The sequence below is a fragment of the Barbus barbus genome (assembly GCF_936440315.1).
Source record: "Barbus barbus genome assembly, chromosome: 18".
In the NCBI taxonomy this organism is placed as follows: Eukaryota; Metazoa; Chordata; class Actinopteri; order Cypriniformes; family Cyprinidae; genus Barbus; species Barbus barbus.
Window position 1 is genome coordinate 2,266,275 of NC_136746.1, and position 67,884 is coordinate 2,334,158.

The 67,884-nt window shown below is 40.7% G+C and overlaps 2 protein-coding genes across 3 annotated transcripts; one reads left to right on the top strand and one right to left on the bottom strand.

The window, feature by feature from the left end:
• Positions 1–8,696: 8,696 nt before the first annotated feature.
• On the top strand, positions 8,697–31,141 carry LOC306883987 (E3 ubiquitin-protein ligase TRIM35-like). The gene is made up of 6 exons (XM_079439573.1): positions 8,697–9,304; positions 9,584–9,679; positions 26,544–26,774; positions 26,860–26,882; positions 26,963–27,084; positions 29,371–31,141. The coding sequence occupies exons 1-6, from the start codon at positions 8,906–8,908 to the stop codon at positions 29,862–29,864; spliced, it is 1,365 nt and encodes a 454-aa protein (XP_079295699.1). The 5' UTR covers positions 8,697–8,905; the 3' UTR covers positions 29,865–31,141.
• Positions 31,142–42,373: 11,232 nt separating this feature from the next.
• On the bottom strand, positions 42,374–59,168 carry LOC306883963 (uncharacterized protein). 2 transcript variants are annotated; one of them, XM_079439515.1, is made up of 11 exons: positions 58,510–59,163; positions 57,793–57,882; positions 57,479–57,712; positions 55,589–55,748; positions 52,577–53,452; positions 51,999–52,076; positions 45,408–45,497; positions 44,736–44,869; positions 44,386–44,659; positions 43,970–44,304; positions 42,374–43,505 (listed from the first exon to the last, which is right to left on the bottom strand). In XM_079439515.1, the coding sequence occupies exons 1-11, from the start codon at positions 59,080–59,082 to the stop codon at positions 43,197–43,199; spliced, it is 3,153 nt and encodes a 1,050-aa protein (XP_079295641.1). In that variant the 5' UTR covers positions 59,083–59,163; the 3' UTR covers positions 42,374–43,196. The 2 variants fall into 2 exon arrangements, with proteins under 2 accessions (XP_079295641.1, XP_079295642.1); XM_079439516.1 differs by having other exon boundaries at positions 42,377–43,505; positions 45,408–45,494; positions 58,510–59,168.
• Between the last annotated feature and the right edge of the window lie 8,716 nt (positions 59,169–67,884).

A 67,884-nucleotide genomic window follows, 5' to 3' on the forward strand; every position in this document is an offset into this window, starting at 1 on the left:
CTGCGTTTCTCACATCACTACATGCCAGCGGCACAACCTGTGCTTATAATAAGCTGATTCATGATTTAGTGAGCTAAATGAGATGCTCCTTTTCTGTTACTTACAAGCAGATGCGCTCACACAAAATACCGTTCATTAATGTCAGATAAACCATTACATTATTAATAATAAATAACTAATTATAGATCGCTTTTTAAAACTATAAAATAGACAATTTGCACCTGATTTAAAGATTTTAAACAGTTAAACCTCACAAACCTTTCTTCAGCCGAATCACAACAGACACAGCATCGCGGCGCGTCCTAATGACGTCACATAACCAAACCGAAATAAGAGTCCTATTTAAAATACAGGAGAAAATACAGCGCACCCCCCCCCCCCCCCCCCAAAAAAAAAAACCCCCCCACAATTTATAAAACGTGTCAGGGGGATGCAGAGTTGAATTCTTGGTGAAATACATATTTACAAGCCATTTTTCTCAATTATATTTTTTTTCCCGTAGGAAATAGACAAACAAGGTTTATCTTTATTAGGGCCGCAGACAATAGATAACAGGATGGATATCACAAGGTGACAGCAGAAAAAAAAAATGAATGAAATTATGTTCAATTATGTATTTATTTTTATAGTGCAGAGCTAATGTTTTGTTTTAATGTTAAATAGAACACAAAAGAGGCAGATGGTTCATGCCACATAAGGACATTAGAGAATGCACGTCTGAAGAAACATTTGATTAAAGACACACATGCATCACCAAGTAAAAGAATGCAAAGAGAAAGATGAGAATTGGTGGAGCAAGGGCTTAGTTCTGGATGAAAGCAAGTTTTATCACAAGAGGAAAGTGTTTATATATTGGTGTTTCTATACAAAATAATTATAATAATAATAATTTGGACTGTATGATAATTTGCATCATGACTAGTTGCATGTTTCTGTTATATTAGCCTTAAATACAGTATTCACCTGGAGAAGGGCATGGGTGTTTGGCATGATGGAAGTCAAAAGAAGGTGAAGAAGGCCTGTGCTCTTTTGAAGACTAAATCAGCATGGCTTTATTCATTATCAGGTCCATCACAGTCGTTTCCACAAACGGGAGCTCATGCGAACCTATGCGAGTGGAGTATACGGTTACACTTTATTTCGATAGTCCACTTTAGACATTCTACTAACAGTAACTTTGTAACTACATGTCAACTTCATTTGCAACTACATGTCTACTAACTCTCAGGTTTAGGGTTAGTAGAATACACATACTTGCAAAGTTTCTCATACTCAGTATGTTGTATGCTGTGGAACCGTCAAAATAAAGTGTTAGAAGATATTAATCAGACAGTCTACTAATACTCCAATGACTGCTAGTTGATGTAATTACAAAGTTACTGTTAGTAGAATGTCTAAAGTGGACTATTGAAATAAAGTGTTACCGTATACTCCACTCGCATAGGTTCGCATGAGCTTAAAGAACAAGTACAAAGTACGCTTCTCAAAAACTACTCAGAGTACTAGATACTAGTTTAAATTTAATAAATTACCAAAAAATATTCATTCATATGAAATATCTATGTGGATAACAGCTACTTTGAACAAAACCCACATTTATCTTATTGACAAAGTACATGAATTAGTGGTCATGATACAGGAATTTCTAACTTCATTACCTTGAAATAATATCAATATTAAAGTACCCGTTATCCGGAAGTTGCAACTGACTTCAGTGTTGCAATGTATTTCCGAGTGAAACAGAATATTGAATAAAGGGCAGGGTTTTATTGTGGTGCACCTCCTCTCCACCTCTTGCTCATAGCAGATTCACGGTTGGATAGTGGTTAAGAATATCTGCTTGTTACATCTGAAATCACGTCTCACTGCTTCTGGGTCCTAACGCTCTGCCAGACGCCCCAAGACAACAGCAAACTGTGCTAATATACACCCACGATGTCACATAATACTGAAAAATTATAACCCTAACCTTTATCTCCATACTGAAATCCCAGATGACCAGACAGTGATTCAGATCAAATATTGGTGTCTGAGACGAGCACGGAGACCGTAGTGTGCACAGCAATTTTTTTTTTTAAATGCTTAGCTTAAATATGTAATATTAATTAAATAGTGCTAATAAATGGCTGCTGAGATAGTATAGTAGAGACATGGACCCCGGAAACTGCAGTCCTTACTTCAGACTTAACAAGAGGATTCTCCCCAAGCCTTCAAACACACGTCATCAGAGCGAGAACGCCTTTCCAGAGCGGAAGCACGTTTTCAGGGTTTGATTAAAGATTATGACGCCAGACTATTTGTTTCCCGGAGGATTGACTTGCACGGTTTAATTGTTCACTATACAAGACTAGTGATGTGCACTAAAAAAGTAAGTAACTATTAGGGTCATTTTTTATTTCATGACAACTTTAATAATTTTCAATACCATTGGCAAAGCTACCACATACTGTATACTGCCATATAGATATTTATTTATTTATTTATTTATTGTTCATCCATTTTTTCAAGGCAATCATTATTTCAAGCTTTGAGTGGTTTAATCCAAGTCTTCACACAAAAAAACAAACAAAAAAAGAAAAAACATGTTTGCTTTATATGATGAATAGATTGTAGGCTTTTATATTGCCTACATATAAACATTGATCAATTACCATTACAACAATCTCAATCTTAAACATTTGTGTGTATTTGTGTCTTTAAAACAGGGTAACTTTGTTTTAAAAGCTTACAGCACAAAGAAGCTTGATTTTAAATTTGATTTCAAACTGAACTGACTTTACAAAAAAGACAAGTACACAGTCAGTAATAAAATATGTCGAATAAAATAAATCGAAATATGACAAGACTGAATTTTTATAGGCAGTGTTTTAAGAGCCATATGTGATTTATTTAGATAAATGGGACATCAGATGGCTTGGACCTGTAATATCTGTATTTAGTGATGCAGTTACACAGACTAGGATATTTATATGTACAAATCAGACAAATATCCCATTCCGAAACATTTCTAACATAAACTTACATTGTAAAGAAATTAAAGTAACATCGTTTACACTGCTTTTATAGCTTTTTTTTTTTATTTTATCTTTCCTATTATAAATTTGAACAGATGAAAAAAAAAAAACAGTATAGGAACAAATAAAGAATCAATGCATCTAAACAAAAGCATTAATATAGCCTACAAAAAAGAAATTATCAAATGTAAAAATCACTTCAGTGTGTTCATTACAAATAAATTGATTTTTAAAACTACAAAAGCAGTTAAATGAAGTGCTACGAGGGATTCCAGCTCTTTTCTTTTATAGGCTATTGATAGATAACACTGAGAGAGACGACCTACTCGAATCATATAAAGTTACACATCAGATGTTTTTTCCCCATCAGTTCCCCAAGCGTTCACTTAAGACAGACTATTGTTTGTGTGAATACTGAAATATTGTAATTCTGTATATTTATCGGGATCGTGCGCTGTCAGGAGCAACGTTATGCGCGCTCTTCAGATGACAGTCAGTGCGAGAAGTTTACGGAGAAAAGGTAATCCTCTCAGAAAATATACAATTAAAGATACTTTTAGATGTTTAATTACTATTTCGAGCATTGGGATCGCTAAACGATTTTTTATTTTTTTTGCCCGTAGCTCAAAATAGCCTGTGCACATTTACATGATTTACACTCACATAACGTCATTAAACCGCGGGGAAGTACCAAATTGTGAGGTTTTAATGACGTACAGAACGCGATGCCTCAGAAAATCCGATCTGCCTGTTTACATGGCAGTGGCAGTGGCACATATCTGATTTATATCCGATTTATTTCCACATATGAATGAGGCCTGAATCCGATCTCGCTATATCCAAATGTATGCGTCTTTTTCCTGTTTATCCGATCTGTGTCACATATGAGCAAAAAAATCGGAATTGGGTCACATTTAACTGACAGTGTAAACGGGGCCTATGTTACTGTCATCACTGTATATTGTTTCTACTGGGACTCTTGGTACTTGGGTTGAAGTTCTTATTAGGAGCATCTGGCAAGATGTAGGGTAAATTTCTCTTTATTCTGAGGACGAACACAAGAGATTTTCAAATGTCGTAATAAATACGTGCCATGTATAACTCTAAACAGATGTAAGATGGCGCCGGTGATGTCGGCTGCAGTCACGACTGCTCCGACTAAACCTTGTCTTCTTTTGTTATTTTTTCGTATTTGTTTGCAATTTTTTCGTATTGTAAGCTATAAACACCAGTTTCTTTTGTAAGATGGCCATCTTTACATACGACAGGGCCACTCTTATTTCTATTGGTGCACAATGCACTCACCTTTCGCCGTCTTTGAACCCGGACCCATCTTGGCCGAGCGAGATCCTGAGGAGGAACAAAGGACGCGACCCATACCGGCGTCCTCGAGGGAAACGAGCCGACGTCAGGAACAAGCTGAGGGCACGCGCACACCGCGCTACCTTATCGAGTGTCCTGCTCGCCAATGTCCAGTCACTGGATAACAAGCTCGATGACCTCAGGGCAAGAGTCAAGTTCCAGAGGGACATTCGGGACTGCAACCTTCTCTGCTTCACCGAGACATGGCTGAACCCAGCGGTACCGGACCATGCCATCCAGCCGGCCGAGTTCTTCTCGGTTTACCGCATGCACAGAACGCTGGACTCGGGGAAGACTAGGGGAGGTGGAGTATGTCTGATGGTGAACATACACTGGTGCGACAGCGCGAGCATTGTTCCCCTCTCACGCTTCTGCACACCAAATCTTGAACTTCTGACCATCAAATGTCGCCTTTTTTAACTCCCTCTGGAATTTAGCTCGGTCATCGCTCCATGAAGGACACAGAGAGAATGAGGAGGAGCTTCTTCCCGCAGGCCATTCGGAGTCTTAACCACTCTCCACTCTAATCACATCACCCCACACTTTCACTTGCACAATTTCAACCACAATCTGCACTAATGTCAGTCTCAGTTGTAGAAGGTTACCTATACAACATACCATTTGTCTTTAGTATTCCTTTTACTCACTATACACTTTACTGCAGTGCACACGGACACTTTATCACTGACATACACTTTACTTTATTTTTATAGAATCTATACAGAATCACTGTTACGGGGCTGACGAGACGTGAGACGTGCGGATCCATGTGCAAGGCTTTATTATAGAACATGGTCAGAAACAGGCAGGGTCAGACAGAGGCAAACAGGTATGGCAAGGGCAAGACAGAGCAATCCGTGGAGCAAGCGTGGGTCGATGATCAGCGAACAGTATCCAAAGGGGCAAGGCAGAGAGATAATCCAGAGACGAGAGCAATAATCCAAACGGGGAGCGAACAGAGTCCAAACGGCAAGGCAAAGGGGTAAATCCAGGAAACAAAGGCAGGGTCAGACACGGCAAGATGAACAAGGCAAGGCAAGACTAGACTAAGACTACGGCTCTGTAAAGTAGCTATCGCTTGGGGAGTGATAAATGCTAAACAATACTCGGCCTCGAGCAAGAGCAAGTCCCAGGCTTATATGGTGTGTGGTGGTGATTGGAAAATGGTGATCAGGTGTGTGTGATGTGAGAATGGTGACAGCTGTGATCTGTGCAATGGATTGTGGGAAATGGAGTCCAATGTGCTGTGAGTGTAAAAGTCACTGTGGTGAACGGGTGACCTCTAGTGGTGGTTGACAGGGAGAGCATGGACCAGATTCATGACATAGCCCCCCCCCCAAGGAGCGGCTTCCAGACGCTCCTATATAGTCCAGGAGGGTGGTGGAGCGGAGGCGGAACAGGGGGAGGGAACGGAGGGCCAGGTCCTTGAGGAAGTGGGAAGACCGGGGATTGGGGCAGAGCAAGACATCCAGCCGGAACCGGAGACCAGGACAGAGCAAGAGCCCACCAGGGCGGAGCAGACGGACCCGGAGCCCACCAGACCCGAGCAGAAGACCAGCACGGCGGAGCAGACGACCACCAGTCCAGAGTAGAAGACCACCACGGCGGGGCAGACGACCACCAGACCCGAGCAGAAGACCACCACAGCGGAGCAGACGACCACCAGACCCGAGCAGAAGACCACCACAGGGAGGCAGACAGGGCAGGAACCCATGACAGAGACTGGGATCTGGGGAGAACAAGGATAGACAACACAGAGAGAGCAGAGACAGACAACACTGGGAGAGTCTTCGTTGCAGGGCAGGGCGGGACCAGAGCCCACCTGGGCGGAGCAGGAGACCCCCAGAGCCAGACAACTGACCACCACGGCGGAGTAGACGGAGCCGGAGCCCACCAGTGTGGCGTAGACAGGGCAGAGTATCTCCACGGCAGAGCGGACTGGTCAGGAAGCCATGACAGGATCAGGGATCTGGGGAGAACAGAGACAGACACCACAGAGAGAGTCCCCATGGTCACAGGAGCCGTGACCGAGCAGGTCGAGAGTTCATGGACGGTCTCTATGGCAGTGGCAGGACAGGGCGAGAGCTCACAGACGGCCTCTTTAGCCGTAACAGGACAGGGCGAGAGCTCACAGACGGCCTCTTTAGCCGTGACAGGACAGGGCGTGAGCTCACAGACGGCCTCTTTGGCCGTGACAGGACAGGGTGTGAGTTCACAGACGGCCTCCTTGGCCGTGACAGGACAGGGCGTGAGCTCACAGACGGCCTCTTTGGCCGTGACAGGACAGGGTGTGAGTTCACAGACGGCCTCCTTGGCCGTGACAGGACAGACAGTGAGTTCAGGGGGCAGCCTTCATGACCGTGACGGGGCAGACAGTGAGTTCAAGAACGGCCTCCATGGCCGTGACAGGGCAGACCATGAGGTCATGAACGGCCTCCGTGGCCATGACAGGGCAGACAGCGAGTTCAGGGACGGGTGCCACCACTTCGGGAGGTTCTGCAGCGGAAGCCGCCACCTCTGGAGGCACTGGAGCAGACTCGTGGACAGGAGAGGCCTCAGGAGCACAGTGTGCAGCCCACACACTCAAAATGGCAACCGCCATAACGGGAAGTACTGAGGTCAGGGGAACAGTCTCTGTAACAGACAGGGTTGAGGCCCTGGGAATGCCAGCTACTCGCACTGACATCAGTGGTGGGTCCATCACACTGGATATCAGACAGGGAACTTGAAGGACTGACCTTAAATCCTTGGGTGTGACAGACTCTGGCTGGAGCACTGTGACGTGGTGTGACTCTGGCTTGACAGCGGAGACGTGAGCAGACTCTGGCTTGACAGCGACGACGTGAGCAGACTCTGGCTTGACAGCGACGACGTGAGCAGACTCTGGCTTGACAGCGACGACGTGAGCAGACTCTGGCTTGACAGCGACGACGTGAGCAGACTCTGGCTTGACAGCGACGACGTGAGCAGACTCTGGCTTGACAGCGACGACGTGAGCAGACTCTGGCTTGACAGCGACGACGTGAGCAGACTCTGGCTTGACAGCGACGACGTGAGCAGACTCTGGCTTGACAGCGACGACGTGAGCAGACTCTGGCTTGGCAGGCATGACGTGAAGGGGTGCTGTTGCTGCCGCCATTTTGTGAGTGAGTGCGGTGCCGCGTTCCTCCGCGACACCCACAGTGAACGGAGAGCCCACACACAGCAAAGCATAGTCCATAAATTTACTGAGAGATGAACGGGGACCCTCGCGGATTAACTGAGACTTGAGCGGCTGATTAATGCCCTCACAAAAAAAATCTATAAGTGCATAGTCCGGCAGATCAGAAAAATAGGCGAGGTCTAAGTACTCCTGTACATAAACCTCGAGCGGTCGCGAGCCCTGCTTGAGGGTTAATAGCATCCATGCAGACTCCATACCTGGCCAATGTCCTCTTGAAAAGCCGCTGGATCCTTGTGTGGCCGAGTATTCTGTTACGGGGCTGACGAGACGTGAGACGTGCGGATCCATGTGCAAGGCTTTATTATAGAACATGGTCAGAAACAGGCAGGGTCAGACAGAGGCAAACAGGTATGGCAAGGGCAAGACAGAGCAATCCGTGGAGCAAGCGTGGGTCGATGATCAGCGAACAGTATCCAAAGGGGCAAGGCAGAGAGATAATCCAGAGACAAGAGCAATAATCCAAACGGGGAGCGAACAGAGTCCAAACGGCAAGGCAAAGGGGTAAATCCAGGAAACAAAGGCAGGGTCAGACACGGCAAGATGAACAAGGCAAGGCAAGGCAAGACAAGACAAGACAAGACAAGACTACGGCTCTGTAAAGTAGCTATCGCTTGGGGAGTGATAAATGCTAAACAATACTCGGCCTCGAGCAAGAGCAAGTCCCAGGCTTATATGGTGTGTGGTGGTGATTGGAAAATGGTGATCAGGTGTGTGTGATGTGTGAATGGTGACAGCTGTGATCTGTGCAATGGATTGTGGGAAATGGAGTCCAATGTGCTGTGAGTGTAAAAGTCACTGTGGTGAACGGGTGACCTCTAGTGGTGGTTGACAGGGAGAGCATGGACCAGATTCATGACAATCATATTCTATTTTTATTCTCATATTCTATTTTTATTTTATTGCTAGTTTATTTCCATATATATGTTTACTGTACTTATTTTCTATTTGTATTTTTGTAAACTTGAGGTTTTCTTAATTTTGTTGGACAATTTGTTGGACAGTCGTACAATACATTTCACTACATGTCGTACTATGTATGTATATGTATGTGACAAATAAAATTTGAATTTGAATTTGAATTTGAATTTAAACAGGATGACATGGGATCATTTTGCTGAAGGTTAACAAGGTTTTCTGGACAAAAGCAATACAGAATCATTGATCAGTGGAGAGAAACACAAGAATAATGTTTGAGATCTTTGTTTCTGAACAGACAGCAGATGATTGTGGTTGTGGTTATTTATTGCTGAAACCATCATTCAGAAAGTGAAAGTAAAATTTAGGTGCCGGAGCTCAAACAGTGAAAATGGATTCATCTGTAGAAGAACTTTATTGTCCTGTTTGCTATGAAACCTTCAAGGCTCCTGTTATTTTATCATGTAGTCACAGTGTCTGTAAAGAGTGTCTTCAACAGTTCTGGAAAATCAAGAAAACTCAGGAGTGTCCTGTCTGCAGGAGAAGATCCTCAAGAGATGATCCTCCGTGTAACCTTGTGCTAAAAAACTTGTGTGAGTCGATCCTGAAGGAAAGATATCAGACTCAGAGGCGTTTATCAGGGACTGAGGAAGTATGTAGTTTACATGGTGAGAAAGTCAAACTCTTCTGTCTGGAGGACAAAGAGCCTGCGTGTGTAGTGTGCTTTACTTCACAGAAACACATTAATCACACACTCAGACCCATTAGTGAAGTTGTTTCATCATATAAGGTAAGACAATATCATGGGTTTGATTGTCTTTGTGTGTCTTTTATCTTTGTTTCTAAACTGGCTCTCAACTCTTCAGTCATGTGAGATACATACACTGTATTACACAAATACAGTATGTTCAAAACTCACCAAACCTGTTTCAGATAGATTTTTCATGCTTACTCGTGAAATAAACTTGCAATAAATATAGAAACCATAACATGTATTTAAACAATATTTGTTCACACTCTCTCTCATACAATATAAATTAAATTGTATTTTCACTTTGTTCAATTCTAGGATGAGCTCAGTAAAGAACTCGAGTCTTTACGAAGGAAGCTTATACACCGAGAGAATGGTAAAGAAGAGTGTGTAAAGACACTTAAACAAATGAAGGTGAGCAGTTCTGATTAACACCAGTGGTTCTCAAACGTAGTGACACATAATCTCATTTCAGTATTTCCAATTTATACATGCTGCAGTCACCCTAGCTGCGATCCATCAGCCATGATGAATAATAATACATTTTTAAGGCTGTGTACAAAATCAACCCACGTGCTTACAGTAGCTTACGGTAACTTCTCGAATACTGTGGTATGAACATGCAATGGGAGTCAAGCCCGTATTCCTTTCCAGTAACCAAAGCTAGAGTGACTAAAGTTATATCCAAGATGGCAATGTTTTATCACTTTTCGACACAACAAGAGTTCAGTTGAGAATGAGAATGCGGTTGTGAAACATTCAAATGTTCAGGTGTGAGTTTGGTTATAGAAGGCAGTTGTCACTCCCGTAAATAAGTGTACTGTGTGTGAATGTACCCGTATTAAGGACTCAAATACAGGACTGACAACCATGATCTGCTGCTGTGTGTGCGTAGTCAAAGAGCAGCAGTAACTTTTTTTGAACTTGTCACAACTTGTCTAAATATGTTCACCAAGTCCATTTATGTACATAAGTATAAACTTACAATAAAATGACATCTTGTTAAGATATAAGTTAACATCTGTGCCATTAGATACTAGAGTAAGTTGAAACCCAATACTTACATTTAAAAGTGTAATGCAGTATAATTAATAATAAATTAATAAATAAGGACTCTTGCTGTCTATGGGAGGGTCAAAGAGCTCATGGGATGCATCAAAAATATCTTAATTTATGTTCTGAAGATGAACGGAGGTCTTACGGGTTTGGAACGACATGAGGGTGAGTAATTAATGTCAAAATTGTCATTTTTGGCTGAACTATCCCTAATCTAAGAGTAAGGGTGGGGATGACCTTGTTGCTTTGGATGATGTCAGCATGCTTACTAACTATGCATACAGTGATTGGCTGATGGTCTCTGTCAGAGATTTATTCATAGAAATATTGTAGAGCGCGATATTATTTTGCCTCATTCAAATATCACTTATTAAACAAGTATATGTTTAGCTAAATAGCCTTTTAATTAACAGAGTGGAATAATCATGCCTGATTGTAAGACATGCAAACGTAAAAGAAAACCAAACTGACCGCAAGAACAGCTGTTATTCTTGCCCAACTTGTTAATGAAAACAAGGATACTATCAAAGGAAAATTTGGAGTTGGGAGAACCTTCAAACCCCCCCCCCCAAAAAAAAAAGATGTGCAGGAAACGTGCAAATAAATGCAGTGTGTTTCTAAAATGTTTATGTTCTGAGGCAGATTGCTGGCAACAGCTGGATAAAACAAACAATAGGAACCATCACAGAAATTGTAGTGGTTTAACTAGTTATAATAGGAATTGTATTGGTTTTAATGGTAACTGTAATGGGACCTGTTGGTCTCTACTGGTAATTGGTCGCCTTCTATTGTTGGCTTGTTAAAACCACTAAATCCTAGGAATATGTCCCAAAACAGACTACAGGAAACTATTTTTTGATAGTTTTAATGGTTAAAAGTTGATGGTTTGTAATGTTTGTGATGGTATTTGTAGTGGAAACCATTAGAATATATGTGATGGTTTGTATTGTTTTTTTTTTTTTTCAGCAGGGTGGATAGTTTGTAATTTGGTTTTAGTGACTTAAGAGTTCTTTTCACTACTCCTAACGTTTCACAGATTTAGGAGCTAGTTTTAGCGCTGAAATGATTTGTAAAATACTCTTAGAGCAAAAATCCTAAATTTAGGATTGGCAAGACCATTATTTTTAAGATTTTCTCCTAAATCTGCAAATTATGAGCTACTTTTAGCCTTAAGATGTTTTGTGAATATGGGCCAAGAAGTCTCGCACATTCAAAGAAAATTGCTTTGAATGTCCGTGTTGAAATAAAGGTAGATAGCCTAGATAGTCTGAGCCACAAAGGATCCATTCATTGTATCCTTTGTGGCCGCATTTAAATGAGCCTTCAAACTGGGACAGCTTTCAGTGTGCCGCTGTTACGTATTCGGCCTTGGATGCAGCACCAGAATTGGGACACAAATATTGTGAAAATAATCCTACAAGTTAAATTGTGTTGGTTTTACACAATTCTTCACTAAATAGTATTCATTTCAGTATGAATTGACAGTTGACAGTCCGTATAAAAGCTCTCACTGCACTGAATCTTCTCAATTCTTCTCACACAATAAAATACACAACTTTGTTTGCAGAGAGAAAAAAGAATTGTACTATGCAAAGTAATTATGGAAACACTCTACCAGGGAAATCAAATATAAAAGGAACAAAAATATTACCAACATTAAAAAAGACAGAGAACATATACATTACTTATTGCTAAAATTACTTATAAGTAAAATGGATATTTTTGAGTTATTTTGAATATCAAATAAGCAACCTACAGTGGCTTACTTCTATCATGACTTCCAGGGGCGTAGCCATAATTTCAGAAGTGAGAAGCACAGAAATGTAATGTTTAATGTAAATGTTTTTTTTCTTTTCCTGAATTTTGTCTAATTGACTGGGTTTATTTTTTTCTTCTCTTTAAGTTGGCTAAGAAATCAAATACACTGCCAGACAATAACCAATAGTTTTGTAGGGTCCACACAACTGGTCCAAGGAAGCCATTCAATGGTGGCTGAGGCTTACTGCATGTTCGGTCCTTCAGTCTTCTTTTCAAGTTATTTAATTTAAGTTCAATTCTAATCTGACTCCATTTTATTAAGACCTTGAATTTAGGTTGAAATGCAAACTGGTTTGTCACGCACACTGGAGTGTGTTTTTCTCCCAGTGACCCAGTTTCTCCCTGTTTTGATTGTGTTAATTTGGCTTTGGTGTGTCGTGTTTATTGTCCTCATTTCCCCATGCATTTAAGTCCCAGTCTGTGCTGTCTGTCTTTGTCGGGTCTCAATTGTCATGTACGTGTGTCTAAGGTGTTCTTAGTGTGGATTACCCCTTGTTTTGGATTTATTAAAGACTGTTTCTCTGACCACGTCTCCGTCGTTCCCTCCAACACAGTGTGTGACATGGTTGTTTGTCCATTTCTAATTATTATTCTTATGACATTTGATTATTCTAGTTAACTCTTTACTTTGTATTTATTCGTTCATTAGGAATGAATGCTCACATGAACGTATGTCACTCAGAGTGTATCACGTTGGCCGTTTTACATGTACTTTACAATCACAAACTCTCCAGTCTGATCATTAGTCAGAGGTTATGACTAACTATTTAGCAGACTGGCTCATGCTCGTCATTCTTGAAATAGTGTTTCTGTTTAGCCCCCTACAGTCACCTATGTAACAATTTAGTTGAAGCTCTAACAATAATCAGAGATTATGGCTATCACTATGAAATATGCCTGAACCATGCTAGAACTCCAATAGTATTTTGTCTAGCCCCCATAGTTAACTGCATAACAACTTAACTAAAGTGAAGCAGTTAGACAGAAATCTAAAATATCACCTGATGTGCTCCATGCTCAATCTAACCTGATAACTAGTACAGTATGTATTTAACCCTGGATGCAGATTTGCGGTAACATACGCCTTCACTTAATCTACTTGAGAAAATAATTTAAGAGTAAATCAGAATTAAATCAAATGTAAGAATTTATTATCAGCCAGGTTAATATGTATTATGCCAATTACATAGCCAATTCAGAGTTATCACATCAAATCAAATCAATACAAAACAAAGGAGGAAATAACGTCTTTATTGAGCAAAAGAGTAATTCTGGTGGTGCCGCAGGAGAACAGCCAGCACGGCTTTTACTCCCGGTATTTTGTCATTCCCAAAAGAGGCGGGGGTCTCCTTCCGATCCTGGATTTGCGGAACCTGAACAAACACCTCAGAAAGTTCAAAGTGCTCACAATAAAAACATTATAAAATGTTATTCGTCCCAGAGACTGTTTTGCATCAGTAGATCTGAAGGACGCTTACTTTCACATAAGTATTTATCCGGCACACAGAAAATTCCTCAGGGCACAGTCTACGAATTTTTGACAGTTTCTTTCGGTTTGGCTTTAGCCCCACAAACTGTTACGAAATGTGTCGAGGCAGCTCTAACACCACTGAGAAAAGCGGGTCTCAGAGTGTCAGCTTATTTGGACGATCTCCTCCTCTCTGCTCCGTCACGGCGGCAGGTGGAGATAGATATGAATCTGTGTGTGTCTCATTTAAAAGGCTTAGACTTCAAAATAAACGAGTCGAAAACCTGCTTAGTGCCCGCGCAGGAAGTAATTTACCTGGGTCTCAGGCTGAACTCAGACCATCAGGTCAATTCGTGGTTGTCTCTCCCTTTTCCAGAGAGGGAAAAAAGTCCCATTTTTCCTAAAGTCCTCCTTTTGAGCTGATAGATAATATCGATTTAAATCTCCTTTCACTAAAGGTTGCTTTGTTATTCAAAGCAACCCTTGAATACCCTTGGGCTCATAGTGCCCGAGGGTTAGCCACCTCGTGGGTGTTGTTTAAGGGCGTTTCAATTCAGGACATTTGTGCGGCGGCGTTGGAGTTGGACTTCGTCACACACTTTTGTCAGATTTTATCGGCTGGATGTTACAGATCCTTCGTTGGCTCATTCCGTCCTAAGTGTGTAAAAAAAAAAAACACTCGTACAGAGGTTGTTTTTATTTCACATGTCTCCATCCTATTCTGTAAATAGTACACAGTAAAAACAGAAGTGTTAATTTAACTCCTAAAGAGTTGAATTTGACTCTGTTTCAGATAACATTTGGTCTCACTCGAAATCAGTGTAAAATTTACTCTTTGGTCAGTGTCAAGTTTTTAGAGTTAATTCTACTCAATATTGAGTAAAAAATAACAATGAATTGTGTAAAAGTATTTAACACTGTAGTTTAATCACACTGTTAAGAGTAATATGATTACACAGTATAGAGTTAATTTATCTACAATTTTACTTAAATGACACTTTAAGTGTAATGTTTACTTTATTTCTCTACAGTGTTTTAAAATATATAAAAAGTGTGAAAATACTCCAATGAATTTAATATGCATGACCTTTTCACACCAAAAACGTATGGAAGGGATGGATTACAAGCCATTTCTTGACAGTGAGCAGTGTGTATGTCTTTGGTGCGCAAAACTACTTTGGAAGAATCTTCAGAGAATTCTGTCTGAAAGTCCTCCTTTTCTGCTAAACAGAACCTGCAACAGTACCTTGCACTGAAAGACTCCACCAGTCCAAACAAACTATGCAAACCCAAATTATCACCAGTAACCTGTACTACAGTGCCACGAACATAACCATTGTATAATGGAATCTCAATACCATCACTCTCTAACACTTTAATGTCTCGAACAATGGGAGCAAAAATTTCACTAAAACCATACCGTTTAACATCTTGAGTATGAAATAAGGCGCACAGATGTATGTTAGCCAAGAAAGAATTCCATTTTGGTGAGAAGTTTCTTAAAGTAAAATATACTCCACCCAATTTATGAATACCTCGCTTAGGACCCAGAGGGTTGGCGACCTCAAAATCATCATAGAACATCTGGATCTGTATTGTCTGCTTCTCAGTTGAGAACAGGGGGTGACTTTTAAAAAAAGATCCATCACAAATATCTCTCAGACTAGAGTCGCTAGTAGCTGAGCTTTGCAACATTTCTGCAACATACTGACTTTTAAATATTGACTGCAGTGTAGATAAAATTGGAATATACGTGAATTTATCTTGAACTACTACCTGATCATATGTTCCAGTCTTTTTATTTCGTCTTGTGTCAAATCTTGAACCAATCACACATTCAACTGGTTCTACTATTTCCCACTTGTCAGTCATAAATTTGGATCTCTTGTATTCCGAATTTAGAATTGTGAAAGGATTCTCTAACCCCTCAAAACATGCCTCAACTTTCTTGCACATTTCCGTTTCTCTTTCATTACTAAATACATCTTTTATCACTGTCTCTTTAGCATGCTGATGGATATCTTGAACGATCTCTTCCATGGAAATCACTACAGAATTCAGTGTACTTTGACCAACACCTGCTGCCTTTAGATCAGAAATTACAGCTGAACAACTATTTACAATGTATGGCGAAGATAACTGTGACTCGGCCTCTAAATATTCAGTCGACTCTTCAACATGAGAAACATTACCTGTATTGACGGTACTTTGAGGATATGAACGATCATAATCTACAGAATCAACTAAACTGCTTCCATGGCACTTATTAAGATGCTTTCTTAAACCAGAAAAACTACCAAAAGAACGTGAGCATCCTTCTTGACCACACTTCAGAAAAAGAGTCCTGCCTGTAAATAGCCCATGAATTACCTTAAAGTGTTTAACAAGGTTGTTTGGACTTCCATGGTCACTTTTGCAAAGAAAACACTTCATCGTTTTATCTCAACTAACGCACCATTCTTGCTCGCAACTCTGCAACTCTAGGAGTCTCCTTTGTTTCCCCCATGTCGATGTTATAAATGGTTGTTTGCACAAAAGTGAAAAAGCTGCTCAGGGAAAAACTGTATGACGTACCAAAGACGTAATGGGCTTTAAAGAGTTCGTCAAAAACTCCAACTGAACCTGTTGCCTTGCATGGAAGTGCATGCTTGTCAACCACAATGAAGTATGAGTGAATGGTGCTCTGTGTGGATCCCTGGGCGAGAAGGTAGGGCTGACTGCTTTGGGTGATGTTATCTAGATGTTGCTGCACACTGGTTCCAACCTACATCAAAGCACATTCAACAGAATTTTTAGGTGACTAACTTCTGACAATAGATCAGATCACATTAAACTGTGCACAAGATTAAGGTTCCAGGACTAAAACATTCCAGGATTTGTCTCCATATAATGGACTTCCATGGTGACCAACGGTTTGAGGGTTCAAATGAGGGGTCAAATGTCCAAAAGTATATAATTTTTTTTATTTATTTTGAAAACGACAGATTGTTTTGCTAGATAAGAACCTTATTTCTCTGATGGGATTGTGTCAAGTCTTTGAAGCAGTATTGAGACAGATTTTGAACCCTCATTTGAACCCTCAAACCGTTGGTCACCATGGAAGTCCATTATATGGAGACAAATCCTGGAATGTTTTCCGCAAAAACCTTAATTTCTTTTCGACCGAAGAAAGAAAGACATGGACCTCTTGGATGACATGGGGGTTAGTAAATAATCAGCAAAACAATTTTTATAAGTGAACTAATCCTTTAAGCATACCTTTTGAAATCTGATGAGCTGATCTACAGCTTGATATGCAGACAGCTTTCCCGGCCTCTTTCTACCTTGTGCAGATGGTGGTAGCAAATGTAGCAGCAGCAAGATGGCGGACATGTCACTGTCCCAGCCTACAAATAAGTACATTAAAACCTGGTTAACATTATGCCATGGCATAGTATTCAAATTGACAACTTGCACCATTACGAAAATTTACACTACACACCTACATTAAAAAGTAAAACAGTTCCATTCATACCATTCTCAACTTCAGCAGCTGACTCAGCATTGTGCATCAAATCCAAGAGCTCTGTGGTGGGTACAAGTCCGTGACTTTCCTTTATTACTTTTGCTTTGAAAGTGGTTGGCCACTTCTCCAAGAATTTGTTGGCCGTGGCCTCACCAAACATAAGTCTGAAATCTTGTTCTATCTGCAATGTAACACACATAGACAGAAGTGATGAGTGATGCCTAATGCTACATTGGATATTTTGGTGATGCAGTGAATTAAGATGTCATACCAGTCCTGGTGTGTCCAGAAATCGTGGGAAGACCAAGAAGACATCTGATGATTTGGCTTCATCGTTGACCATTGCTTGCCGATATATGAAGGTCATTTCCATCTTCTCGCGGACAGTCTTTTCATCAGCAGAGTGTCTCAAAACAGAAATAGCTGCTTCCACATCCTCATCAGATGACGGAAGGGCTGAAGGGCTGACGGGCTGACGACCACGGCCTGGCCCACCAACTTAAGAAAAAATACAATGTTAAGAACTGATTTCTGTACAATTCACAGGTCACCACTATAATCACATCACTGATCAGTAAACATACCTTTAGGAGATTTGCTGACTGAGGCACCTCTCTCCTCTGCTGTTTTTCTTTGTATGGTCTTCAATCGCCATGCAAGGTATCCCGAACCACTCTCCGGATCGTAGTAATGTTCCTATGTGATTATAAATAAATTATAAATGAGTACTATTAACATTTCAAAGAGTGAATATGTGCATAATGTTGCAATAACCCATTTACTTACATATCCATGCTGTGAGTATGGGTCTTCTAGATAGGGAAACAAAGCTACTATCCCCTGTGCATACATCACTCTGACACTTTTGGGGGGGGATGTCCTAGCATATGAATTCAAATTTAACATCACACTCAACTGACATTGCACAACACAATTTACATAATTAATAACTGTACAACAATAACAATGTTTCTTTACAGCCCATCTATATGCTTAATGCTTACCCATGTGTTTCTGTCATCTCAGCAGCAAGTATGTTAATCATCTGTCTTCTGGTGGCATCTGTCAGAGATTTGGTTTTTCCATACTCTTGCATAATGCGTTCACCACCAGGCTTTGATGTTAGGATTTTTTCAATCAACTATAGGTGGAATAAAATGTGCTTTCCGTTATTGTAAAACCATATGTAATGCTGAAAAAAAAAAGCTATCTAAAGAACACTTCCCATGGTGAAACAACATTCAGATTGGACTTAACAGCAATTTCCACCACTTACCGCTTTTGCCTCATAGTTTATGTGACATGGCCTTTTAGGCTGGCTTCCTTCGGCAGCAGCTACTTCTTCAACAGGGTCACACATCGTGAAATTCAGGATGACGGTGTCATCAGATGTACCCGAGCATGATGATGATTGAGAGGCACCTGTTCATTATGAAATTTGTACAAAACATAGAAACATATTACAAGAAACAGTTATTTTTAAAACAATAAATGTTCTCATTCCGGCCTTTGAACTAAACAAACTAATTTGTGAATTGTCTGAATGAATACCAAGTCCTCCATTGCCCAGCATGATTCTGAAAGTTCCAGGTGACTCCTTCACTATTTCTTCAAAAACCTCTGTGTCAACTTCTGTGTCTGACTGGTCATACACCTTAATGTCTGGCTGCCTGCTTTCTGGTATGTTGAATTTTAGACACGCTGTTTAAAAAAAATAAAATAAAAAAAACATGCATTCCCTCACAAGAATCAAAGGTCATATTTAAGTTTGCCTCATGTATTCACAAAATGATGAAAGACAAGTATCTGCACCCGATTTTATGTAACTGAAAATATAAAGCACAGCAGAAATAATTATTGACAGATATCATAACATAATAGGTGCTGTATCATTGGGTGATATTGCTTTAACCTAATGACCCACCTTCTTTCAAGAAAGCATCGAATGTCAGCTCAGACAGCTTGACATATTTCTGCTCTTCCCCGAATTGAACACGCAACAGCATTTTGCCCCTGTTAACAAAAAAATATATATATTCAAAATCATAATTTAGGGCTGGTTCAACTAAGAATTATCTATCCATTTCTCTCAGTAGTGGCAATGCACTATGCATTACTTAGATGTTACACTGCAATTACAAAGAGTGGCTGAAGAAGACAAAGTTATGCTGGTTGAATATTACGTTAGGCTATTTTCTGCAGCAAATGGGTTAACGTTAACTTAGGCTAGTTAAAGTTTAGAGGCACCGCGTCCCACTAGCTACCAAATAACTGTGCCAAAGTTAGCTAGCTCATTAGCTATTTTAGTTCAAACAGTAACCCGTTAAAATGGTTAAGCCATGTTAAACAAACACGTCATGCAATCAGTGATATAGAGCTAGACCAACATCAGAATCATGCTAACATTACCAGTATAAAAAAACCCAGATTAACGTTGAATGGGAAGCTAAAAAAATAGATATTAAATATTTTGTTGTTATATCGACCGAGCTAACGTTATTTTACGCATAAATCATTCTGACCAAATTCATTCGTGAAAATATTGCAAGTAAGAAACACAGTTACCGATACGGATTAGCTGGTTAGTTGTATTATGACCTCAACTAATATCAGCACAACTCTAAAATTATGTAAAGTTAAAAAATACCGTTTGTGTGTTGACAACACAGGGATTATTACTTACCTAGCAATATCAGTGGCCTAACGTTACTCCAGAGCGATCTTTCTCCACCGACAAACGTGCCAATCTTCAGCACAACAGAGTGGCGGGTATTCATCACTGCTGTAGAGTTGAAATTGTCATGCGTTTCTGCAGATTTTTACACTCACTTTTAACTCCACTGATAGAGCAACTTTACTCTCCCAAATGTTGAAAATACTCTATTTGGGTTAAAATAACTTTACTCTGAAATATTAACACCCCATTTTTTACTGTGTACATGGAGGGCTTGCGTTATTATGTTACCAAACATTACTGAGTTGGATGACATGCCTGCTTCGGACAGCATATCTGCAATACGGGAGTTGTTTATATCCCATAGTGAGATACCGAACGAATGTTTGAAAGAGAACTTTAGGTTACTCACATAACCCCGGTTCTCTGATAACAGGAGTGAGGTATCTCACCACACTTCCCTCCTTGCAGCAGCATGGAGAAGAGATATGCTGAGAATGAGGTAGGGACCGTTATGCAGTGGAGCAGTATTGGGGAGGCAGGACTCCCTCATCACTGTCATGATTGGTCTGTCAACCGACAGACGTGGTGTAATTGGTGCTTCCAGGATTGGTCAAGTCCGAGGCAATTCCCATAGTGAGATCCCTCACTCCTGTTGTCAAAGAACCAAGGTTACGTGAGTAACTTAAAGTTTCCTGCATTTTCTCTCAGTGAGATGTGAAAACAGATATCTGTATGTTTATACATTTTGTGTGTATTATCCGTCTCAGAAGATCAAAGTGTTTGAGGTTCTGTAAATCTTACAGTTTCTACTCTAAAATATTTGTTTTCCTATATTTTCCTCATTGCAATTGGTAATTAATGATTGGTTTGTACAAACACATAAAGCAGAATAGTTTATGTACTGTAATAAATGTTATGTAAGTTAGCATTGCATTAATCATTTACTTTATTTATTTATTTATTTATTTATTACCTCACCTGGAGATCACTTGAAATTACCTTTTTTTTAACTGCAGTGATAGCAGGATGCCTTTGTCCATATTAGGGATTTCCTGCACTTCATAAGTTATTCGGAGTGTCTATGTACACTAAGTGCAAATAGCCCGCCTTATTGGCAGAAGCTATTTGCAATAACTCCGCCCACCAACATGTGATTGGGCTAGTCAACACTACAAATTTTACTTGTCAAACATCCAGTGGCAATAGATGGTAAAGTGTGTGCTTTTCGATGCGATTGACCAGGGTTCAAACTCGCCTTTTGCCAAACTTTTTTTTTCTCCCTTTTCAAATCTCATATCACATCGTAAATTCAATAAAAACGGAGAAAATAATCAAAAGGTTGAAAATAAAGTATAAAGTAGGATTAGGGTTGGTGTATGGAGGCTTTTATTGTCCCAATAAGGTGGCATGGATTTAATAATTTGAATTAAAATTGTAATTTACACTCAATAGGTTATGATGGCGTACTGTTTTATAATGTACTACAATACTGAGGTCCAGATAATTATCACTATTTGCAAGCAATAAGTAGTATAAATAGCCAAAAATAGCTATTTTAACATAAGGTAAATACAATCCATTGCTTATTGCACTTAGTGTAAATTGCATCCATTGCTATTTACACTCAGTGCAAATACCTCCTGCCAGAGATTGCCTTACTATAGGGAGATGAGTGGGTCTGTATTACATACTATTGGAGAAAGCGTAACGGCTAACTCAGATCACGTGTGCCTTAATAACCAATCAAATTGCAGCCTTGATGTCATTGAATCATGTCCTGCACATGCCCCGAGTATTCTATCAGAAAGACTCAGAAGGTAAACGTTTACAAGATATTTATTCTGTAAAGTGTTAACAGATGGTGGTGAGCACAATAATTAATGTATAGTTGTATAAAATTCTTTGGCGTAAGCTCCGTCCTTTATCCAAATCCTGGGGATGCAGATTTGTCTTTTCCTGCCTGAAGATGAAGGAAGGGGTGGAGCCTACCCCCATGAATGGACAGGGCTAACCTGGTGGTGGTGGGGAGGATGGAGGGGAACGTCGGTGTCGTCAACTGCGAAAAATGAAACAGAGAGTTCAGTGCTTAAATACTCCAGTTGTTAAGCAGTGATTGGCCAGACCTGTTAGTATAAATGAATGATGTGGAATTTGAGTCTTCCTGTTGATGAAGGCGGGGGCGGAGCCTACCCCTAAAAAGAGTGTGAATTGATACAAACCAGTTGAGGCTTTTCTTTATTAGATTTCCTAAAATAAAAAGTCAGAAGATTGGCATTAAATTAAGAAAACCATAAATAACAATGTAACACAAAAGACGGCGTGATTCATGTGATGAGAAGACACAATAGGCCAATTTCGTGAAGGGCCAAGATCGGCCAAGTAACTTAATAACAGTCAGACTTACCTGATAGTCGTAATAGCCCATATTGTTCAAAAGCCACAATAGGCTGTGTAATGTAAACGCCTCAGTAGGCCATGTAAAGTGAAGGCCCCGACGGGCTGTGTATCATGGAGGCCCCCAACAGGCTGTCTGATGATAGGCCGTGGTATGTGAAAAGCCATGATAGGCTGGATGTAAGGAGCAAATGAGAAAGGTAACCACCGCTACCGGCTATTTGCTAAAAGTTCCATACCAAAATAAAATGTAGTATTGAGATAAGCACGTTCTCTGCATCAGCAATTATGGGGAATCTGAACCACCGCATTGTGTTAAGAAGGTCATCAGTTTAAGTAAAGTGATAAAGGTAGTATTTAAATGCCAACAGCTGTTAAGAAAGAGCATAAATACCGATATTTATAAACAGTCTTTAGGCTAGACTCCTGCAAACACTTGATAGACTCCATCTCATTGTCTGAACCCACTCAGAGAAACCCCCCCAAAAAGAGGAGGGAGAGAAAAAAAAAAATCTGAATACTCAATGTTGTGCGAAGGCCTCAATAGGCCGTGATATGTAAAGTCAACGATAGGCCATTGTAAGGTCCACACATTTGGTCCAAGGAAGGTATCCAATGGTGGATGAAGGTTTCCTGCGTGTTCGGTCTTTCCAATGTGCAAAGTTCTTCAATTTAAATTAAACTCTAATCTGACTCCATTTTATTATGACCTCGTATTTAACTTGAAATACAAATTGATTGCTTGTCTATTTCTAATTTGTATTCTTCTGATATTTGATTATTCTAGTTAACTGTTGACTTTATATTTACTCGTTCATTCGGTTGCTCATGTCTTTAACAAGGATGCAACGTAATCTACTAGAGTCAATAATTACAGAGTAAAACAGAATAAGGTCAAATGTAACCATTTATTATCAGTCAGGTAAATACTGTATGTATTATGTCAATTCCACAGCAATTCAAAGAGCTCAAATCATATCAATGCAAAACATCGAATTCTCAAAGATAAATCTACGAGTAAAGGATGCATACCTGACTTTATAGAAATACATAGTGTGAGCATTGAGACACCACACTACGGGCTTCTGGTTACAGAATCGCCCCGACCCTTTTGCCACATTTCCTTAAGTACCTCAGACCAAGACCAACACCCCTGAAATGTAGGCAGGAACTCACAATTTGAATTTGCTTTGATCAAGCCGAGTTAGCACCTTTTGGGACAGAAGGTAATTGGCATGAAAACCACTAGGAGCTGATCCACCCTCTACAGTATGCAAAATATCTCTGAACTCTTACGATCTGTATTACCTTTTAGTTTACTTCTTATAAGAATGAGACCATTGTACCAGTCGCCCTGAGACAATTCAAATGATACCAAACATGACTGTAAATATCACTTGCATTAATGTAGAACTTTACATTCTACTATCGACTATTCTGAGTGAGCTGAGTGAGTGAAGGATGGGTGAGGGGAAAGAAGGGGATGAAAAGGAACTGATGCATATGTGAGAGAGGCATTTTCCTGCATTTTCTCTCAGTGGGATGTGGAGACAGATGTCTGTATGTTAATGCACTGTGTGTGTGTTGTCCATCTCAGGAGTTCAAAGTATCTGAGGTTCTGTAATTCTTACACCATGAAATGCAAAGGCCACGATTGGTCGAACGTCTTAATGATAGATAGACTTACCTGATGACCATCATAGGCAGAGTTATGCGAAGGCCACGATTGGCCGTGATATGTAAAGTCAACGATAGGCCGTGAAATGCAAAGGCCACGATTGGCCGAACTTCTTAATGATAGACAGACTTACCTGATGACCATCATAGGCAGAGTTATGCGAAGGCCTATGATAGGCCAAGTCTCATGAACAATAACAATCAAACTTACCTGATGATCACAATGAGCAGAGTTACGTGAAGGGCCACGTTAGGCCGTGTTATGAGAAGTCTGGGACAGTGTATCACAACAGTAAAGCAGTACTTCACAAACAGGCATGCGTCTGACCAGGACATTAATGATCCACAGGGCACGAAAGTCTGATTTTTAACAAGAAATGTATTTATAGCCTCCGAAGTCCGACAGGACAAACATAACACACAATAGAACTATAGAAAGGCCTTCGCGTGCACAGTTTACAATAGAGGAATAGAATATTTCAATGCACCATTACATAGGAAGCAGACACGCCAATTTATAGCTATATACCCAATGCAGACGCATACGCACGTACCTGAAGCTGATTGATATCGTCGTGATCTAGAGCAAGGTTTGCGAACAGTATTCGTGAAAATAGCAAAGCGGTCTTAAAATCTGACAAATAGCTCAAAAATGGATCTCTCTGCTGTTACATTTTATTAATTTAAACTTGATAATTATGGCCACTGTAGCGCTAGAGAGTGCTAGGCACTGTATGATGATACATGCCTGCCGAAGCCAAAGGCTATGTCCTGCTCACTTTATCTAAAATAGCAGATCAAAATTTGATGCAGAATGCTGAGCACATATGCCATTTATATTGAAATGGTTTACATCTGTTACAAGCCTCGACTGAAGAACAAATAAATATTAAGGTGGAATCTATGATGAAAATTCTTAATTTAAGTCTATATGTTATGCATCGAGAGAATATCATAGAGTGTATTTGTCGAACTGGGAACAACTTAAGGTTTTCTTTCATACTCTTATTCTGAGGACACAGAAAACGGCAAGGACCTCTAGCATAAATGGGCTACACAACAAGACTAAAAGTCGTAAAACTTATCACGTTCCAGGACAAGGTATCCGGAGACTGTTGTATTAGAATAAACGCAAATAGAACATGACTGAAGGAACAAAGACAAATATAAGATTAGACAACAGATGGCTTAAAGGTGTGCTAGACATCTAATATTTTTGTGAGAAAATAATACAAACGGCATCCTCATGATATGAAAGCCCAACAGAAAAGAAAATAGGTTCTGGATGTATCTGAATGAGACTGAGTAAAAACATGACATTAAATAGTGTCTTTTGTTGGAAAACTGTTTTTTTTTTTTCTCCTCGATTTTAACTGAGCGATTTGTCTTGAATACATAAGAGAATGTTTTTGCAAAGAACAATTCTAGACCCATCCGCCACAAGTGCATAAAACAATATGAATACTTATCATAGTGTTGCATGTTGATGTAGAGATGAAGGCGGAATGCAGAAGAGACAAGCAACTGTGTTTTTTAATAATGGGCTTGGAAAATTTGATGAAAGTTTACGTGAGCGTTCGGGCGAGATTATAATTTGACGATTGAGACTGTGTTCCCGGCAGGCACTCGGAAGTGACAACGGACATGAAATCAAATGCTCTGGCAATGTTTTACATCCTCCGCCATGAAACCCAACACCTCTATATCATAGCAATATGACCAAGCCACAAACAATCGCCGCAACGTCAGTTTGCTGCACGATACCAATGATACGGCGTGCATCTTGAAATGAATGCCGAACTCGCAATCTATCTTTCGCAGAGAACAAACTTCATACTATATAACCCCCGACAAAAGTCGGGCAATAAATCGGGCGACAGCTTGCGTGACTGAGCAGGAAACGTCAGTGTCGTCAAGCCACCTTTATTTATATAGCGCTTTTAACAATACAGATTGTGTCAAAGCACTTAGCAGTATCAAATTGGAGGATAGAGTGTCAGTAATGTATAAAAATAAGATTAAACACTCAATTTTCAGTTAAAGGCATTTCATTATTGAATTCAGAGATGCCATTGTCTAGATCAGTTTAGTTTAAATAGTATCTGTGAAATCAAATCGACGATAATCGCTAGAATTATCACAGTCATCAACTGTGAAAAATGAAACACAGAGTTCAGTGCTTAAATACTCCAGTTGTTAAGCAGTGATTGGCCAGACCTGTTAGTATTAAAGAATGACGTGGAATGTGAGTTTTCCTGTTGGAACATACGCTAACGCTTCATTTCTACGCCCATGATTGCTTCTATGTTTAAACAGTAACTGTGAGCAGAGAGCTTATATAACTGCATATGGCTTATAAAGTCATTGGTGATTGTTTTGAATGAAGCATCTCTAATGTTTTTTTTTCATAAAGATTCACAACTCTAACTATGCAAATGGTTCAAATCATTCAAATAAAATAATTAACGTATTTAACATTGTGACTTTTCATGGACATTTTAGAATGTTAGTAAAGTCATCAACAATAAACTTTGTAAGGTTAATTCATACATTTCTTAATTTAAAATGATGCACATAACTAATTTAAGCATTTAATTGTGACACATTTAAGGCTTTAGATAAAAAATAAATAAATAAAAAATTCCATTCAAAGATAACTGAAGTGAATATGATTTTATTTCAGTCTCAAGCTAAGCACACAGAGCTTCAGATTAAACAGCAGTTTGAGAAGCTTCATCAGTTTCTCAGAGATGAAGAAGAAGCTACAATCACTGCACTGAGAGAGGAAGAGGAGCAGAAGCAACAGATGATGAAGGAGAAGCTGGAAGAGATGAACAGACACATCTCAGCTCTTTCACACACAATCAAAGACACAGAGGAGATGACGAAAGCCAGTGATGTCTGCTTTCTAAAGGTCTGATTTCAGATCAGTGATTGATTGATTGATTGATGGATGATTGATCGAGTTCTTGATTATCAGTGGTGTGTTTGTTCTGCAGGAGTTTCCAGTCTCAGTGGAAAGGTGAGTGATCTGCTGGTGTCTCTGGTCTCACTGCTTCTGATCCAAAGCCACTGCAGTTCTGATCCTGAGTGTTCTTCCAGAGTCCAGATCTCATCACAGCCAGATCCACAGACGCCTTCTGGAGCTTTGATTCATGTGGCATGTTACTTGGGCAACCTGCCCTTCAGAGTCTGGAAGAAGATGCAGGGCATTGTTCAAAACAGTGAGTCTGCAGAAAATCTTGCTGTTAAACTTACAATAAAAATGATAGATGGAGAAACGTTTACAGATTTTAGCATTACATGAGCATAATCAGATGACCCACTACACCTGCCAAATTACAGGTGCATCTCAATAAATTAGAATGTCGTGGAAAAGTTAATTTATTTCAGTAATTCAACTCAAATTGTGAAACTCGTGTATTAAATAAATTCAATGCACACAGACTGAAGTAGTTTAAGTCTTTGGTTCTTTTAATTGTGATGATTTAGGCTCACATTTAACAAAAACCCACCAATTCATCTCAACAAATTAGAATACTTCATAAGACCAATAAAAAAACACAGTTTTAGTGAATTGTTGGCCTTCTGGGAAGTATGTTCATTTACTGTATATGTACTCAATACTTGGTAGGGGCTCCTTTTGCTTTAATTACTGCCTCAATGTGGCGTGGCATGGAGGTGATCAGTTTGTGGCACTGCTGAGGTGGTATGGAAGCTTTGATAGCGGCCTTCAGGTTATCGGCATTGTTGGGTCTGGTGTCGCTCATCTTCCTCTTGACAATATCCCATAGATTATCTATGGGGTTCAGGTCAGTCGAGTTTGCTGGCCAATCAAGCACAGTAACACCATGGTCATTGAACCAGCTTCAGGTATCTTTGGCAGTGTGCTGGAAAATGAAATCAACATCTCCATAAAGCTTGTCAGCAGAAGGAAGCATGAAGTGCTCTAAAATCTCCTGGTAGATGGCTGCGTTGACTGTGGATTTCAGAAAACACAGTGGACCAACACCAGCAGATGACATGGCAGCCCAAATCATCACTGACTTTGGAAACTTCACAGTCTTCCCCATTATTGTGTTTCCAAAGAACAAGAGATACCCAGAATTTATACTGTAGGGATGGTCATTAATTGAAACGCAAATGTAAATATTCTAATATTTTGAGATACTGATTTTTGTAAGCTCTAATCATCAAAATTAAAACAAAAAAACTTTTGAAATGTTTTATTTTACATGTAATGAATCTAAAATATATGAAAGTTTCACTTTTTGAAAAAAGTTACAAGAAAAAATGAACTTTTCCACGACATTCTAATTTATTGAGGTGCACCTGTAAGTAGTGTACAACAGCATTTACAGTTCTTCTCCATCATTCCTGTATCTCAAACAGTAGAGCATAGCAGTAGCAGGACCAGGGTCGTGGGTTCAAGAGAATGCATGAACTGATAAAATGTATACCTTCAATGTAATATATGTTGCTTTGAATAAAAAAATCTACCAAATTTATACATTTAAATGGAATAATATGTCCTTTATTTTCCAGGAAATAAACTGAGATGATTCATCTTTTCTTTTCTTTTTTTCATAAGCGTCCTGTCCAAGATGAGCAGCCACAGTAGTTTTCAAAGTGTTACAATAACACAACAACAACACCATATGAATACATACTTGAAAACATTTGAAATTTGAATCTTCCCGTAGCAACACAAATTAATTGGAAGTTTTTTTTTTCCAATCACTCGGTGCGGCACACTGAAAAGATTGTTTCCCTAGTTTAGTTCATGAAAGTATATAAGTATTACTGTGAAAGGATATAAAGAGAAGAGAGCAAAGATATGATGGCAATAGACCCAAAATGAATTTATAAATGAACACATCCCAATGCTTAAGTTAAGCTTAAGTATTGATAATGAGAACCGATATACTCTATAAGGATGAGTTCTGAAATTGTGTGCAATAATGCATCCGAATAGTAAATACAATAAGCAGTATACAGTGAACACTGTACAGTATTAATTAAGTAGTCCATTAAGTTCCATTATGAACACAGTCATATGCACAATAGAACTGGTGCAAAAGCACGTAAAAGCAGCGTTTAAAAGAATGAACAAAATAGGCATAACCATTGTTTTTGAATGATAAGAGTTATTATAAATGTATTTTAATACATTTTAATAATTATTTTTTTAATACAACAATGCAGACAATAAAATATTTAATATCACTTAAATTCATGTCATTTGGATATACTTTATATTCTGTTCTCAAAATCTTAGTTTTCACACAATGACAGCATAATGCAAAGCAGGAATCACATGAACACTGGTCATCTCAAAAACACATTTGTCTGAGATGACTTTCTAGATTGATAAACACATTTGAGGTCCTCACTATCAAGTTTACATGTTTACACAAATATTTAGTGATACAATAATTTTAAATAATGTGTTTACAGTATATTATTGATCAATATATTAAGGTCAGTTTCTTGCTGATTTCTTTCATCAGCTCCTGTGATTCTGGATCCAAACACTGCTCATCCATGGCACAGCCTGTCTGCTGATCTGACCAGTGTGCGGGGCAGCTGGAACTGTCAGCCGCTTCCTGAAAATCCAGAGAGATTTGACATCTATCCATGTGTTCTGGGTTCAGAAGGTTTTAACTCAGGAACACACTGCTGGGATGTAGAGGTTAATGAGTGTCCATACTGGTGTCTTGGAATAACTAATGCATCAAACCAAAGAAAGGGATTTGTTTTCTTTAGGACTGGTGTCTGGAGTGTGCAGTATGGGCTCTTTGAAGCAGCTGGTTTTCCTGTAGAGCAAAGGCTTGAGCGTGTTAGAGTTGATGTGGACTATGACAGAGGAACTGTGTCATTCTCTGATCCTGTAACTAACACACATCTACATACATTCACAACCACCTTTACTGACACTGTCTTTCCATTCTTCTGTTGTTATGGAATTTTTCCTCTGAGGATCTTACCATCCATTAGTTTGTAAATGTTACACCTGTCAGTCTGTATCTTCCTGTGTTCACTGGAAGTGCAGTCAAAAACTCAAGGGGGTGAGGAATGGGTCAATTGTTACAGTCAGAAATAAGAAATGAAGTAAAAACTAAGAACTGTAATAACCTTGCCCTGCAATATAATAACTGTACCAGCTTCATGTTCAACTAGCAGCTGCAACTTATCACTTCTATCAGCCAGATGACCACTGCATGTTCATTGAAATATTACTTTTGGACATTCTGTCATGAGTCCGGGCCCTGAATTTCTTCCTCCTCATCACCAGAGATCACCATCTCCCATCCTCCCGGACTCCATTCCCCAATCTCCACACACCTGTCACTTATTACACCCTCAGCTGTTTCCCATTGTCATAGACTATTTATACACCACACTTTTGTCTACTCTGTCTGGCTTAATTATTTGTGTTAGTTAATGTTTATCTCTGGGGATACATGCACCGTGTTGCTGACTTGGGTATCCCATTCCTTAAACTGTTTTGTTTTTTTGCCTTGTTAGCCTTTTTGTTTATTAAAATATATCCTTACCTGCATTTGGACCCAGACTTTGTTCTTTCCACGGTCCATGGAAACAAGACAACAAATCTAAATAAGAAAAGCATTGTTTGCAGTGCAGGTCAACATGTCATCTAGAAACTAGACGTGAAGCTGTCGTCTTTCTTCTGAGAATGGCACTCAACTGCATCATCGATACAGCTGGAGTAAGCTCTTCACTTCCAAAGATCTACAACACCTTCCTGCACGTCATACAGATCCGGTTAATGAGAGCTGCCTAGTGGTTCCATCACAGAGAAGTACAAAGTTGCCTTCCGCAATCTTCCTTCACTTTCATTCGATCTACAGCAACCAACGCTACCTTCAAGTAAAAGCTTCAAGACACCCCTCTACCTCAAGCCATTCATGTGGACCACAACCATCATTTTAGGCACTTTGTATAAATATCTTCTGTGTGGAGCTCCAAGCTACCAAGGTTCTGGAACCAGAGGTCCGCCGGGTCCGCTTTGACTTGAAAACCTGAGTTCCTCAAAATCGGTTGCATCAAAATATGCCCACAGGGTATCACAACTGTCATAACTCTGCAACCGTTTGATGACAAATTAAGCATTAATCCTTGTATTTGGTCACTGTTCTCTGTGTACCATTTCATGTTTATAGCAAGTAGAATGAAAAATGAGAGAGAGAGAACTGAATGGCAGTCACGATGCAATTTATTGTCATGAGAGTTTGATGTCAATAAACTAATTTATGAATGAAATTGTGTGATGTGTGGATTACTGGGCTAACAAAGTAGTGCACGATCATGGGCAAATTTTAGTCCTCTACCCAGCCACCCCCACATACATTCATTGGACACTAGTTGGTAGTATAATTGTTACGGGCTGACGAGACGCGAGACGTGCGGATCCATATGCAAAGCTTTATTACAAAACATGGTCAGAAAACAGGCAGGGTTAGACAGGGGCAAACAGGTATGGCAAGGGCAAGACACAGCAATCCGTGGAGCAAGCGTGGGTCTACGATCGGCGAACAGTATCCAAAGGGGCAAGGCAGAGAGATAATCCAGAGATGAGAGCAATAATCCAAACGGGGAGCGAACAGAGTCCAAACGGCAGAGGCGAAGGGTAAATCCAGGAAACACGGGCAGGGTCAGACACGGCAGGAAAACAAGGCAAGACTAAGGCTAAGACAATGGCTCTGTAAAGTGCTATCGCTAGGTGAGTGATAAATGCAAAACAATACTCGGCCCTGATGCTGAGGAAGTCCATGGCTTAAATAGTGTGTGTGATAGGGTGATCAGTGAAATCAGCTGTGTAATCAGTGACAGCTGTGTGTATCGTCAGTGCAATGTATTGTGGGAACTGTAGTCTAGTGTGCTGTGTAGTGTACGAGTCCATGTGGTGAGTGAGTGACATCTGGTGGCGAGTTAACGGAAGAGCATGGCCAGGATTCGTGACATAGCCCCCCCCCCAAGGAGCGGCTTCCAGACGCTCCTATATAGTCCAGGAGGGCGGTGGAGCGGAGGCGGAACAGGGGGAGGGACGGAGGGCCAGGTCCGTGAGGAAGTGGGAAGACCGGGGACTGAGGCAGAACCGGCAGAGCAGGACACCCCGGTGGAACCGGAGACCAGGACAGAGCAAGAGCCCACCAGGGCGGAGCAGACGGACCAGGAGCCCACCAGGGCAGAGTAGATGACCACCAGACCGGAGTAGAAGACCACCAAACCCAAGCAGAAGACCACCACGGCGGAGCAGACGACCACCAGACCCGAGCAGAAGACCACCACGGCGGAGCAGACGACCACCAGACCCGAGCAGAAGACCACCACGGCGGGGCAGACGACCACCATGGCGGAGCAGACGACCACCAGACCCGAGCAGAAGACCCCCATGGCGGAGCAGACGACCACCAGACCCGGGCAGAAGACCACCACGGCGGGGCAGACGACCACCAGACCCGGGCAGAAGACCCCCATGGCGGAGCAGACGACCACCAGACCCGAGCAGAAGACCACCACGGCGGGGCAGACGACCAACAGACCCGGGCAGAAGACCACCACGGCGGGGCAGAGGACCACCAGACCTGAGCAGAAAACCCTAGCCAGGAAGCAGACTGGGCAGGAAACCATGGCAGAGTCTGAGATCTGGGGGAAACAGAGACAGACAACACAGGGAGAGCAGAGACAGACAATACAGGGAGAGCATTCATGATCACAGAGGGTGTGGCAGGGCAGGACGAGGATTCATAGACGGTGTTTTTAGCCGTGACAGGACAGGGCGAGGGTACACAGACGGCCTCTTTAGCCGTGACAGGACAGGGCGAGAGCTCACAGACGGCCTCTTTAGCCGTGACAGGACAGGGCGAGAGCTCACAGACGGCCTCCTTGGGGCGCTCCGGAGGAGCGGGCACTCGAGGGTGCTCCGGAGGAGCGGGCACTCGAGGGCGCTCTTGCAGCGCGGACACTTGAGGGCGCTCTTGCAGCGCGGACACTTGAGGGCGCTCTTGCAGCGCGGACACTTGAGGCTCGGGAACGGCACTCCTGGCCGTGACTTGAGAACTGGATTCTCGGGATTCGGGATCGGCACTCCTGGCCGTAGTTTGAGAACTGGATTCTCGGGACTCGGGATCGGCACTCCTGGCCGTGACATGGTAAACAGGGAGTTCGGGAATGGCCTCCGTGGCCATAACAGGGCAGACAGTGAGTTCAGGAACGGGTGCCACCACTTCGGGAGGTTCTGCAGCGAAAGCCGCCACCTCTGGAGGCACTGGAGCAGACTCGTGGACAGGAGAGGCCTCAGGAGCACAGTGTGCAGCCCACACACTCAAAATGGCAACCGCCATAACGGGAAGCACTGAGGTCAGGGGAACAGTCTCTGTAACAGCCAGGGTTGAGGCCCTGGGAATGCCAGCTACTCGCACTGACATCAGTGGTGGGTCCATCACACTGGATATCAGCACTCGAAGGACTGAACTTGAATCTGTGGTAACAGCCTCTGGCAGTTCGGCGGAGGCGTGAAGAGACTCTGGCTGAGGAGCTGAGGCGTGACGTGACTCTGGCTGGAGCACTGAGACATGGTGTGACTCTGGCTTGGCAGGCATGACGTGAGCAGACTCTGGCTTGGCTGGCTTGATGTGAGCAGACTCTGGCTTGACGTGAGCAGACTCTGGCTTGACGTGAGCAGACTCTGGCTTGACGTGAGCAGACTCTGGCTTGACGTGAGCAGACTCTGGCTTGACAGCGGAGACGTGAAGGGGTGCTGTTGCTGCCGCCATTTTGTGAGTGAGTGCGGTGTCGCGTTCCTCCGCGACACCCACAGTGAAAGAAGAGCCCACACACAGCAAAGCATAGTTCATAAATTGACTGAGAGATGAACGGGGACCCTCGCGGATTAACTGAGACTTGAGCGGCTGATTAATGCCCTCACAAAAAAAATCTATAAGTGCATAGTCCGGCAGATCAGAAAAATAGGCGAGGTCTAAGTACTCCTGTACATAAACCTCGAGCGGTCGCGAGCCCTGCTTGAGAGTTAATAGCATCCATGCAGAATCCATACCTGGCCAATGTCCTCTTGAAAAGCCGCTGGATCCTTGTGTGGCCGAGTATTCTGTTACGGGGCTGACGAGACGTGAGACGTGCGGATCCATATGCAAAGCTTTATTACAAAACATGGTCAGAAAACAGGCAGGGTTAGACAGGGGCAAACAGGTATGGCAAGGGCAAGACACAGCAATCCGTGGAGCAAGCGTGGGTCTACGATCGGCGAACAGTATCCAAAGGGGCAAGGCAGAGAGATAATCCAGAGATGAGAGCAATAATCCAAACGGGGAGCGAACAGAGTCCAAACGGCAGAGGCGAAGGGTAAATCCAGGAAACACGGGCAAGGCAAGGCAAGGCAAGGCAAGGCAAGTTTATTTATATAGCACATTTCATACACAGTGGTAATTCAAAGTGCTTTTACATAAAAGAAAGTGAAATAGACATTAAAATCAATAAAAACATGGAAATAAAAATAATAAAAACAAGGAATTTTAAAATGATATAGAAAATGATTTAAAATAAATTTAAAGAAAATGATTAAACCTAAAATTTATTGCAGTCAGTTCGGACATATAGCACAGTGCTCATTCAACAAATGCACAGTTAAACAGATGAGTTTTGAGTCTTGATTTAAATGTGGCTAATGTTTTAGCACATCTGATCTCTTCTGGAAGCTGGTTCCAACTGTGGGCGGCATAATAGCTAAAAGCAGACTCCCCTTGTTTTGTGTGAACCCTTGGTATTTCTAACTGACTCGATCCTAATGATCTGAGTGGTCTGTTCGGTTTATATTCAGTGAGCATATCAGCAATATATTTGGTCCTAGGCCATTGAGTGACTTATAAACGAGTAAAAGTACTTTAAAATCAATCCTAAATGTAACTGGAAGCCAGTGTAAGGACCTGAGGACTGGTGTGATATGCTCAGATTTTCTGGTTCTAGTCAGAATCCTGGCAGCAGCGTTCTGGATGAGCTGCAGCTGTCTAATGGTCTTCTTGGGAAGGCCGGTGAGGAGACCATTACAGTAATCCACCCTGCTGGTGATAAAGGCATGAACAAGTTTCTCCAAGTCTTGATTGGAAACAAAACATCTAATTCTTGCAATATTTTTGAGATGATAGTATGCTGATTTAGTTACTGCTTTGACATGACTACTGAAACTAAGGTCTGTCTCTAGAATCACCCCAAGATTTCTGACTTGATTTTTAGTTGTTTGACCCCTAGAGTCAAGGTATGCATTCACCTTGAGAACTTCATCTTTGTTTCCAAATGCAATGATTTCAGTTTTCTCCTTGTTTAACTGAAGAAAGGGCAGGGTCAGACACGGCAGGAAAACAAGGCAAGACTAAGGCTAAGACAATGGCTCTGTAAAGTGCTATCGCTAGGTGAGTGATAAATGCAAAACAATACTCGGCCCTGATGCTGAGGAAGTCCATGGCTTAAATAGTGTGTGTGATAGGGTGATCAGTGACAGCTGTGTGTATCGTCAGTGCAATGTATTGTGGGAACTGTAGTCCAGTGTGCTGTGTGGTGTACGAGTCCATGTGGTGAGTGAGTGACATCTGGTGGCGAGTTAACGGAAGAGCATGGCCAGGATTCGTGACAATAATACATCACTACATAATAAACCTAAATTTAACATTTGCACTTTAGTTCATAACTCTGGACCCGGCTAATAAGCTGCAGTGGGAATGACTGATGGTTATGAAATGTAGCATATGTACATAATTAAATTAAATTCAAGTTTATTTGTATAGCGCTTTTTACGATACAATCGTTGCAAAGCAGCTCTACAGGAATTTAAGTTTCCACAATATATTTATATATTGCAGAACCTTAATATATTTAACTTATGGCAAAATTTGGTAATTCTGTATGTTGTCTGAGCATTGGCATTCTCTGAGGTCCTCTGAGGGGTTGGCATCATCTTTTCTCAGGTGTTCGGTCATCTCAGATCATTTAAGGGTTAGATCCAGACTGAAGCTTCTGTAATTCCTAGTTACCATGGGATGTTAATCAACAGAGAAACAAATAGAGACATAATTAGCGTAGCTGCTGTTCCATCTAAGCAAAAAAGATTTGTTCAACCCAAGCTAAAGAATAATAATAATGTAAATTTTATCAGATATAACTGCACAAGATTATAAGATGCATTATGTGAATGCTTGGCTAAAGAGATGTGTCTTTAATCTAGATGTAAACAGAGAGAGTGTGTCTGAACCCCGAACGTTATCAGGAAGTCTATTCCAGAGTTTGGGAGCCAAATGTGAAAAAGCTCTACCTCCTTTAGTGGACTTTGCTTTGCTAGGTACTACCAAAAGTCCAGAGTTTTGCGACCTTAGGGAGCGGGTTGGATTGTAGCGTGGTAGAAGACAAGTTAGGTATGCAGGAGCTAAACCATTTAGGGCCTTATAGGCAAGTAATAATATTTTGTAAATGATACAGAACTGAATAGGTAGCCAGTGCAGAGACTGTAAAATTGGGGTAATATGATCATATTTTCTTGACCTGGTAAGAACTCTAGCCGCTGCATTTTGGACTATCTGTAGCTTGTTTATTGAAGATGCAGGACAACCAGCTAGCAGTGCATTACAATAGTCCAGTCTAGAGGTCATGAATGCATGAACTAGCGTTTCTGCATCAGAAACAGGTAGCATGTTTCGAAGCTTGGCAATGTTTCTAAGATGGAAGAATGCTGTTTTTGTAACATGGGAAATATGATTTTCACAGGACAAGTTGCTGTCAAATATAACACCCAGATTTTTGACTTTAGAGGACGTAACAGTACATCCGTCTAGTTGCAAATTATAATCCAAGAGATTCTGTGTACGGTTTTTTGGTCCAATAAGTAATATCTCTGTCTTATCTGAATTTAATAGGAGGAAATTATTGGTCATCCAATCTTTTACATTTTTTTACACAATCTATTATCTTAGATAGTTTAGAAGTTTAATCTGGTCTTGTTGAGATATACAGTTGAGTATCATCAGCATAACAATGAAAACTAATCCCGTATTTTCTAATAATATTACCAAGAGGCAACATGTATATTGAAAATAGCAGAGGACCTAGGACAGATCCTTGTGGTACTCCATACTTTACTGGTGATAATTGTGATGACTCTCCATTTAAATGAACAAAGTGGTAGCGATTGGACAGGTAGGATCTAAACCATCTTAAAGCCTGCCCTTGAATACCAGTATAGTTTTGTAATCAATCTATGAGTATGTCATGGTCTATAGTGTCGAACGCAGCACTAAGATCAAGTAATACTAGCAATGAGATGCAGCCTTGGTCTGAAGCAAGAAGTAAGTCATTTGTAATTTTAACAAGTGCAGTTTCTGTACTATGGCGAGGCCTGAAACCTGACTGAAATTCTTCATAGAGATAATTTTTTTGGCAAGAACGAGCACAATTGAGCAGACACAACTTTTTCTAAAATTTTAGACATAAACGGAAGATTTGAAATGGGTCTGTAATTTGCCAGTTCATTAGAATCTAGTTGTGGTTTCTTAATAAGAGGCTTAATAACCGCCAGCTTGAATGGTTTTGGGACGTGACCTAAAGATAACGATGAGTTAATAATATTGAGAAGCGGTTCTTCTGCTACAGGTAACAACTCTTTCAGTAGTTTAGTGGGTACAGGATCTAATAAACACGTTGTTGGTTTAGATGCACTGATAAGTTTATTTAGCTCTTCCTGTCCTATAGTTGTAAAGTACTGCAGTTTTTCTTTGGGTGCGATGAATGAAGCTGAAATACTAGACGCAGTAGAATCTACATTTGTTATTGTATTTCTGATGTTATCTATTTTATCAGTAAAGAAATTCATAAAGTCATTCCTATTAAACTGTGAGGGAATATTTAGATCGGGTGGTGTCTGTTTATTTGTTAATCTAGCCACTGTGCTAAATAAGAACCTTGGATTGTTTTGGTTATTATCTATGAGTTTGTGGATATGCTCTGCCCTGGCAGCTTTTAGAGCCTGTCTATAGCTGGACATACTTTTTTTCCACGCAATTCTAAAAACTTCTAAGTTAGTTTTTCTCCATTTGTGCTTGAGCATTAGATTTAATCTGTAATCTTGAGATTACGAGTTTCTTTCTTGAGAGAATGGTTATAACTGTTGTACCATTGCGCAGTACATTTTTCCCTAACCTTTTTCAATTTGAGGGGGGCAACAGCTTCTAATGTATTAGAGAAGACAGTGCCCATGTTGCTAGTCATTTCGTCTAGTTCATGTGTATTTATGGGTACACGGAGCAGTTGAGATAAATCAGGCAGGTTATTTGTGAATCTGTCTTTGGTGGCTGGAACAATAGTTCTGCCCGGACGATAACGCGGAGCCATATAATTAATATCAGTAATACGCAGTGTAGGATATCAGAGATTGAATCAGAAAATTTCAAGATGCATCAGAACACTGAAACCTGAGGAGCTGGAATGCAGAGAGGCCTTAAGGAACAGGACGTCATAAATCTAGTTTGGAGCAAGCAACTCCTAACCAGCGAGCCTCTTTCACCAAACAACTTGCAACACTGAGACAAACGAACACTTATTGATAATTCCAATTCAAGAAGGAGACTTTCAAATTTGTTGCAAATAATCAAGACTGATTGTCAAAGAGATGGCCATCACGTGTTCCACGATTGTATTCACAAGCTACAGACTCTCTCTTGGGCGTGTCTCCACATAGAAGACAGTCCAACCAACATTCCTTTGTCTAAAGAACATGCCTTCGTTCTCCTTAGAACTATATACAAAGACTTTCTTTTTCATATGCACATAAAATCATCCTAAAGGACATTTTTATGCAGAACCTCATTTTTATGTTGTACCCACATATCATGTTTTAATCAAATAATATGTATGTCTTTTTAATCATTATTGAATAGCTCGAGCCTTAAAGATAAATATTGCATATTTAGTATGTATGAGCTTGAAAATCCATGCTTTAAGTGTTTCTTCCAATCAATTCTTTGTCCAATGCATCAGTCTTGTTATTATGAAATCATGTTCAAAAAGGTGCACTTTGCCAGAGCCTGTAAAAATCGGACCATGTGACTGATAACAAGCTGATTTATGATGTAAAGAACACCCCTAGCTAAGATAATAGCCTATCTAATTGGTCAAGACATCCAGATGGGACGGTCTGAAAGCTGAGTTTAAAACTCTTGTCCGCTTTCTCCTCCCTCTCTCTTTTGTACTCTCTTCTGTGACACTCTTTTGTTCTCTCTCTATCTCTCATCCCTCTCACCGAGTTCTGCTCTTTGAGCGTGCTCTGGCCCACGTGCCATAATGAGAAGGAAAACAACTTAGTCTCGTCACACCCTTTTATTTTTATTCTTTTACTTTAGTTTCTTTTCTTTTAGAGAAGAAAAGAAACTAACATTAACACTTTTGGAGTTTCGTGTGTTAATGTAAGTTTGATACAAAGTCCAGCTTCGACTGCACTCCTTCAAACGTCCAGCAAGCCAACGCCCAAAGACGTCACTTCAAAGACTACTGAACTTCCAGCCAATCAGACACTTCGGGAAACCCCCCTGTCTGCAACGAGGACACAACCCGTTACACAGGCAAAGCAAGCAACACACCTCCAGATTCTAACAGGTTCTAATTGGTGTATTTAATATAATTTTAGCCTCATTGAGAAACTCAAAGCGAGGGTTAAATAAGTGATTGATGGTTGTTCAGGTCTATGCAATAGCACATATTGCTGTGAACTTGGGATTTCACATTTCCATTCTCTTAAACTCATCTTTTCCTCACTTTCTCTCTTTCTGCAACGTATGAATGTGTGAATGCTTGTGTTCATGTGTTAGATTAGTTTATGTCTTAGGTTTATATAAATAAAATCTTATTTACATTGAAAAGAAAAGTATCTTGTGTTTTCTGCTCACAAGTTAATGCCTTAATCTGTCGATTTCGTTACTGTGCTATTTAATAGTGTTTTCACTATATTTGGGATTTTAATCGATTAACACTTATTCTGTTCAAATCCCTATAAAATCATAAATGATTCCCTTTGAGCTAAATTAAACTATTTCTTTAAATTACGTATTAATATTTTATGTAATACACTTACAGCAGCATGCACGATACAAGGAAATGATCAGTAACATCATCACTTTGAGGTACGATATCTATATCGGTAAGATCAATTCCATGCAATATAATTAAATCTAGCGTATGATTAAAACGATGAGTGGGCCCGGTGATGTTTTGCTTGACTCCAATAAAGTTTATTAGGTCAGTAAACGCAAGTGAATGTTAAAATCTCAGACAATTAGCACTTTATCAACATTAAGTAATAGATCTGAGAGGAAATCTGCAAATTATTTTAGGAAATCTGTATATAGCCCTGGCGGTCTATACACAGTAGCCAGAGCAAGAGATAGGAGAGATTTCTTTTGCATATCTAACAGTGTAACATTAAGCAGAAGTATTTCGAATGAGTTAAACCTCCTGTATCCAGTTTTCTGAGTAACATTGAGAATATCACTATATATTGTTGCCACGACCAGTCTGACGGGGCTCATGTTTATAACAGTAGCTCGGTGGAGTAGACTCATTTAGACCAAAATGTTCATTTGGTTTAAGCCAGGTTTCAGTCAGGCAGAGTACATCAAAATTATTATCTGTGATCATTTCATTTACAATAACTGCTTTGGGTGCGAGTGATCTAATATTTAGGAGCCCAAGCTTTAAAAATAGTTTTTGTTCATTTATTTTGCGTTTTTCTGGTTTAATCACGATCAGATTTTTTCTAGATCCTGCATTAAATTTATATTTTGACCTCGCTATTCGGGGAACAGACACAGTCTGTATAGATTGGACAACGCAAGTACTTCTAGCATTTAAGTGGGTAGAACAAAAGTCATCATAGCAGTTATATGAGAATTGGCTTGCTAGTCAGATGGAGCGTAGCGTCCTGGAGATGTTGTCCGACAGGAGTTCCGCTCCGACTCTGCTGGGGTGCAGGCCATCAGGTAACTACATGAAGCAGAGTACTATATTTGGTAAGAACTTTCCACAAGTCACTGCTATAATAAGCTAGATAACATTTTCTGAAATTGTGATGGCTACAATAAAAAAATAACCTTTTATCTGAATCCTTCAGTGTCTTCAAATCACATGTCCACATGCTCATTCACATCAGCACAAAATGTTTTACATCCCTTTGAGCTCTTTGAAGGGAAAAAAAAAAAACTTTTTAGCAGTTTTCTGATTTGAGCCACTATATTTTGGGGTGTGGTTTGTAATGACTAAGTGACCCTTCGCAGGAAGTTTAATTGACAGGTGATCTGACCAATCATAACACAGAATCTGCCATTTTTGTATGAAAACCAAACCAGACAGGAGAGTGGATAATGTCAGTGGTGTTTGAAACAAGATACCTTCTGAAGCGCACTCATGTTTATGAAGTAAGTAGTAAAGTGGAAGAGATGATCGGTTCACGTGCCGCTTGAACTGAGGTGCTACAGCAATTTGTCAGTTTCAGTGACCGATTCAACCCCTCCATCGTGTTTGTTTGGGGGGGTGATACACAGTCGTGAGTCTTTGTTTTGTCCCCAGGGTGGTGACTGCAACATCTGCTAAATTCTTCCCATAACTGGATCATTGAGTTGCATTTGCCTGGGGTTATTACTTGCCCCTGGCCTATGAACAACGTCAAAGTCAAAGTCTTGTAATCGGAAACATCACCTGCAAAGAGGTCTGGGCGAGATTTTAACCATTTAAAACTAATCTCAAACTTCTGTGGTCTGAAAAGATTGTCACATGAAGACCCTTTATATATCGCCTGAAGTGTTCAAGGGCCAGATGATGGTCAAACACATATGGAATATTGTCTTTCTGACTTATGCAGGGCACGACTTTCATAGGCCACCAAAACGTCTGTACCATTTTAATCTCTTTGCATGAGGGCAGCACCAAGTACAACATCGCACGCATCTGTATGGATAAAGAAGGAAAGTGAAAAGTCTAGGAATCTCAAAACAGGAGCTGAAGTCAGCTTGTCTTTGAGAAAGGCCATGGCAGCCTGACATTCACTCAACTTTAGCCCCTTTCACACATACTGTAAGCAGCAGTCATTGTGCCGTCCCAGCAACAATTCTTCTGCCATCCCTCCACCTCCTCATCTTCTCCTCCATTTCTGTTATTCTCATTCTATATAATACCACAATGGGGGGTTGACCTCAAAGCTCAAGCCGAGTCTCGGGTTCGAGCCACTGTCCAGGACAGCAAGCCAAGTTTGTCTGCAATTATCCATCAGGACTGGATGGGCAGGTGAAGTCATGAAACATTTGTCAAAACAATAGGAGAAATAAAGCACCTTCATTTCATTTGAGTCAGAAGCTTGCAAGCAACATGGCTGTGTTTGTGTTGGACCTAAGAGTAGTGAAGTGATCTTTCAACCAAATACACACAATTATCAAAGAAAGCATTCATTAATTCATTCACCTTTATTTATATAGCACTTTTAACAATACAGATTGTGTCAAAGCACTTAACAGTATCAAATTGGAGAATAGAGTGTCAGTAATGTATAATAATAAGATTAAACACTCAATTTTCAGTTAAAGGCATTTCATTATTCAAAAGATTTACATTCTCTTCAGTTAAGCCCCTGTAAACTTGAGGAAATAATAAAATTTTATAAAAAAAATAATTTTTGCTTCGATTAGTCATGAGCGTTACAAACATGATAGACTCATCTCAAGCAAGTCCTCCACATTCCTAACCCAGCACCGTTGGGTCTCAACAGTCTCAACCAAGTGATAGGATTGAAACAATAACCCAGCGTTTTTTATGTGTATTAAAAGGTACACAGTGTATGTTTTTGCTAATTCACTTGCAAATATAAAACTGCTGTTTAGCATAGTAGGTCATACATATGACGTAATATTAAAATAGGTACCCCTTAGTTTCAAAATACTTACAGTATAGTTAATTTGTAATGTTCCAGGTTGTATTCCCTTTTATTCCCCAAACTTCACATTTTATTCCCTTATACCTACACAAAGGTACTCTATAGGTACACTATAATTACAAACAAAAGTTACGCTGTAAATTTACTTGTGCTGTAAATTGTGGGCTGTAATCTAAAGTGTTACCATTTTTTCTTCTTTTTTGCAAAGCATAAGCTTCATTTTCAACTAGTGCTGTGCACTTTATAACACACCAACAGGACAAATATAAAACCATTGCATATACAAGTCCTGATTTACACAAGAGTTCAGGGAACACAATCTCAAGCACGATGAACAGTTCACTTAATCTGTCCACAGTCTGAGATGGTGATAGTTTTCGTGGGTTTCCCATCTTTAGTGCCCAGCTCTCCGATTCTCCTCACCACATCCATGCCCCCTTTGATGAAGCCGAAGGCCACGTGCTTGAAGTCCAAGTGCTCTGCTTTCTTGAGGGTGATGAAGAACTGTGAGTTGTTGGTATCTCTGCCACGGTTGGCCATGGACAGCAGCCCTGGCCCTGTATGCCTTACCTCAAAGCTCTCGTCTTCAAACATCTTTCCGTAGATGGATTTTCCTCCCATCCCATCCTGGTTGGGGATATCACCCCCCTGAGTAACAGCAGGACAAAACACAAACACTTATTTAAATAGCCATAAAAAAAACAAAGCTAGAAGCAGAAACATTTCAGACCGTCGCCATGAATGTCTCAGTTTATATCTAGTGTTTGATTTGTTTAGTTTCTTAATGTTCAATATTGACCCGTCTTGCTCCAGACATTCAGCAGATCTAGTTTCTTTGATTACTTTTTGTTCATATTTAGAATAACATTTTTTTTATATTTTCTGTTTTTATTTTACTTTTTTTACTTTTACTTTTTCATTTTTTGTTATTTTTTTTTTACATCATTTTTATTCATGTTTATTTATAACTTTTAGTCTATTTAGTTTTATTGCATTATTTGATGATTTTATAAATAACAATTGCAATAATGATTGTTTTGACACTGAGAATCTAATTCAGTTTCTGATGCATGCAGTGTTTTCATAATAACATAATAACAGTGGACTCTCACCTGGCACAAGAAGCCCGGGACGATCTTGTGGAAGACAGACTGGCGGTAACCAAAGCCCTTCTCTCTCGTACACAGAGCCCGGAAATTCTCCACTGTTTTGGGGACAATGTGAGCGAAGAGCTCCATGATGATCATCCCAGCATCCTCACCATCTATGGCGATGTTGAAGAACACCACAGGGTTGGACTCTCGTGAAAGCGCCTCAGCGGCGGACGTCTGAGTGGCATCAGCCTGCAACATGCGGCTCTGGCAGTCTGTGAACACTCGCCTGAAGGACTCGGCCAGCTCTGGCGTCTTGAACTTGGCCGCCAGCTGCTCAACTTTCCCGTCTCCCTCTGTGTGTGTGAACAAAACATGCAGATGTGAAGACACGGGAAAGAGAGAAATGTGTATGAGGAGAGGAGTGAGACTTGTACCGGAGTAGTCGGTGGCGGTCCACACCAGTGCATTAGCCGAGGTGTTCATGGGCTTGATCTCGATGCTCTGGCTGATGGTGTGGTTGACGCAGACTTTTAGCACCTGCTCGCGTCTCATCACTACACGGTAGCGCTTTGTCACAGGGTGGTAGAGGATCTTGATGTCTCCCACGCCTCGCTCCTTCCACTGATTGAGCTCACGATCCCAACGGTACAGTTTGGATCTTTCTTTGTACAGGATCTCTTCATCCTCCTCACCGGACCTCAGCTCCACCTGCAGGAGACACGTTATGTCACACTTCTCTAGAGACGTGAAGAGCACAGCTAACAGCATCACAGCAAAGGCTCACCTCAGGCAAAAACACGATCGGCTCAAAGTGGATCTCGTCATTATCATCATCACCGCCCTCCTCTTTTTCTTCATTTTTTGTCACTGCACATCCAAAAACTTTGGCTCCGGTGTTTGACCATGTAAAATTAGGATCTGTAGAAAAAAAAAAAAGAGCTGAAAACATCACACTGCCAACATTAATACTGACAGCAGCAGTATGCTAACATATACTAGCACTTATATAATACTAATTCATATTAGTACTTCCAATGAAGTCAGACAAATGCAAAAAAAAAAAAAAACTAACATTATGGATAGCTCAGAAAACAAGATATTTGAAAAGTTTGAGCTTGTTCGCAGACTTTAGACAACAGGCCTGAGCACTAGCATTATATCAGAAAAAACAGTCTTTCAGGAAAGTACATTAATATGAAATGCAGAAATGAGTGAGTCTTCATGGAAACTGGTTATCATTCAATTTTCAGGTCATGAAATGATGGAATGTATATGTCTTTAAATAATAAAAAAGAACTAAAATAAGCTTAAGGACATCATTTTCCAAAGTCAAACAAAGATAAAATTAGATTAGAATACAAATAACATTGACCCGTGTGTTTTAGGTAGCATTAACTGCATTTACTGTATGCAATACAAACTATTTATTGTCAGAAGACAATTATTAGGTACTGACCTTTTTTGGCAAATGCAAATTCCCCTGTATTCTTTGTCAATTCTGCAAATGAAACCAAACTTGCAGATGCAAATCCTAAAGAAGTACCTGCTGGAGCAGAGCAAACACACGTCACACACTAAATAACATTCAGCAGGCAAATGATTTAAAGCTTGTTTGAGTGTACTTTACTCTCAGACCCTGATCCTCACTCATCATGCTTTTTATCCTGTCACTATACTTTTCATCCTGTCCTGTCTGAATAGAGCCAACAGAAGAATATATATACAGTGCCGTGTAAAGTTTTTTGCCCCCTTCCTGTTTTTGTTTTTTTTTGCATATTAGTCACACTTAAAAGATTCAGATAATCAAACTAATTTTAATATTACACAAAGATAATGCAAGTAAATACAAAATTCAGTTTTTAAATGATGATTTCATTTATTAAGGGAAAAAAAGGCTGTCCAAACCTACCTGGCCTTATTTGAAAAATGAATTGCCCCCCTCCTGTTAAATCATGAAATAACTGTGATTAACCACATTATTTTAGAAAACTGAGTTAAATGTCACTAGACACACCCAGGCCTGATTACTGTCAGAGCTGTTGAATCAAGAAATCACTTAAACAGAACCTGTCTGGCAAAGTGAAGCATGCTTAAAGACCAACACGTCAACTATTTTGTTTCTCATCTGTTTTTGAATCTTTTCTTTAGCATGATATGTAGCAGTCTGGAAAGGGTTATAAAGCCATGTCTAAGGCTTTGGGACTCCAGCAAACCACGGTCAGAGCCATTATCCACAAATGGAGAAAACTTGGAACAGTGGTGAACCTTCCAAGGAGTGGCCGGCCGACCAAAATTACTCCAAGAGCGCAACGGCGGCTCATCCAGGAGGTCATAAAAGAACCCAGGACAACATCTAAAGACCTGCAGGCATAGGCGTAATTTACGGGTGGGACGGGTGGGACATGTCCCCACCACTTTTTACCAGGCTCGATATTGTCCCCACCACTTTTAAAAAGTAACTGAAAAATAGATTGCGTAAGGTATGTATTAAAGGAAAAGCACCATCTACAAATCGTCACTCTTCATAATCTAATTCATTCATTTAACAATTTTTTCCGCCGGTCAGAAGCTTTTCAACATCCTCAAAGATGAATATTAAGTCTCCTTGTGAAACTATCGCGAGATACACGATATGCGTCATGGGATATGTAGTTTCCTTTCCCTATAATTAATTAGTCTACAGATCCTGTACCTCTTTTAAAATTTATTTGTAGTCTACAATGTTAATACTGTATTTTAGTCTTAAGGTCTCTGCACACTGAGTCCGAAATTTTCGCATGCGTTTTTTCGCATTCGCAATCTTAAAAATTCATCACGCACAGAGACCTTGCACACTGAGTCCAATGCGTTTTAATTAATCCGTTGCGAAAGAATTCGCAAAACTATACAAAATGTCTTCAAGCAGTGAGGATGATTTTGTTGGCCTCTCTCTTTTTAAAAAAAGAAAAAGAAAAAGGAAATATTGGGTCCATCCAATCCTTAGATTGCGCAGAGAGGAAGGAGAGTTCCACCTCCTCATCAAAGAGCTGCGGGATTATCCCGAGAGATTCAAAGTTTATTTCAGGATGTCAGTGCCTCAGTTTGATACTTTGCTAGCGATACTGAATCCACATATTAAAAAGAAGACCACCAATTTCCGTGAACCAATTTATCCTGAACAGAGACTGTCTGAGGTATGGATACACCAACACACACACACACACACACCCCCCGAACTGCGGCATCGGAAAGGTGCGCGCCAGGCATAAAAAAAAATAGGCAACAGCAGTTCTTTATATTCTGTATCTTTGTATTCCGCAATTTGTTTGTCATAAAGTGCTCTGTGCTGCAAGACGAAGTGTATTAATTTGTCTGACACCATTTTGGATTTTGGCTTTCGCTTGTACGGTGGCTCTGAATGGTCAAAACACCTTCTCAAAGCATCTCAAAATGCTTTATACGGATGCGAAAAACGCAAAAAATCGAACCCGATCCGATTTTTTTTGACGGACGACAATTTCGGAGGCAGTGTGCAAACGTGATTGACAACGTGAGGTCGTATTTATTTTTCAACGTGCGAAAATTTCGGACGAAAAATTCGGACTCAGTGTGCAATGGCCTTTACTGTGCGTGGCTGCTTCACTAAAAAGCTTCTTATATCACTTCCACACTTTCTTTTGGACATTTTGTTGATGTTTTAACATTTATGCTATAGGTAGCAACATTTACCGTTAACTAGCCTTTACATGTGGGGTGGGGGAGGAAAAAATAGAGCTTTTATAAAAACGTCATAAAAAAAAAGATTCGTCAAAACAATTTAATTTATTTAATTAATAAAGGTAGTTTAACTATTTCAAACACAAATGAACTCTCATTCATGTTTTACACAAGGTTTTGCGTAGTTCAGGATTGGTTAAATTATTTGATTGGATGAGGAAACATTTTGTGGGCTTGTCTTGACTCTTGACGTAATGTTGATTCTTCGTTCAGCGCGTGCATTGATCACACCTACTTTTAGCAAGTTGTCCTTTTAGCAAGTTGTTCCACATTGTGAATGTTACGTTTTGCTTATTTGGATGTTTATAGACATATTTGTGAATGTGATGCATGTGTGGAAATTAAGTGCATTTCCAACTCTGAAATCAGTCACCAAGTAAATTCGGTTATTAAATAAATAGCAAAACGTTTTGTGCGGTGTCCCCACCACTTTTCAAAGCAAAGTTACGCCACTGCCTGCAGGCCTCACTTGCTTCAATTAGGGTCAGTGTTCATGATTCAACAATAAGAAAGAGACTGGGCAAAAACGGCATCCATGGGAGTGTTCCAAGGAAAAAGTCATTGCTGACGAAAAAGAACACAAAGGCTCGTCTCACATTTGCCCAAAAAATATTTTAATATAATAATAATAACTTTTTGGAAAATATTCTGTGGACTGATGTTGAACTTGTTGGAAGGTGCGTGTCCCGTTACATCTGGCGTAAAACCAACACAGCATTTCATAAAAAGAACATCATGCCAACAGTCAAACATGGTGGTGGTAGTGCGATGGTCTAGGGCTGCTTTGCAGCTTCAGGACCTGGACGACTTGCCATAATTTATGAAACCATGAATTCTATCAGAAAATCCTGAAGGAGAATATCTGGCCATCAATTTGTGACCTCAAGCTCAAGTGCACTTGGGTTATGCAGCAGGACAATGATTCAAAACACACCAGCAAGTCCACCTCTGAATGGATCAAGAAAAACCAAATTAAGGTTTTGGAGTGGCCAAATCAAAGTCCGGACTTAAATCCGACTGAGATGCTGTGGAATGACCTTGAACAGTCCATTCATGCTCGAAAACCCTCCAATATGGCTGAATTAAAAAAAATTCTGCAAAGAATTCAAGTGTGACAAATATGCAAAAAAAAAAAAAAAAACAGGAAAGGGGCAAAAAATCTTTTTATGTCACTGTATATACACTGAACAAAATTATAAACGCAACACTTTTGTTTTTGCCCCATTTTTCATGAGCTGAACTCAAAGATCTAAGACCTTTTCTATGTACAGAAAAGGCCTATTTCTCTCAAATATTGTTCACAAATCTGTCTAAATCTGTGTTAGTGAGCACTTCTCCTTTGCAGAGATAATCCATCCACCTCACAGGTGTGGCATATCAAGATGCTGATTAGACAGCATGCTTATTGCACAGGTGTGCCTTAGGCTGGCCACAATAAAAGGCCACTCTAAAATGTGCATTTTTATCACACAGCACAATGCCACAGTATATTTTGTTCAGTGTATATACAGGTGCATCTAAAAAAAAATTGAATATCAATTTTTTTTAGATGCAACATTTCAATTTATTGAAATGTTACAAAAAAAAAATGTTTTTGTAACATTTCAAAAAGTGAAACTTTCATATATTCTAGATTCATTACATGTAAATTAAAAATTTCAAAAGTTTTTTTTATTTTTTTATTTTGATGATTAGAGCTTATAGCTCATGAAAGTCAAAAATCCAGTATCTCAAAATATTAGAATATTTCCTGAGATCAATCAAAAAAAATAAAAAAAAGGATTTGGAAAACAGAAAAGTTTAAGTTCTTTAAAGTATGGTCATTTATCCACTCAATACTTGTTCGGGGCTCCTTTAGCACAAACTCTAGGACTATTATAATAAGTTATTGGACAAACATAAGAATAATATACAAACAACATGGAAAGTACTTAATAGTATAATTACTAGTATGAACACTGGGAAGGTTGATTACCCAAATTATTTTGTTAACGATGATAAATTAAGTATAATAAAATGAATGACAATGAATTTAATGAGTATTTTGTAAATATTGGGAGCAATTTAGCAAAAGTGATCGTGGAGCAAAGAACTGGGGTTAGGATAGATGAAATGAATATTTCCAGAAATGATTATCCAATGTTTATACGGGGAGTTGACGAAAAGGAAATACTCTACATTGTTAACAACCGTAAGAATAAATATTCCACTGATTGTAATGATATTGACATGTCGTTAATAAAAAGTATTATAGAACATATAGTAAAACCATTTACACACATTTGTAATCAGTCCTTTTTAACAGGAATATTCCCTAGTAGAATGAAAACAGCTACAGTTATTCCTATTTTTAAAAACGGAGATCGTCACTGTTTTTCCAACTACAGACCACTACAGACATTTCTCTGCTTTCTCAGTTCTTGAAAATTGTAGAGAAAATATTTGTGCGTAGGCTTGATAATTTTATAGATAAACACAAATTATTGAGTTTTCATCAGTATGGTTTTAGAACAAACAGGTCGACCTCAAAGGCTGTAATGGAACTGGTGGAAGAGATTTTTTCTTCAATGGATAATAATGAATATACTGTGGGGGTGTTCCTAGATTTAAAAAAAAAGCTTTTGACACTATCGATTTATGGATTATTAATGATTAAACTGGAGAGATATGGTATAAGATGGAAAGCTTTTGCTTGGATAAAAAGTCACCTCGAGAACAGACATCAATTTTTACAAATTAATAATGTTAAATCAGATTTAATGAAAGTTTCTTGTGGTGTGCCGCAAGGTTCGGTGCTAGGCCCTAAGTTGTTTGCACTGTACATAAATTATATTTGTAAAGTGTCTAAAGTATTAAACATGGTTTTGTTTGCTGATGATACTAATTTATATTGTTCTGGGAAAAGTTTGGAACAGCTTCTGAATACATTGGAAATAGAATTGAGGGTTTTCAAAAAATGGTTTGATGATAAGAGACTTTCACTGAATTTAAGTAAAACAAAGTTTATAATATTCAGTAATCGACAAAGTAACAATAAAGTGAAACTAATGATTAATAATGAAAAAATAGAAAGTGTACGAAAATAAATTTTTGGGTGTTATAACTGATCATAAATTATGTTGGAAATCACATATTAATCATGTAAAAACAAAAATGTCTAAATCCATTGCAATATTAAATAGAATAAAACATTTTGAATGAAAAAAACTTTATATATATTGTAATGTGAGCTCATAGTTCCATACATTACTTATTGTGTGGAGGTGTGGGGTCACACATATAAAACCAACTTAAATTCAATATATAAATTACAAAAGAAAGCTATTAGGATTGTTAAAAAGGTTGATTATTACTACCAACAAATAAATTGTTTATTCATTTACATGCATTCAAATTTCTCGATTTAGTTGATCTATATACTTTACAGTTAATGTGCAACGTTTATAATAGTTTACTTCCAAATTGTATTCAGAGGCTGTTCAAAATAAGAGAAAATCTGTATAATTTAAGAGGATTATATATTTTTCAAAAAAGTAAGGGCAAGAACTAATGCAAAAAGTAGGTGCTTATCTGTTAAAGGGGTAAATCTATGGAATAAATGTGATAAGGAACTAAAAGTATTTAATTCACTTTGCCTATTTAGGAAAATGTATAAAAACAAGGTGAAAAATAATTATTTGACTCAGTATAAATAAATTGTGGTTGTATTGTTTAAAAAAGTGTTTATTTTGGGAAATGTACATTTTGGGAAATGTTTTTGTTATATTGTTTATGTTGTGTTATTTAACTTAGTGAAAAGTGTCGCCCATTCAGTTAATTATGTATAAAGGGTAGGCATAATAAGCAAGGCTTCTGCCTACTCCTTTTTCGGTAACAATGTATTTTATTTATTTTGTGAAAATTTGTTTGTGAGGACCGGAATAAAATTATTATTGATTGATTGATTGATTGATTGATATAAATAACACAGAAAAAATAGATGTAGCACAACCTTTTTAAGCAATTTGCATGCAATGTTCTGGTTTCCATGACAACCTCACATGTTTGCTGCTGATCTGTGTAATCATAGTAAAATCACTTCAGTATGGAGTAAGGTTTGGCCCCCGGAGCTCCAAAGTCAAATACTCCTGTGCTTGAATGTTTAAACTGGCAAGACTGGAAAACATGCAAATGCTAAACCCGACAGGGCCAGTGAAAGTTTAGTGAGCTGTCCCAGCCAATAGTCAGACCTCACTGTCGAGACCTGATACCTGAACTAGTCTCAGTAATGCATTTCCCAAGAGCAACCTACCATGATCAGATGCTCCATCAGCTCCATCCACATCCGTCTTTCCCTTTAGATTCCTCACTGCGCTTTCAGAATCTTCATCTGTGCAACAGAGTCAAAATACACTGGTGTAAATCTGAGGTGAATCATTTCTCATAATGACACAGACCGTCTTATTTAGTTAGCAGCTGTAGATACTAGACATGTCAATCAAAAGCATATGCAAATGAGCGCAAGCTTTAAGGAGTTTAAGTGTACTAAATGACTGGAGAAATCTTGCATCTGATTGACGGTTCACCAGAAATTCCAAAAATGACATTGTTATCACTGCCTGGCTTGAATTTGATATATTTCTGGTAATAAATAAAGACAAGTCTCTGTTTCACTGAGAAATATGTCAGAATACAGAAATCAAGTCAACCATAACTACTGTAACAGGACACTACTTATGAGATGTGAAATTAAAATGGCAAGATGCAGTAGAGATTTGCTTTTGTTACATTTAAATTGATGTTGTTTTTTCTAGGTGTTAAGGTTCAAACGAGCCTAAGAAACTGACTTAATAACAAAGGGAATGGCAAAACTAAAGGATTTCGGCTTACCAATATTGAGGGGATTCTTATCATGACCAGAAGCATCTACAGACTGATCTGAGGAACTTGGGGCTGCCTCTTTTTCTTCCTCTTTGTGAACTTCAGCAACATTTTTGAGGAGGTCTGATGTAGATCCATTTTGTGACTGCATGTCTGATGTTTTTGCCTCAGTTTTTGCAGTACCAGGCTTAAATACAACGGGCCCTGGCACGGACAATGAAAAATTTGAACTGCTTGATGACTTTTCAGCTTCAGTTGTAGAGGACTCAATCTTGAAGCCTTCTAAGGATGCTTTACCAGTTCTTGAACCGAACTGAAAAGCATTGCCTGCATTGGCTGTAAATGCTGTCGCAGCAGGTTGGTAGGTACCGGAGGTAAAGGAGGAAACCGACGGAGCAGCAGAGGTCTTGTTTTTCATATTTGGTTTTGCAGTCTCACACAAAATGATGTGGCTAGATGCAGCCTTATTTTCACTCAGGCAAGTGTCACGATCCCACTGTCCATCTTTCTCAGCCAACCCTCCTTGTGGTGTTGCATTACTTTTTTCAGTGCTGCAGGGGGCAGTGTCACATGGGACCGCTGGAGCTGAGCCAGCAGATATCACCACAGCATCCTTTAATCCAAACCCAAATGAAACTGGTTTTTCAGATCCAGATGTGACCGCCTTCAAGCTGACATCAGTGCTGGTGGTGGTCTTAGCAGAATCTCCTGACAGTCCTAAAGAAAACAGTTTGGCAGGAGAAGCAGCTGGGGCACAGCCTTTGAGTTCCTCTTCAGGTGTCACCTTTGCTGTAGAAGGAGTTACGAGATCAGTTTTTTGGGATGAAATCTGAGGATATGCTGGAGACTGGTTGTTGCACGCAGAGGGACCTGTAGTAGTAGCAACTGAGACAAATAAAAGGACTGGTTTTAAGCAGGTCTTAATTATTGTATACAAATGTGGTTCTCTATTTTGGCACAAGTCATTCTCCATTTGTAGGGTTTCTGCAGGTTTTATGAAGGCAAATCAATAACCTTTTAATGACCTTGTTAAAACCAATTTTAACAAAATATGTCACTATTCTCTCAGTATGTTCAAAAGTTTTACAAAAATGACATATTTAGGGCCTTATGAATTACATTTGATTTTTTTTCTCTTAATTGAATTCATAAAACAACTTAGTTTATTAATTTGTTTACAATAATAGGGCCCTATAAATTAGATTTTTGTATATTGTAACTTTTCTGGTAATGCAATGAAGGCATAAACATTCATTTAATTTATCTTTTAACCAAATGAAAATCAAACAAATCCTTTTTTTTTTTTTGGTAAATAAAGTGTTGCACAACACAGGTCTACTGTTATAATTAAAATATGGAAGACAAGTGTGTGATTATTGCTTAAAGGGGACCAATTATGCTCTTTTTACAAGATGTAAAATAAGTCTCTGATATCCGCAGAGCGTATATGCGAAGTTTTAGCTCAAAATACCCGACAGATAATTTTGTATAGCTTGTTAAAATTGCCACTTTAAGGTGTGAACCAAACCGCTCTGAAATTGAGTATGTTGCTTTAATGCAAATGAGCTGTTGCTCCCGGAGAAGAGAGCGGAGCTCGAGCTCCTGCATTAGCAGTGCTAGCCTTTGCAAATAAACATTCCACGATTAGTACAAGACTGTTATCTTTACAGAAAACGTACTCCGTTTCAAAGTCAGTCATCTGATTATACTGTGCATAATAAATTTGCGTTTATGAATTGCTTAGACAGGGAGCACAGCACGATAAAAATAACAACATAGCTGGTCTCATGGTGCATGGCATGCTATCACAAACTTCATAAGTCCCACTCTTGATTATGAGCTCAACAAACTGAAGCGATCGACTCACATTGCTTTCATATGCAACTTTTAGCTACCACATTCCTATTGACGATCATTCATGAAGACAGCACCAGAGAAAACAGACAGAGACAATGGTAGCTTTACCGTCATTAGCCTTACAGAGTGCCAAGAAGCTCTTTCAGAAAGGCATTTTGGAAAAAATGCGTGATACTTACTTTGTCTGGAGCTGACGTTCGCGCACAAAGTGTTGGTATTGATCCCTACACGTATTGGGGACTTTACAGTTTTTTTCCAGGACATTTCCTCAGACAATGAAACATGACCACAGTGTCTGCAGCGGCTCAGATGGGGGGAGCTTATGGAGACTTCTATGGTCGTTAATGCATCCCAAAACACAACACTTGAAAAGCCTCTTTGGTGCTGACACTGTATATCTCCAGCAGCTACAGTAATAATCAGTAACGTTAATGGCGGAGTCGGACTGCAGCTTCTCACTCAGGGCTGTGTCTATGCTTATAGGGCAGCGTCACAAATGGGCAGGACTTTTTCCCCTTGGTGACGTGAACAGAGGGAGAATCTGAAACAGCTCTTTCTGAGAGACTGTTTATGATTTTTTTGATTATAAATAAATTAGTGGGTGGATGTTTTCACACACTGCAGCCACACAACTGTGTTCAAATACCTTATAAAAGTGATTTTTGCATAATAGGTCACCTTTAAGAAATTAAATTGCAATAATAATTTTATAGCAGTGTTAAATAAAATAATAATAGTGGTATTACTTGTAAGAATAGTAGTATAATGACTTTATTACTCAAGTACATCTGACATCTGAGACTTATATTAAATCTTGTAAAAGGGGGCATAATAGGTGCCCTTGAAACATATGTGGCACAGACCCATAGAACCATAAATAAAATCCCTAATGTATTTGTAAATATGTAATTTATCATACATGTAAACATATACCTCCTGTGTAAAATGTTTCTTCACTTATATCCTAAAACCTGTCAATATGTTGATATTATATAAAAGATATACATTTTAAAAAATTATAAAGAATGAAAATAATAGGAAACGTATAAGAAAACTGTATAATAAATACAAATACATTATGTGAAGACATTTCTTAGATTTTTAACATGCTATGAGATGATGGAGGACTGGTTTCTGAAAGCAGATGTATCTCTAGGACTTTACCTCTGTCTGAGATCTTCTTGAGCTCCTCTTTGCAGAAATTCTCTAGTTTGACTCTCAGCTGATGGACAGTTTCTCTCAGGCCTTCAAAAGAGACAAGAGAACTGAAGAGATCATCATTTACCTCTGTAGGTTCGGGAGGTGCTGAGAGAGACTGGAAACTCTACAGAAACAGAAATCAAAAACTTATCAGCTCCACACTTCACCCCATAACCTGCACCAACATCAGATTCGACTTGACTGATCTTTATGTCAATGTCACTTTATTTATAAAGCACTATTTAAAACAACAACTGTTGACCAATGTGCTGTACATAGACAGTTAATCAATACATTTAAAATAAATTAACTAATAAACTAAAACAAAACATACAAAGGTATACATGCCAAATGTAACATGATTCTATTTGTTGAAGGCTATTTCAAACAAATAAGACTTCAGTTTTGATTTAAAATTACCTACAGTTCTAATAGTCCTGATAATAGTCGGCAGGCTATTCCACAACTTTAGTGCAGCTACTACAAATGCCCAGTCTCCTCTGAGTTTTAGTTTTGTTCTTGGCACCACTAATATTCCCTGATTTGATGATCTCAAGACCTTCCCTGGGTCATATTCCGACAAAAGATCAGTAAGGTAAGAAGGTGCCAAGCCGTTTAGAGTTTTATAAACCATTAAAAGGACTTTAAAATCGATTCTATAGTGTACTGGCAACCAATGTAAATACATTAACATCGGTGTGATGTGTTCATATTTTTTAACCCCAGTCAGTAGTCTAGCCGCTGCATTCTGAACCATTTGAAGTCTAGAAAGTGAACCTTGGCTTGTCCCTATATAAAGTGCTTTGCAATAATCTAGCCTTGAAGTAATGAGGGCATGAATAGCCCTCTCAAAGTTCTTGAAGGAAAGAAAAGACTTCACCTTTGCCAGTGCTCTTAGATGGAAGAAACTAGATTTGACCACAGAACTGACCTGAATGTCAAACTTCAAAGCACTATCCAGATAGACTCCCGAGTTTTTTACACAGGGTTTTACATATGAAGAACATACTAATTAATTGTTTTATTAAAATAACATTGGAGCCAAGATGGAACCCTGGGGGATTCCACACGTTAGTGAAGCTGTACTAGATACAGAGTAGCCAATATTCACTGAGAAAGTTCTATTTTCAAGAAAAGACTGAAACCAATTTAAAGCTTTCCCCTTCATTGCCAACACATTTCTCCAAACGGGACAGCAGGACAGTATGGTCGACTGTGTGAAAAGCAGCGCTTGAATCCAAGAGCACATGCACGACGGAGCTACCCGGTATTCACAGTTCTCAATACATCATTTATCAAGGGCTGTTTCTGTAGAATGATATTTTCTAAATCCAGATTGCAATACTTCAAAAATCTAATTTTCTTCCAGGAAATTATACAGTTGCTGATCTTTAGTATTTCACCTCCATCCAGCACTTTCACAGCATCAGCTTCATTCTTCTCATATTCATTAAATCACAGACTCAAGTATTTGCCGCTTACACTATATGTGAACTTTCTAGACAATTGTTTGGATGATGAAACATCTACTAAGAATATAAATGTACATCTATCAGCTCAAGCACATCAATGGTTGAGTTGGTTTGCTCAGCAAAAGTAGCTCAAAGCCTATGAGTATACAGACCATTGTTTATAACTTTGGAGCTGTTAGTGACACTGAAAATTTACAAGGACCCTTAAGACACGGTCAGGTTTTGTTTGGTTTCAAATCAGAAAGACATATTAGTTAAAAAGGTGAAATGTTAGTGAAGTTTTGTCACATTCTGCTCTAATGAAATGTTTCTCTGTGAGTCTGGTGTCACAGCAGGATCTGCTCAAGTCCACTATGATGCTGTTCTTCTAGATCTGTGTTACCTGCAGGAACTGGATGTGATCCTGTGTGTGTGAAAGCTGCTCCAGCTCAGCGTCTCTCCTCCTCAGATCATTGATATCCTGCTCCAGTCGCTCCAGTCGTCCTTCAGCTCCACTCACTGCCTGCTTTTCCTGATCTCTGATCAGCCGTATCAGCTCAGAGCGGCTTCTCTCAATGGAGCGGATGAGCTCAGCAAAGATCCTCTCACTGTCCTCCACTGCTGTCTGTGCAGAGCGCTGTTAGGACACACAGTGATTCAGGCTTCAGTGAGTCTGAACTGAGACGGAGACAAACGTCTCATCTTCTCCAGACTCACCTTATGAGACTCCACAGCCTCTCTCAGCTGCTGAAGATCTTTCTCTCTCTGCTGGATTCTCTGCTGGAATGTCTTCTGCATCTCCTTCAGCTGTTGTTGGAGAAACGGGTGACAGTAAATGTCACAGAAACTAACAATTGAATTCAGTAAAAGTAGGGTGAGGCAGTTTATCTGAACTGATAACCAGTGGCTGTAGGTTCAAACTCCAGTAGGGATGATCGGTTACAATCATCATACATGAATTAACATGGAGAATAAGGACTGTTTCACACTGCAAGCATAAGTATTATAAAAGGGAAACTGACACAGACTTAGAACTTCACAGAGACCGTGTTCCTGCTGTTTAACAGACCTGCAGCTCAACACAGGAAATAAACTGAAGTGAAGCTATAAATAAATGAAATCTGGATTCAGTCAGATATAGAAAGTCAACTATCACTGCATTTAACTTGCATTTTGACTGATAGAAGTATATATGTTGTCAAACAATGGTTGAACATTTCACTCCATTATTTTGTGTTGCTAAATCAAGGCCAATTTTATGAAAGATTATATTGACAAAGGTTTACAATGCATTTTCAGACTTGGTAGTGAAACTCTTCTTGCGACTGCTGTTCATTTCTTCTGACATGTGTATGCTGTAAGCTGTTAATATGGGTGCCAATATAAACAAGCCAAATTGTTAACAATATTTAATCGGTGTCTAGTTCTAAATACCTGTTTCTCTGTCATCTGTGCTGCAGCTGATACAGTGTCGTGGTTTTTATGTTCATACATCGCACACAGCACACATATATATTTCTGGTCAGTGAGACAGAAAACCTCAAGGAGCTTCTCATGTTTCTGGCAGATCATCTCCTGCAGTCGTCCAGTGGCATCAGTCACTTTGTGTTTCTTTCCTTTAAAGAAACTCTCATGTTGTTCGAGGTGATTCTGACAGTAAGAGTTCAGACACATCAGACAGGATTTGAGAGCTTTGTATTTTCTTCCAGTACAGACGTCACACTGCACATCTCCAGCTCCAGCGTAACAGTCAGCAGTAAGTCTGGTCTTCTTCAGTTTCTCCACCAGTTCAGCCAGCACAGTGATTTTAGCTAAAGCAGGTCTTGGACTGAAGGTCTGTCTGCACTGAGGGCAGCTGTAGACTCCCTTCTGATCCTCCTGATCCCAGAAGCCTGTAATACAGCTCTTACAGTAACTGTGTCCACAGGGAATGGCCACTGGATCCTTCAGGAGATCCAGACACACTGGACACAAGAACTCATCCTGAGAAATTCTGGCTTCTGCCATTTTACTGCATGAATACAGAGACACAAACACACAACAGCTCAACTGCACTTTTTTAAGTTTCTTTTTCCCTGAACTCAGGTGTTTCCTGTTTCCTGCTTCTGTGTTTGAGTGACGTGTGTAAAACAGGTTTGTCTGCGAGTATGAAAAGCAGGTTCCTCATACTCGACACACCTAGCTGTTATTAAAGTAAATACAAAGACCTTGGCTTGTTGATTCTGGTGTCTTTAATTAAAGATCAAGCTAAACTCTTTGGGAAAGTGACTCTCCTGGACTAGAATAGGGAACACTGATAATTTTAATGTTTACTAAATGTCAGTCTCAGACAAACAATCCAAGATTATAAATTACAAGGAAGCAGGACCACAGCCTAAAAACAACCTGCAGTAAAAACTGCATCCTAATTATTATACTTTTTTGTAGGATTGAAAACTTTCTGCAATAAATGAACTTTCTTCATTATCACACTAGTGGATCTGTTTTATAAAAGGTAATGCAATGTTGTGATAAATGCTATTTCACTAGTTCACACTGTATATGAAGAGTTTATTTGCAAAAACATACAACATAATGTTTTTTTTTTCAAAACTCATGTGTTTTATTACGTTATCATGTTCTTATTGTGTTTATTAGCTGTATTTGTTAGCTATTTTTTTTTTAATCTGATCAAAATAACCCAAGTTTGATTGAGATTAATTGGAATGCACAATGAAAAAACTAATTATTTGTTTTTGCAAATGAATTCTTCATTTGAATAGCTATTTGCAGAGGTGGATAGTCAAGTCAGGTCAAGTCACCTTTATTTATATAGCGCTGTTTCCAATACAATATTGTGTCAAAGCAGCTTTACATTACATTACATTTACATTAAACAGGAAAATAGTGTGTCGAAGGAAAACTCCATTCCTCTCCTCTGACCAGATGTTGCGTGTATGTTCAGTGCTGTGTGTTTCTCGCTGTCTTTGCTTTTCTTGTCACTTTCACTCTCTTAGATATCAGTCATTGCCAGTCCCCCAAGCACCCCCCCTCGTGCTGATTGGTTTTTATGTTGCGGTTCTGCCAAAAAAACATCTTGTCTAGCTCACATGTACACACTGTTGTTTGAGTTGCTTGTTTTATTTGTATGTTAAACGTCATCCTATATGTCCGATCTTCTCGATATAATGTAACATTCATCAGTATTTGCATTATATGTTATGAGGTTTGGAAGAAGCGGACAGGTAAAAACATTATGAGACATACACTGCAAACCATAGGATCTGCCTCTATCTAGTACATTAGGTTAGGGGCAATTGCGACCCCTTGTACTTTTGGTTAGGCAGCGTAGTCTAGTTAGGGAATCATGAATGCCAAAGACTTCTCTTTTTATCTAGTTAGCTTAGAAGGTTTTTCTTTGGGTTTTGTTTATTTTATTTTCATTAACACCACCCATGTTCTTCCATGTTCAGGGCTGTAGAGGTCATTTCTAGGTGCTGATCCACCTTCTGATCTGGATACGGACTGGATCTGGGTCTTACGATGTAGCGAGAACACAGAGTGTTTTGGGAAGTTTTCCCTGTTCCGGTTGACCTAATTAAAATACTTCGTAAAAGTGACCACACTTATCAATTCTTTGTTTTTGGTGGCATATTTACATTCTTGGCTTATGCCACCACTCACTCCAGGCCATCTACTTCCTGTGACAAAACAGCCCCAATCCCCACATAACTTGTATTCGTATCCAAGATGAAAGGGTATTGGGGGTCTGGATAAAGTAAGATTGAAGCTGTAATAAGAGTTTCAACTTCTCAAAATCAACCTGTCAACAATCATCCCGTTTGAAATGCTCCCTTTTTCTGTCAGTCTATGCAGCGGTCTAGCTGATTCTGCAAAGCCCTTTAATAACTTATAATACGATGCTAAGCCCATAAAGCTTCTTACATCAGTCTGATTTTTAAGGATTTGCCATGCTTGTACAGCCTCCACTTTACTGGGGTCAGCCATAACCAGTGTTGGGCAATAACGCGTTACTAGTAACGCGTTACTGTAACGCAGTTACTTTTGACAGTAACTAGTATTCTAACACATTACTTTTTAAATAAAATAACGTACCAGGTTACGTATGTAACCCAGGTTCCCTGAAGGGAACGAGAGCTGCGTCAAAACGCATATGGGAACGCCATCAGTGTAACCAACGCTCTGAATATTGTATATAACCAGTCTAATGGATGGGCGAGGCGTCACGGGCAGGGTGACGTCATGACCAGGAAGTATATAGGCATGTGCGGCGGAGCCGGCGTCAGCTTCAAGTCATGAAGCAAGCGCTGGCAGGGATGCCGGAAGTGTGGCTACGAGACGCAGCTCTCGTTCCCTTCAGGGAACCTGGGTTACATACGTAACCTGGTACGTTCCCTTCCAGGAACTTCGAGCTGTGTCAAAACGCATATGGGAACCCAATACCAACGCCGCCAGACTGACAAGTCCCTGCCTGGTGTCAGGCTGACAGGACGGAGGAGCCTGGAGTGGCTCGGATGTCCAGGTTATAGAACCTGACAAATGTCAGGGGCGTGGACCACCCAGCAGCGTTGCAGATGTCTTGAATGGAGACACCTGCCCAGAAGGCCTTGGAGGCCGCCACACCTCGGGACGAGTGCGCTCTGACTCCCGACAGCGGGGGACGCTCAGAGGCCTCGTATGCCAGATGGATGGCATCCACTATCCACCTACTAAGAGTGGGCTTCGTAACAGGAAGACCCCTCTTAGGCGGACCAAAGCACTCGAGCAGTTGGTCCGTCTTTCTCCACAGGGCAGCTCTGTGGATGTATGCGTCCAGTGCTCGCACTGGACACATACAGTTGTGCCTTTCCTGGTCGGGCTCCCTGAAGGGAGGAGGACAGAAGGCCTGGAGTACAACCGGCTGTGGTACGACCGTCGAAACCTTCGGTACGTACCCCGCACGGGGGTAGAGAAAGACTTTCGCTGAACCGGGCGCAAAGTCAATGCTCGAAGGGGCCACAGACAGGGCCTGAAGGTCACTCACCCTCCTCAGAGAAGTGATGGCCAACAAGAAGACGGTCTTGATGGTGAGGAGTCTATCTGTTATCTCCTCAAGAGGCTCAAAAGGTGCTCTGCACAGAGCCTCCAGTACCACAGCCAGGTCCCACGTGGGGACACGGGATTGTACAGGCGGCCTCAGCCTCAGTGCACTGCGGAGGAAACGTGTAACCAGGGGGTGTCTACCCACTGACTGGCCACCAATAAGGGCGTGGTACGAAGAGATAGCTGCCACGTAGAACTTAGTAGTGGAGTGGGTCAACCCTGCGAAGAACGGGCCAGCAGGAACTCCAGCTGGAGGAGCTAGAGAGAACCAGAGGGGACATTGTGCTGACTCTCGAGTCGCAAAGAGGTCCACCTGTGCCTGGCCAAAACTTCCAGATCTGCTTCACCACCACCCCTGTCTCAACAGGACGTCTGCTCCCACATTGAGATACCCAGGAATGTGCACAGCTCTCAGTGATAGGAGCTTGCCCTGGGACCACACAAGGATCTGGTGTGCCAGCTTGTACAAGGGGCGAGACTGCAGACCTCCTTGGTGGTTGATGTAAGAGACCAAGTCTGCGGACCAGCACATGGTGACCTCTCAGGTCCGGGAGGAAGTGCTTCAGTGCACGGAACACAGCTAGGATCTCTAGCCAGTTGATATGCCACGTCAGGTGGCGACCACTCCACAGACCGCGGGCAGGGTGGCCACTCATGACCGCACCCCAACCGGTGAGGGAGGCGTCCGTCACAAGCGAGACGCGGCGACAAGGAGCTCCCAGCACCGACAAGAAGACACTGAGACAAGAACCAAGGTTTCCTCCACATGTCTAAGGCACGGACACAACAGCGTGACACTTTGACAGCGTGGAACGGGTTTCCCCTCAGGGAGACCCCCTTGGTCTTGAGCCATCACTGTAGGGGTCTCATGTGCAGCATGCCGAACAAAATCACGTTGGACGCAGCTGCCAGGAGCCCAAGCAGCCTCTGAAACTGCTTGACAGTGGATGGCTGGCCCTCTCGCACTCTGTCTGCCGTGAGGATCGACTCGATCCGAGCAGGGGTCAAACGAGCCTGCATCGTGGTCGAATCCCACACCACGCCTAGATAAGTGGTTCTCTGAGCCGGAGAAAGCACACTTTTCCTGGCGTTTAGTCTTAACCCCAAGTCTTTCATGTGGGCGAGAACGACATCTCGATGCCGAATCGCCAACCGCTCTGATTGAGCGAGGATCAACCAATCGTCGATATAATTGAGTATGCGGATGCCCTGCGGTCGCAACGGGACCAGAGCTGCATCCACACACTTGGTGAAAGTGCGGGGTGAGAGTGCTAGGCCGAAGGGAAGAACCCGATACTGATACGCTTTGCCCCTGAAAGCGAACGTCAGGAACTTCCTGTGAGAGGGAAGGATGGAGACATGGAAATAGGCGTCCTTGTGGTCTATTGTGACAAACCAGTCCTCGGACCTGATTTGTGACACGACCTGCTTGACAGTGAGCATTTTGAACTTCAGCTTCAACAAACGAAAGTCCAGTATGGGCCTCAGCCCCCCATCCTTCTTTGGAACAATGAAGTACCGGCTGTAGAAGTCGGTGTGAACCTCGTGAGGAGAAACCAACTCGATGGCTTCCTTCCTCAGCAAAGTATCAACTTCCTGTTCCAAAACCAGAGCCTGCTCGGGGCGGACCGCAGTCACAACAACCCCGTTGAACGGCGGAAGTGGCCCATCGAACTGGATGCAATAGCCATTCTCTACCGTGTGCAGGACCCAAGGAGACACATTCGGCAGTCGCTGCCAGGCTGCCAAATTATCTACTAAGGGAATCAGTCTCTAGAGGCTGACCTCTGGTGTCAGAGTAGTTTCCACACTGCAAAATAGTCTACTAAGGGAACCAGTCTCTCGAGACTGGCTTCTGGTGTAATCAGAGCGGCTAGGGCACACCGGCAGGGAACGGCCGAACTAGCTGCTCCAGAGACCCCTGAAGGGGTGGCAAGCATCCCAGTTCCGCTATGTTTCCAGGCAGAAGAAACTGGGATATATGCTCGCTGGAGATCGCTGTGCCCTGGAACACCGAACTTGGCAGGGTTGGCAGACCGATCTCCTGAGGGCACTGAGGAGAGACGGGCACCGAATACGGCGGTGTATGCCGCTCTTCCCCAGCGGGACCTGCCCTCATGAGTCCTGGGCCATGGGCACCGGGACTGCCTCAGCCAAAGTCTCCTATCGATTCGACTGTCCTCAGACCCGTCATCTTCTAGGAATACTAGACTGGTAGAACCAGAGCCTGCAATGCAGGACCCAATGAGACATGCTTGGCAGGGGCTCCCACACTGCCAGGTGCCCACTAAGGGACCCAGTCTCTGGAGACTGGCCTCAGGTGTAATCAGAGTGACTAGTTTGGTATCCTGGAACGGCACACCGGCAGGAGAAAGCCGAACTAGCTGCTCTAGAGACCCCCGAAGGAGTGGCGAGCATCTCAGCTCCGCTAAGTTTCCGGGCAGAAAAAACTGAGATGTGTGCTCACTGGAGATCGCTGTGCCCTGGAACACCGTACGTGGCAGGGTTGGCAGACCGATCTCCTGAGGGCACTGAGGAGAGACGGGCACCGAGTACCGCGGTGTACACAGTTCTTCCCCAGAGGGGCCGGCCCTCAGAAGTCCTGGGCCATAGGCGGCAGGATGTTTTAGCCGAAGACTATCCAGTAACGGTCCGCAGATCCGCCTTCTGCTAGAAAGCTATGGCCCGGGAGCGCCACTCTGACTCCAACAATCTGGGGAGTACAAGAAGTGACGCCCCCTAAATGAGGAGCCCGATCTCCTGAGGGCACTGAGGAGAGATGGGCATCGAGTACCGCGGTGTACACCATTCTTTCCCAGAGAGGCCGGCCCTCAGAAGTCCTGGGCCATAGGCGGCAGGATGTTATAGCCGAAGACTATCCAGTAACGGTCCGCAGATCTGCCTTCTGCTAGAAAGCTATGGCCCGGGAGCGCCACTCTGACTCCAACAATCTGGGGAGTACGAGAAGTGACGCCCCCTAAATGAGGAGCTGGAACATTGGGTAAGAGAGGTAAGAGAGGTAAAGCATCGTGCTCTCACTTGAGAATGTTTTTTTTTTCTCAAGAGGCTCAAGACACATATGTATCTTTTACATCATTTAATTCTTCAAACTTAAATGCAGAAAAACAACCAGACGAGTAAACACAGTCTGATATGAAAAGGATTCATAATATAAACGAGAATGGCGTAATGCATACGTCGCCTCGGCAACGCACGCTGCAACAGCGAGCTCTCACTCAAAGGGGGTAAGAACTGCGCCGCGGGCTTCCAGCCCCGAGCGAGAGCGCTAGCTCTGGGGAATGCCGGTGAAGATAGGGCAAACCTGTCTCCAACCCATCCGCCAGATCTAAGTTCCGAACCCAGAGAGCGGGTGCTGGATCTGATGGAAAGGACGACGATAGGGGATCGCCCGTCTTCATTCCCTCCACCTGATCCATCTGCGATCCCCACGAGCGCAGCCGCCGCCCCGCTCTTTTCGGCGAAAGCGGGGCTGGTACCACGAGGAACGCTGGTGAAAGCTCCCTCCTCAAAGAGAGCCCACTGAGAGCAAGCATACGCAGTGACAAACGCTCACAAAGCAGGCAGTCAGCTCCCTCAAGAGCTGATTCTGCGTGCTCTGCTCTCAAGCAGACCACAGATGGACTGTGTGCATCCCCAGCAGTGAAGAACACACAGCCTGTAATGCGATCTGCTCTTGCCCAAGTGCTAGTTCCCTGCACTTAAAGGTGCCATAGAATGAAAAACTGTCTTTACCCTGGCATATTTAAATAATAACAGTTCTGTACATGGAAATGACATACAGTGAGCCTCAAACACCATAGTTTTCTCCTTCATATGTAAATCTCGTGATTAAAAAAGACCACTGAAAAACAAGCGAATCAGAACATAACACCGACTGTGACGCAACTGTCGTGATCACTACGCCCCAACATTTGCATAAACCCGCCCTTGTTCTAAGCCGGTCGAACCATCAGAAGCTCTGCAGGTAACTTATTGTAAATAAACAAGCGCGGACAACAGCAAAAATAACAAAATAAATGTTATGTTCCAGGCCGTGCAGGGGGTGTGAAGTGCAGGGATGGGTTGGTGTCTGTATTCAGAAAGGCACAGAAAGCAAATAACGCGAGCCACTAAAGGGACATGGTTAGCTCCTTGCTAGCGGTAGCCTGTTACAGTACATAAGATTTCACTCTCAGTAAGGAGAGATGAGGATGATGGCGAATGACTTACAGATCCTGAGCACCACTGACAAGCATCTGATCTTGTGAAATGTGTGGTAAGTACTGTTGCTCCATAATGTAAACATAGTTTGTGTGATCGCGTCTCTTGAAAGTGAACTATAACGCGATCGATGGATCGTTCAAAAGCAGTTTCAATGCCTCGCATATTAATAACGGCTCCCTGATGCCCGCGTTTTATATACAGTATAATTACCCGACGATATAACTGCGAGAGAAAGTATTTAAATATATATTTTCCTCCCTGTGCTTCCTTCTTGCTGATGAGCCGTACTGTGAAACAGCCAATCAGAGCAGAGCTCATTATTATTCATGACCCTGCCAAATAAGCCAATAACAGACCGTTTCATTCTAGGGAGAAATCCTAGGGTTGTAAATGGACATGTAAAATCGTTTCTGGAGATTTTTTGCCCTTACCTAAGCCACATACCTTCTGTGTAGATATCAGAGAACAATTTAAAAATACTGTATCAATGCATTCTATGGCACCTTTAAAGACATTGTGGAGCTTATTTCAAGTGACTGTAAAACAAACAACAATAAATAAGACTTACCTCATAGATCGACAGACTCACACAGAGTAGCGGTTGCTGAATGACAAAAAGCTGACGCCGGTTTCACCGCACGTGCTTTTATACCAGCTGGTCATTACGTCACCTCGCCTGTGACGTCTTGCCCATCCTTTGGACAGATTTCACTTGTATTCAGAGCCGGTTATGCTGAAGACATCCCCAAAGCATCTCCAGACGCAGCTCGAGTTCCTGAAGAGGAACTAACAGTTTCACTAGACTTGTAGTGACCCGACTAAATGTGCTGACTTTCCATCCGTAGTAAAATATTTATTTTAAATATTTTTAATATACACTTTTTTGTGTCATATTTCAATTTAGATATTTATCATTTACCACTGTAACATTATAAGAAAATGTCAGTGTAAACATTTTAATGTAATTTTATTCATTACTGTGAATATTTTCCAGCATTTGTTATTGTAGACAAGTATTTACAAAGATGAGTTTTGGAATTTTTCGCTGTTTATTCCCCCTCATACAGGCATGATTTCTGGGTTTGATTTACAACATCTCTTTACAATGAAGAAGATGTCATTTTAAGTCATTATATTTATATTCGGTTCGTTAGAAAATCATATTTTTTTTTTTTTAAGTACAACACTTAAAATACAAAACAATAACCAAAGACATGAGATTTATATATATTAAAAAAATGAGACGTCATATAGTCCAACAGAGTTGAGCAGGTCTTGCCCTCAGGTCTTTCAGCTCTTCTGTGTGGCGCTGTAGTCGTGTTGTGTCTCGGCTGTCTCTGGCTGTGTTGTCTTCACAGTTTGACAGTCAATGGGCAGCATCCTCTCAGCTGCTTCAGATGGCTGATTTACTGGTGCCTGTATGTAGAGCTTTCCATCAGCCATGGAGCATTTTTTTTTTTTTTTTATAAATACTGAACACTGAGGGGCTCCAGTTGATCAATG

Excerpts from the sequence above, each read along its gene's own strand:
- LOC306883987 (XM_079439573.1), top strand. The coding sequence starts at position 8,906 with ATGGATTCATCTGTAGAAGAACTTTATTGTCCTGTTTGCTATGAAACC. Across the intron at positions 9,305-9,583 it reads AAGTTGTTTCATCATATAAG|GATGAGCTCAGTAAAGAACT; the intron begins GTAAGACAATAT and ends GTTCAATTCTAG. Across the intron at positions 26,775-26,859 it reads GTGATGTCTGCTTTCTAAAG|GAGTTTCCAGTCTCAGTGGA; the intron begins GTCTGATTTCAG and ends TTTGTTCTGCAG.
- LOC306883963 (XM_079439515.1), bottom strand. The coding sequence starts at position 59,082 with ATGGCAGAAGCCAGAATTTCTCAGGATGAGTTCTTGTGTCCAGTGTGT. Across the intron at positions 53,453-55,588 it reads CAAGAAGATCTCAGACAGAG|TTGCTACTACTACAGGTCCC; the intron begins GTAAAGTCCTAG and ends TATTTGTCTCAG. Across the intron at positions 44,305-44,385 it reads GACCGCCACCGACTACTCCG|AGGGAGACGGGAAAGTTGAG; the intron begins GTACAAGTCTCA and ends TCACACACACAG.